Source organism: Lampris incognitus, chromosome 18 (genome assembly GCF_029633865.1).
Source record: "Lampris incognitus isolate fLamInc1 chromosome 18, fLamInc1.hap2, whole genome shotgun sequence".
NCBI lineage: Eukaryota > Metazoa > Chordata > Actinopteri > Lampriformes > Lampridae > Lampris > Lampris incognitus.
Window position 1 is genome coordinate 7,623,527 of NC_079228.1, and position 72,089 is coordinate 7,695,615.

The 72,089-nt window shown below is 46.5% G+C and overlaps 1 protein-coding gene across 2 annotated transcripts; it reads right to left on the bottom strand.

Moving 5' to 3' along the window:
- Positions 1–7,581: 7,581 nt before the first annotated feature.
- On the bottom strand, positions 7,582–54,961 carry septin7a (septin 7a). Of its 2 annotated transcripts, XM_056298611.1 has the most exons (13): positions 54,865–54,961; positions 45,570–45,676; positions 23,343–23,443; positions 23,119–23,253; positions 21,340–21,457; positions 20,444–20,536; positions 19,864–19,960; positions 17,166–17,217; positions 16,376–16,501; positions 15,846–15,866; positions 15,192–15,327; positions 10,186–10,331; positions 7,582–8,733 (listed from the first exon to the last, which is right to left on the bottom strand). In XM_056298611.1, exons 1-13 carry the CDS (start codon positions 54,872–54,874, stop codon positions 8,697–8,699), a joined length of 1,179 nt encoding a protein of 392 aa, XP_056154586.1. In that variant the 5' UTR covers positions 54,875–54,961; the 3' UTR covers positions 7,582–8,696. The 2 variants fall into 2 exon arrangements, with proteins under 2 accessions (XP_056154586.1, XP_056154587.1); XM_056298612.1 differs by lacking the exon at positions 15,846–15,866.
- Between the last annotated feature and the right edge of the window lie 17,128 nt (positions 54,962–72,089).

Sequence of the window (72,089 nt, forward strand, 5' to 3'; positions counted from 1 at the left end):
AATAGTTTGAGGAACATGACAAAGAGTTCCAGGTGTTGCCATGGCCTCCAAATTCCCCAGACCTCAATCTGATCGAGCATCCGTGGGACATGCTAGAAAAACAAGTCCGTTCCACGGAGGCCCCACCTCACAACTTACAGGACTTAAAGGATCTGCTGGTAACATCTTGGTGCCAGATACCAGAGGACACCTTCAGAGGTCTTCTGGAGTCCATGCCTCGATGGGTCAGAGCTGTTTTGGCAGCATGAGGGGGCCCTACACAATATTAGGTGGTTTTAATGTTTTGGCTGATCAGTGTACACCCAGCAGTTGAGCTAAACTAGGCTAAACTCACCATTCAAACGTACTTTCAAACCATACACACCCAGACATAAAGAAGGTGTCGGGTTTGTCTGACTCTGTGTAGGTGGGGCACATTAAAAACCCAGGACACTGAACTATCTCTTTAAGATCACAGAAAGTTGAATCAGCTCATCTGGACACAGCGTTTATTGACAGACACGTTTCATCATCATCTAAGTGACCTCTTCAGTTTAAACTGGCTGCAGGTGTCCCACCCTTATAAACAATACAGTCGTATAATGACCACAACCAATGATCAGTTTCACATGCAAATTGCTGTGACCATTAACTAGAGTTACCACGGCCATGTGCACTATTCACAGAGGATTGGGGAATAGTTGCAGTCACAGCCTTGTAAGATGGTGACAGATGTACTCTTAGGCCCTCCTCAGTTCAGGGATGGTCGTTCCCTCTTCACGTTGATGGCCTCTTTGACTCTCGGTTCAAACCAGCGTTCCTCCCTGTCAAGGATGTGCACATCCTCATCCTTGAAAGAATGGCCACTGGCCTGTAGATGGTGTAGACTGTGGAGTCCTGGTCTGGCGTGTTAGCTCTCCTGTGTTGTGCCATCCTCTTGGCCAGCGTCTGTTTGGTTTCCCCGATGTACAAGTCACGGCAATCCTCCTGGCACTTAACAGCTGCACTATATTGCTCTGTTTGTGCCGGGGGACCCGGTCCTTGGGGTGGACCTACTTCTGGTGCAGCATGTTTTGGGGTTTGAAAGCAACTGAGACGTGGTGTTTGGAAAATACACGTGTCAACTGTTCTGACGCTCCAGCCACATACCAAATCACTACTGGTTTACACTTAGACAGCTGTTGCCCTTCTCCTCTCTTCGATCATCTGGTGCACAGTTTGGGCGTCTTCCTGGCTTTGACAAACACCCAGTTAGGATAACCACATTCAACCAGGGCCTGTTTAATGTGGGGTTTCTCCCCTTCCCCGGCCGCTGTGTCGGTGGGGACGTTGTCAGCTCGGTGGTGCAGCGTCCTGATGACTCCTAGGTTGTGTTCCAGTGGATGAGGAGAGTCAAACCTTAAGTACTGATCAGTATGTGTTGGTTTTATGTTAAATATCAACAATCAAAATTTCCCCCATCACCATTGCAATTTCACAGTGTAAGAGGACTACCCTGTCATGTTCCACATCCTCCCTGGTGAACTTGATGTGGTGTCCACAGAGTTAATGTGGTCGGTGAAACATGCTACATCCTGAGATTTAATTTTAACCCAGGTGTCATCCACAAATCTGAACCAATGGCTAGGTGGGTCCCTGGATAGAACATCAGAGCCTCTTTTCCACTTCCTCCATATACAAGTTGGCCACTAGAGGTGAAACTGGGGAACCCATAGCACACCGATGCCTCTGCCTATAGTGCTGCCCCTTGTATGTGAAGTATGTGGACTGAAGACACAGCTTCAGGAGCCAGACACACTTGGTCAGTGTTAAGGGTGGTCCTAGTGCTAAGGGTGGGGTCGTTTCGTAATTGCATATGGACCACCTCCACTGCTTCATCATCAGGAACGCATGTGAAGAGAGTGTCCAGATGAACTGATTCAACTTTCTGTGATTTCCTTACCTGGATTATTGAGCATGCAACAGGATGTATCCCTTTAAGCGTCTTCGCCTCTTTAAAGGGATTATGGTCATTGTCCTGATAACAGTAGATTCAATCAGATACAGGCTTTTCCTTTTCATTTGGTCCATTCAGCATGCTGGTTTAACAGGGAAACGAGAGACGGATGGGTCATATTGTGCTCCCCTCCACCTCTCTCTGCACAAGCATGGACTCTGGCAGTAGCTGTACAGGAGGCGCTGTCAACTATAAACTAACACCACCTGGTAGTTTGTGAAGACCCCTTTGGCGTCAGTCCACTGACTACTGATATTACACCTCTATTTAGGGATGGGGTGTCTCATGGCTGAAACGCCAGACATTTCCATCTGTCCTGACCTCTTTCTTATGCAATAAGGTTAAAGTGGAATAAGTGCGTGTGCGTGTGTGTGTGGGGGGGGGGCGGGCTTCCAGACACTTAATCTCAGTAGCAGTCAAAACAGATTGTATCATTAATTGTCTGCAAAGCGCCAGTGAACATAGGCGATTCTCAAGTCTGAGTAGATCATCTAGATGTCACAGCGATGTCTGTATGTAAGCGATGAACACACACATGCTAAGGTCTGTCGGTTAGCCACAGGCTTCTTATCTGTGCCATTTTTCCTCACATTACTATAATCCTTTGGTTGTGGCAGCCAAACCCCCACCCACCTCCACCCCCACACATACTTATTCCACTTTAACCGTATTGCATAAGAAAAAAAATAAAATTAATAAATAATTAAATAAAAAAAGAAGAATTAACTGCAGGGGCCTGTGGTAAATTCCTACCAGTATCCTATTCAATCTTACCATTTCCCCTTTCAGCCAAGAATTAATCAATATGAAAAGAATGATGCACCAATTCTGCCTACTCACGCTTGCAAGCACCCAAAGCTACAAGGGCAACACACTGCGGAGTGGTGAGGGGAACAGGGGCTCCACTGGCTTGCAGGAAAGCCCCTCTCCGCAGCACAGACAAACTGCGATGTCTGGGGACTCACTAAGATTTTACACTGTTTAGGCTATGAGCACTAGGTTATAGTAAATAATGACAGAGGTCAATAGAAAAGAAGAGACGTTGACAGCTGCAGCCCATTTTCTCATTCTGTCAGTCTGTCTGGCCCCTGACCCAGTTTAAAAGTGCCGCGAGCTCACACCAACGAGTTCGTTGTCAGTTAAGCAATTAAGCATGCTGGACTGGCTGTGCCGGCCAGGGAGGAGGTCCCCTGTGTTTCGCCAGCTATGAAGCAGAATTTGGCAGGAAGCCTCTGGTGCCACAGAGGTGGACAGCGGAGGGAAAGGGGAAGCATGCGGGCTTATGTAAGAACTGGATCTAATTGTCTGGCTCCTGGCAGCCAGAAGCTATCAACAGCCTAGCCTAGCAACCCATTCCGCAATCAATCTAGATGTTCACAGGCTGCTTGATCACTCAAGTGTAAGAAAACCTGCTACCATGGCAGACAAACGAGTCCGTAGTTAAGGTGCATGACCACATCCCAAACCCATTTGCATGCATACTGAGGGACGCAGTCATATGGAAATGTAGTGTAAACTACTAAAAAAGACTCAGGGGCCGGTTGGCCAGGAGGTCGGTCCCTTTAGTCGAGTGCTCAGCGATGTCGCCTCGTGGTACAGCAGAACACTGGTTCGAATCCCGCAGTGGACGGAAATGTGCTCGGTTACAGTAGTAACACAGTCTGACATTTGGAGTCTTTACTAAATCTTTGACATTTACATCAATACATGGTTTTGTAGCCAGGTCAACGCGGATTTCCACCCCGATGGCATCTGTGTAAAGGCTGCGATGCTGAGCCTGAACCCGGGGCTTGAACCCGGGGCTTTGGTCGTTGTGTCTTGGTTGGAATGATGTGTCTGACAAAAGAACCAAGGGCAGGCCAGTGTTTCAGAGACGTCCAAAGGTGCTGCACATGTACAACAGTGTGACAGACAAGTGATGATTGACAGCTAGCTTCAGTGTATAAATCCATTTCACTGGCATTTTTCATAATTATCTGCAGGTGGATTATGCATTTGGTCGCGCGCGCGCGCCCGTGTGTCCCCGGCTAATCTCGTTAACTAGTGGGCCTGTCAGCAGATTTTATTTTTTGCACAGTTATGACTGCATGAGGACTGCATGAGGACTGTATGAGGGCTGAATGAGGACTGCATGAGGACTGTATGAGGACTGCATGAGGACTATATCGTTGTTGCGGAGATTAAAAACCGTCGAAATCATTCGTTCTCGCTATCGCCGCTCACTCTCCTCGTTCACCGTCTCGCTCGCTCGACCAACGCCACTCTGTTGCCGCCCACTGAGTCACCCGTGCGCATGCGCGACTTACATCTACGGTTGCGTCAGATCGGGCAGCGCCAGCGTCAAAACCGAAACGTCATGTATTCCAGGCTGTTCTCATTCCCCGGTCGTAGTAAAACGTGCGAAAAGTAATGCACAAAAACTCGTATGTGACGCACGTCAGGCACTTCACCCTAACCCTAGGTTGGGGGGGGGGGGGCCCGCAGCAAACCCCATCGCCCCGCCGCAGAGGATTGTACAGGCGCTCCGCCGCCCCACCCGGCGCGCGGGCTGTTGCGCCGCCGCCCCGAGTATTGCGCAGGCGCCGTGGGTCGCTCACACGAAAAAGCGTGCATAACTTTTCGTACGATATCGCACGATCCGTTCACGAGGACACGTTGTGTATTCAGGCACGAGTCTTGCAAGTAAACGAGAAGTCGATCTTATTTCGCAAGGCAGCAAACTAGTCACTGCTGACCTCAGCACAGAAGCACCGGAGGAGCCACAAACAGTGGCGCCCCCAGAAATGTTTCATAGGGGGGGCCAAATGGGGCCACGGAAAATCTTGGGGTGGCACACCAAAACCAAAGGCCATGACTGAATTTCGGGAATTCTATGCTGCTGTTGTAGTATACTGTATAGGCTAGTGGAAAACGGTCAATATGAGAGTTAAGAAAAATATACATTATTGATTTAAATGAACAGCACCTAATGTAAGATATCAGATAGAAGCATATTCTGCATATGCGACTCGTGGCTGGGGGGGGCAGCGGGGGGGGCAGGGTTAGTATCAGGGTGGCCGTGGCCCCCCCTGGCCCCCCCTTGGGGGCGCCACTGGCCACAAATAACTCACCTTATTCACCTCGCCGCCACCCGGAAGTGCCATAGACTCCAATGTTAAAACTCATCTCAGCTACAATATAACATCTGCCGTGACTGAGCTGTTGTCTCACTGCTGTTTTATCGCTCTAGGATGACTGAAAGTCGCTCAGCAGAGCAGCCGTCCACCCTGACTCCTTTATATCACGAACACCAGCGGGGTTAAACACCTTTTACGTCTTTTAATAAGGGCTTTGAAATCACGACAGCCTGGTCTCTGCCATTTCCTGTCAGACTCGGCCACGTCCTCCCTCGGAGGCCGCACATCCACAGACCGACAGGCAACGCGTTTTCATCAGGGACGTGTTTAGCTTGAGCGCTGCATATGAACAACTTCTCCTTTACACGCTTCCTCTTCAGCACACGTGGGCGCTGCACCGCGGTCTTATTCTACTGGCAGGAAAACCCGGGTTCTTCTGCCCGCGTGTGTGTACAGAGAAGGGGGCGATACGCCCGGCGGAGGGCGCACCCCTCTGGTTCTGCTTTGCATCAGCAGTAGTGAATAACCCAGTAATGTCTCAGATTTATGTTGCCCTGTACCACAGGGGCGTAACCACGGGTGGGCCTGGCCTGTCACAGGACCACCCATTTCAAGCCCAGGCCCACCCAATCACGCTGGCTTACAAGCACGTAGGCCGGCCCCCTTTTACGTACGTAGAACTGCAAAATCTGAGCGTGCATACCATCACGCTCTGTATTTTTCACCGCTGCTAACTAGCCAATAGCCAACAGTTAGCCATAACTTATGGAATGGCGAAACAAAGTTCAATCTTCTGCTTTTTTAAAAAGCCACGGATGGAGGAGGAGGAAAGCACACCTGCTCCAGCACCGACTGAGCCGCCCAATGAGAGTGAGATACCGCCGGAGAGAATGACAGAGGAGGCTACAGCTTCTCCGTTGCAGGCAGCTTCTCCTCCCCCCCTCTGACGACGGTGAGACGATTCCCTTGACCATGCCACCGCCAGATGTGTCTGCTGTGGATGAGCCACCCTCGCAGCCCAAATTAGTGTTCCCCGTAACACATTACTGCTGTAATGTGTTCGAATTTGCGTCTTGTTTGAAGGCTTATTGCTGGAAAATTTTGGTCCACCCATTTTCACTCAGGCCCACCTAAAAAAAATATTCCTGGTTACGCCACTGCTGTACCAGCTCAGTTACAAGCCAAATGCAACCTCTCGCTCTATTACACACACCTGAATCTGGCCTCCTCCCAATTCAGGGCCGATATTTTTCAGCTTCACGTTTGGTGAACTGTATGACCAGACCATACCCCAGCTGGGTATGCGAGCTTAAGTAAACCTCTCTATAACTGGCTGCAGCACTCCAACCGGCATGGCCAGGAAACGCTGCAGACCAATCAGCTCCAGGTGAAGTCTGCGCAATTGGTCACCTGCTAAGGACGGCGGTGGCGTGACCCCACAGCGGCGGTGGCGTGACACCACAGCGGCCCCGTGTTGGTGTATATTCTGTTTGACACAGCAGCAGCAGCAGCAGCAGGGGGTCCAAAGGGCCACTTTTGTTTGGCTGCAACAGGGGGTATGAGCAAATAATGCCTGTAGCAAATCTAGGTAGATCATTCAGCGGAACAGAAAAATACCGTCCCTTCTGCAAAAGCTTCCATCTAATCAGCCCCAAGTTTCACGTCAGCGGCCCGCATCCGGTCCCTGGCGCAGCCCTCAACTCTGGCACGTGTTTTACAGACCAGCAAGGTGTGAAAGGTCAAGAAAGGAAGATTTGTGCACTGGGTGAAAGGCAACATCACGTACACAGCAAACACAAGCCAAGCAAGCTCAGTTCCGTTTTAAATCTAATGAAGAAATAGCGCCCCCTCTGGTCTGAAGTGCAGGCAAATCTACAGATTTAACGGCGCCGTTCATCGTTTGCATGTGGAGGCCCTTAACCTGCCAAAAGCTGGCGATTTGGGGGTGATGTAATGGTGCCCCCTGCTGGAAATAAAATCACAGAGCCTTGAATTCTTTGTATATATTCCATCCATCCATGATCCGAACCGCTTATCCTGCTCTTAGGCACGGGGATGCTGGAGGCTATCCCAGCAGTCATTGGGTGGCAGGCAGGGGAGACACCCTGGACAGGCCGCCAGGACATCACAGGACACACACACACACACACACACACACACACACACACACACACACACACACACACACACACACACCTAGGGACAATTTAGTTCAGCCGAGTCACCTGACCTACATGTCTTTGGACTGTGGGAGGAACCCGGAGCCCCCAGAGGAAACCCACGCAGACACGGGGAGAACATGCAAACTCCACACAGAGGACGACCCAGGACCACCCCCAACGCTGGACTACCCCAGGGCTCGAACCCAGGACCTTCATGCTGTGAGGCGACTGCGCTAACCACTGCGCCACCGTGCCGCCCGTGTTCATTTTATGTAATTGTCTTGGTAGTTGTTGAAATGAACTGAGCCGGACCGTCTGTTTTTTCCCATCACAGTTTTATTATGTGACTTTTTACAATAAAAACAAAATAAAAGACATAACATAATTCAGATGCAGAACACAAACAAGAGCTAAATGTGATGCGAGGACAGCCGGCTTCGGTGGAAGTGCAACATACTCAGGGTGGCGACCTCGTACGGGGTCTGTCTTAGCAGAGCCCACCGCTGTTCCAACGTTTACGGGTCACTTCCAGCCTCCCATCCCACCCACATCCTGCCCCCGGGGTCCCCGCTCTGTATGCCCTTTACAGTTAAGCGTCAGCCACCTAAAAACAGTAAACAAGGGTTCTGAAAATGGAATCTCCCCAAACAGTCTGAAAATAACGTGTGCGGTATCTAACAGACGTCATCGGTTTAACGCCGTCGTCCCACTCAGCATGAGTGAAGTTAGGAACACATGTGGGGCCTCCAAGAGCGGACCGGGGAACCTGGCTAGTAAACAACATTTAACATACCATTTCTAGAAGTAGGGCCGATACACAGAAAGAAAGCACACAGTAACGACACAGTACAGGAAGTGAAACACTGCTGTCCATGGCTATAGCATTTAAATTACAGGAGGTGGAGGGGGGATAATATTTGGGGGGGGGGGGGGAGTAACTAAATAACTGAATAAAACTTATAAAAACAATGCCTGAGGTGAGCGTCAGCCTTAAGCAGTCAGCCGATGTGCGCTGAGTGAGAGAACTAGGTCGTTTGGTCTTTTGGCGTTGAGAAAAACCCACAGTGCCGCCGCCGCCGCCGCCACACCGCGGCGGGGACTCGGACTCTGCGTCCTGTGTAACTATGCTTTGACTTGTGAACAGTGACCCAGGAAAGCCTGATTCTACAACCATCTTTGTGTGTCCGTCTTGGGACTCAAACTGGGGAAATGGTTCTTTGGGGGAAAGCAAGAAGACAAAGGAAGGAAAAGGACATGAGACGGGGGACAAGCCAGTCCACGACAGTGAGCGTCAGCGGAGGACACCTCCGCTAAACTCGTGGATTCCACTTAATCACGCAGTATCTGGTCAAACGGCTGACGCGGTGGCCCCGCCGACTGACCTTCCAGGCTGACAGGTTGGCAACTAGTACATTGTAACACGGCGGTGGTCCTCCAAAACTCTTAAAAGATCTTCTTCTTCTTGTTCTTTTCCAGGGTCCTGCAAAACACGACCAACGACAGTTTGTGTTACCTGGCGGCACAGTTGTGAAGAGGCCCAGCAGTCGATCGACACTCGTTCTCCTGCCACCTGCTCCCAAACTGCACCGAATCAAACTTACCTTCAAGCAAAACTCCAGTTTTACAAGCTGGGTCTTATTTCTGTAGTGCTTTTCATCCTTCCTATCGATTGTGACAGTATTTTACAAATAAAAGTAAAACTGACTAATCAAAGATCGGAATGACAACTTGCAGAAACGAGCTGCGGTATTTCACCTACAGACCTGCTCACAGCAGCCATGGTGGCATGAGCAGCAGGTGAACAGCTACTAACAACATTAATGAAGGTTCTGCTCCATTTAGGTACACAGCCTACAGGCTACACTGGCGCGTCTCACACGGAAAACCCACATTTTACAACAGGTATACTAAAGGTCAGCGGGTAGCTAGATTCTGCAGGTTATAGTTACGGTATGTAAATCATCCATCCATTATCCGAACCACTTATCCTGCTCTCAGGGATGCTGGAGCGTATCCCAGCAGCCATTGGGCGGCAGGCGGGGAGACACCCTGGACAGGCCACCAGGCCATCACAGGGCTGACACACACACACTCACAGCTAGGGACAACTTAGTACGGCCGAGTCACCTGACCTACACGTCTCGGGACTGTGGGAGGAAACCGGAGCCCCCGGAGGAAACCCACGCAGACACGGGGAGAACACGCAAACTCCACACAGAGGACGACCCGGGACGACCCCAGAGGTTGGACTACCCCGGGGCTCGAACCCAGGACCTTCTTGCTGTGAGGCGGCTGCGCTAACCACTGCGCCACCGTGCCGCCCAAAAATGTTACTTTCAATTTTGGCTAATGCATTTAAAATGTCAAATTTGTTTTCATTTGCAAATAAGAGGTTTAGATAAACTTATATGTTAGTATGCCCTACTGACACTGTTATCCAAAGGAGTTGAATCAAGTGCAACTGGACTTGGTATGTATCTGTGAATACGTTTCGCCTCTCATCCAAGAGGTTCCTCAGTTCGTGCCTTTCTGACTAGACCAAGCTAGTCTGACCTACAGCTAGCTTGGTCTAGTCAGACTAGCTTGGTCTAGTCAGAAAGGCACGAACTGAGGAAGCCTCTTGGATGACAGTCGATACGTCTTCATGGATATATACCAAGTCCAGTTGCACTTGATTCAACTCCTTTGGATAACCATGACCTGGATGAATGAGAACATTCACAGACATACTGACACTGTTGTAAAGCACAGTGCCTGTCTGGACTCATCTCCAAAAACCACTGAGGGCAGAGATGTAAAATACTACATAAATTGATAGGAGTGATGAAAAATACTATGAAAATAAAACCGGGTTGAAAAAACTGAACCATTCCTTTCCAATGCCCTACAGTGTCATGCGGTAGTGATTCAACAAGCGGTGATGTTTGTTTACCTGGAGGCGTCGAGTTTCTGCTGTTCCAGCAGCCTCTGCTGGGCCTCCCAACTGGCCTTCTCCTCCTCATGCTGACGTCTCTTCTCCTCCAGCTCCCTGTGTTGTGCCTCCAAGTTCTTTTTCATCTGCTCGTGACGTCGCTGAAGCTGCAGTGAAGTTAGTAAAGTCAAAGGTGAGCGGTGTCAACACAAACACAGGACACAAAACAAAACGACTACTACTACTACTTTCAGCTGCTCCTGTTAAGAGTTCCCCACAGCGGATCATCCGTCTCCATCTCTTCCTGTCCTCTGCATCTTCCTCTGTCACACCAGCCACCTGCATGTCCTCCCTCACCACATCCATAAACCTCCTCTTTGGCCTTCCTCTTCTCCTCCTCCCTGGCAGCTCCATATTCAGCATCCTTCTCCCAATATACCCAGCATCTCTCCTCCACACATGTCCAAACCATCTCAATCTTGCCTCTCTTGCTTTGTCTCCAAACCGTCCAACCTGAGCTGTCCCTCTAATATACTCGTTCCTAATCCTGTCCTTCTTCATCACTCCTAATGAAAATCTTATCATCTTCACCTCTGCCACCTCCAGCTCCTCCACCTCCTGTCTTCTCATCAGTGCCACTGTCTCCAAACCATATAACATAGCTGGTCTCACTACCATCTTGTAAACCTTCCCTTTAACTCTTGCTGGTGCCCTTCTGTCACACATCACTCCTGACACCCTTCTCCACCCACTCCACCCTGCCTGCACTCTCTTCTTCACCTCTCTTCTGCACTCCCTATTACTTTGAACAGCTGACCCCAAGTATTTAAACTCATATGCCTTCGTCACCTCTACTCCTTGCATCCTCACCATTCCACTGTCCTCCCTGACATTCACACATAGGTATTCCGTCTTGCTCCTACTGACTTTCATTTCTCTTCTCTCCAGTGCATACCTCCACCTCTCCAGACTCTCCTCCACCTGCACCCTACTCTCACTACATAATCACACTGTCTGTCATCTGCAAACATCTTGGCCAAAAGCACAAACACAAGGCCATCCTTGCTGGTTACGTGGTTATGTTTCACGCATCAATCAATCAATTTTACTGAGCATACTAAATAAAATATATAAACAATAAAAACAAACAATCATCAGCAACACATAAGCAACAAATAAGCAACTCAAATAATACCGATCATGTTCAAAAGGGGCAGGGAGTTGAGAACTTTTCTAGTCCTACCCTCTTACAGTATTCAGTGTCCGTGGTATCTATCTCAGCCGACTCAAACAAATCAGCCCATTTGGACAAAACTAAAAAACGGGTCACTGGTCCATCTCATAACCGTTCAATATTTCTTTTCTGAGGAGCCTTTTTAGGTCAGATAAAGCGCCACGTGTTTTCAGCTCATCACTGCAGTTGTTCCACAAACCAGCTCCCTTGGTTGAAACACGGGGATGTTCTGCATCTGTCCAGACTGGTGGTTTTTTGAATATACGGGTTCCTCTCAAATTGTTTACTTTCTCTCAGTTGGACCAACCCTTGGTCACTACCAGGTAACTGCTGATGTATTACTCTGTACATAATATGAATAGCTTTAGAATAACCAAATCTTTAAATTTTAGTGGCTTTAGTTTGATAAAAAGTGGATGTGTTGGTTCTCTGTAAGTGGTTTTATTTACAATTCGTACAGCTCTTTTTTGGAGGTTGAAGATGGATCTGTGTTTGTTTTGTAGGTGTTCCCCTACACTTCCACACAGTAGGTAATGTACGGGAGACTGAAGGAACAGTACAATGTATATAGGGAAGCTTGATTTAGTAGATCTTTGACTTTGTTCGGTATTGTAATTGATTTGGATATTTTAGCTTTAATATAATTTACGTGCAGCTTCCAACTTAATTTGTTGTCTATTAATACACCAAGAAATTTAATTTCAGATACTTTTTTCACTTCACGTCATTTATCGTGCGTTTCTTGTCTGAGTTGGTAGATCGAGTCCCAAAGATTACATATTTTGTTTTGCTTAAATTCGAAGTAAAGTTTATTTGCATTGAACCAGCTCTTCATCCTGCTCAATTCCTTTTCCACTGTATCCAAGAGTTGTTCCGAGTTGTCTCCACAGCACAGTAAGTGTGTATCATCTGCGAACTGAATGGTTTTCAAGGTTTTTGACACTTCACATATATTGCTTATGTTCTATATGAACAACAAAGGTCCCAACACTGAGCTCTGGGGCACCCCACACGTAACGTTCAGTAATTGTGATTTGAAGTTCTGTATTTCGACAAACAGTACAGGTAACTGGAAAACCAGCATAGTGTTATCCCTCTGATACCATATCTTGGTAATCTTTTTTATTAATAACTCATGATGTACAGTGTCATATGCTTTTTTAAGTCCAGAAATAGCCCTACTTTGTTTTTTTATTGCCTTTGTAATTTCTTCTACAACTTCCATCAGTGCAAATGAAGCTCTAAATCCATATTGTTATTCATACATTGATAAGTGCCAAAAAAACTAGGTTAAAGTCCGATAGGACATTGGTGTCAACAGGCAGTGCACAAAGGCAATGCATAGGTAACTTTGAGCAATTAAAAAAAAAAACACAAACCCCAATTCCAATGAAGTTGGGACATTGTGTAAAACGTGAATAAAAACAGAATACAATGATTTGCAAACCTTTTCAACCTATATTCAATTGAATACACTACAACGACAAGATATATAATGTTCAAACTGATAAACTTTATTGTTTTTTGCAAATATTCACTCATTTTGAATTTGATGCCTGCAACATGTTCCAAAGAAGCTGGGACAGGGGCAACAAAAGACTGGGAAAGTTGAGGAATGGTCAAAAAACACCTGTCTGGAACATTCCACAGGTGACCAGGTTAACTGGGAACAGGGGAGTGTCATGATTGGGTATAAAAGGAGCATCCCCGAAAGGCTCAGTCGTTCACAAGCAAGGATGGGGCGAGGTTCACCACTTTGTGAACAACTGCGTGAGCAAATAGTCCAACAGTTTAAGAACAACGTTTCTCAACATACAAATGAAAGGAATTTAGGGATTTCATCATCTACAGTCCATAATATCATCACAAGATTCAGAGAATCCGGAGAAATCTCTGCACGTAAGCAGCAAGGCCAAAAACCAACATTGAATGCCCGTGACCTTCGACCCCTCAGACGGCACTGCATTAAAAACCGACATCATTCTGTAAAGGATATTACCACGTGGGCTCAGGAGCACTTCGGAAAACCATCATCAGTTAACACAGTTCGTCGCTACATCTACAAGTGCAAGTTAAAACTCTACCATGCAAAGCCAAAGCCATATATCAACACCACCCAGAAACACCGCCGGCTTCTCTGGCCCGAGCTCATCTGAGATGGAATGACGCAAAGTGCAAAAGTGTGCTGTGGTTTGACGAGTCCATATTTCACATTGTTTTTGGAAATCATGGACGTCGTGTCCTCCGGGCTAAAGAGGAAAAGGACCATCCAGATTGTTATCAGCGCAAAGTTCAAAAGCCAGCGTCTGTGATGGTATGGGGGTGTGTTAGTGCCCATGGCATCATGGGTAACTTGCACATCTGTGAAGGCTCCATTTATGCTGAAAGGTACATACAGGTTTTGGAGCAACATATGCTGCCATCCAAGCCACGTCTTTTTCAGGGACGTCCCTGCTTATTTCAGCAAGACGATGCCAAGCCACATTCTGCACGTGTTACACCAGCGGGGCTTCGTAGTAAAAGAGTGCGGGAACTGGACTGGCCTGCCTGCAGTCCAGACCTGTCTCCCACTGAACATGTGTGGCGCATTATGAAGCGCAAAATATGACAATGGAGACTCTGGACTGTTGAGCAACTGAAGTCGTACATCAAGCAAGAATGGGAAAGAATTCCACCTACAAAGCTTCAACAATTAGTGTCCTCAGTTCCCAAACGCTTATTGGGTGTTGTTAAAAGGAAAGGTGGTGTAACACAGTGGTGAACATGCCCCTGTCCCAGCTTCTTTGGAGCGTGTTGCAGGCATCAAATTCAAAATGAGTGAATATTTGCAAAAAAAAAAAAACCAAAAAAAAAACAAAGTTTATCAGTTTGAACATTTAATATCTTGTCTTTGTAGTGTATTCAGTTGAATATAGGTCGGAAAGGACTTGCAAATCATTGTATTCTGTTTTTATTTACGTTTTATACAACATCCCGACTTCACTGGAACTGGGGTTTGTATTAATACCGTCAGGTGTGGAGGTGTTCGAGAAAGAGTTGGGTCTTTAGCTTCTTCTTAAAGATGGAGAGGGACTCAGTGGATCAAATGGAGTTTGGTAACTCGTTCCACCACCGGGGAACTACAGAAGAGAAGAATCTAGCTAGTGACTTAGGACCCTGTTTTGGCAGAAGTGCCAGGCACCTTTCGTTGGCAGAGAGTAGTGAGCGGGACTGAGTGTAGACCTGAATGAGGAAGCTCAGGTAGGCGGCAGCCATTCTAGTTGCTGTTTTGTAAGCGAGCATCAAGGTTTTGAATTTGATGCAGGAGGAGGCTAGTGAGGAACAGAGTGTGTGTCTGTAGCCTCATTAACAGGGAGTGAGAGAATTCATTATGAGGAGGCAAGGAAGCCAAGACATCATTAGAGAGATGGGTTGGTGTAAGGGACCGGAAGTTTTCTTAACCTCCTAAACCTTGTCTGTAATGCTAGCACCTTCCTTATGGCCCATTTTGCTCCAAAAATTGCCTCGAAAATAAACTCAGAAATAAACTCTTTTAAAGATTAATCTATCGGAGTTGGCAAAGCACACATTCTAGGCAGCCATCTTGGTCTTTGCTTCACATCAGAGCTAAAAGTACGCCTTTTGGCCAAAAGAGATGAGCTGTCCACTTCCCCATATAAATATATATTAATTGATTTAAGACAGTGATTAAATTAGGATTCCTGGCTTGAACTTACCCAACTGACCTTAAAGTGAACTTTCAAATTAGTGTTTGTGTTTCAAATCTGTATTGTGATAGAAGTGTTTACTGCACCTCTGCTTCAGAGTCTTTCAGTTTCTGGATCTTCTCCTTGACCTTCATCTCAAACACCTGCTCCATCTCCATCTCCATCTTCTTCATCTTAGCAACATGCTCTCTTCTTTCCTCTTCCATCTGGGCCAGGGGACTCCTATTGACACACAGATATGTGCACATACGTACACGTGTGTCACTTACAGATATGATGAAACAAAGACCCAGGTTGAACATTTCCTGCTAGCATCAAACACCCCCCACCCCCACCCCCCACACATAGATTGGTTGGCTGTTGAGTGACACAAGGGAGGAAAAATCAGAGCAGAAGAAAGAAATTGATGTAAAAGTCCCAGGAAGCTTAGAGCTGGAGGGGCACCAGTGACCATTAGCCAAGCCAAAAATGTGCAACCGACTGCCAAGCTTCATAAAATGGAACTAATATGATATATTGAATACAGGACATGTGGGAGTTCTGTCAGAAGAACAGCTTATGAAATAAAGGTTATAATATTGACCTTTGTGATCAAACAGGCCAACTCAAAATTAGATCATTTCTCAATATTAAAGTTTTCTTTGAGCTGCTAAGTAAAAGGCAGAAATATAGAGATAGGCTGGTGATATGGATAGAAAAGGACATTTGGGGAGATTGTGAAGAAGCAAAATGACACTTACATGCCTTCAACTGTATCAAGTCTAAAAAACAAACAAAAGTACAGACACTTAACATGCTGCAAACATCCCCATGCATTAAACTAGACAGCAACTGATTAGCTTGTAAGACTGTGCCTTGCTCCCTGTCTGTGGATTAGCATTGTGAGGGCCAGGAGTGGTCAGATGGTGCCTGAGTTAGTGTTGTTAGGCTTGTGGATCCAGATTAGTGGGCAGTTAGTGGGAGTGAGCGGTGGTTGTTTGGCAAGTAACGGCTTAGAGCTCGTTTACTGACAGCTTGCAAACTTTAATCTGATGGTCACAAACTTGTAGTATAACCTTTAACCTCAGGACTGCCAATTTTCCTCAACAACTTAACGGTGTTTGCCGTCAGATGAGCTGGTAGTGCTTCACACAAACCCCTACTTTAATAACTCATAATGCCTACTAGCCCAATGTAGTGATGTATACGAGGGGAGCAGAAGATAACCTTTTATTTAACATTAACAGTCATATGATTACTAGATGTGTCTGTAATATCAGTCTGTACTCACTTAGTTAGTTGTCCCTTGTTCTTGTTATTATCTACTCCATTGTAGGTGACTGCAGCCAGCTTCCTGCTGCGGTAATTCTCATAGTGAACGTTGTTAGTCACATCTTTCAGGTCCTGCATGTGGGTTCTGCAAAATGACATTTGTAAGCAAAAAAACTACAAAGAGCTGAAATAATGTATGTTGTTGTCTCTGGTATGATACACAGGTACTCAGTACTGTGTGAGAGGGCAGATGTATGTGCGAATAACTGGTACTTAGTACTGTGTGAGAGGACAGATGTATGTGTGTACACACTGGTACTCAGTACTGTGAGAGGGCAGATGTAAGTGTATATACACTGGTACTCAGTACTGTGAGAGGGCAGATGTATGTGTGTACACACTGGTACTCAGTACTGTGTGAGAGGGCAATGTATGTGTGTATACACTGGTACTCAGTACTGTGTGTGAGGGCAGATATGTGTGTGTATACACTGGTACTCAGTACTGTGTGAGAGGGTAGATATATGTGTGTATACACTGGTACTCAGTACTGTGCGAGAGGGCAGATGTATGTGCGAATAACTGGTACTTTGTACTGTGTGAGAGGGCAGATATATGTGTGTATACACTGGTACTCAGTACTGTGTGAGAAGACAGATGTATGTGCGTATACACTGGTACTCAGTACTGTGAGAGAGGGCAGATGTATGTGTGTATACACTGGTACTCAGTACTGCGAGAGGGCAGATGTATGTGTGTATACACTGGTACACAGTACTGTGTGAGAGGGCAGATGTCTGTGCGTATACCTGATGAGCATGTTTCGAAGGATAGTAAAATCACAGTGCTCTCCATTTTCCACTGTCAGAGGACAAAATAAGAAAGACAAAGAGGGTAAAAAGTTAAAAAAATGCATCTGGGCATCCGGGTAGTGTAGCAGTCTATTCTGTTGCCTACCAACACGGGGATTGCTGGTTCGAATCCACGTGTTACCTCCGGCTTGGTCGGGCGTCCCTACAGACACAATTGGCCGTGTGTGTGGGTGGGAAGCTGGATGTCGGTATGTGTACTGGTCGCTGAACTAGCGCCTCCTCTGGTCGGTCAGGGCGCCTGTTTGGGCAGGGGAGGGGGAACTGGGGGGAATACCATGATCCTCCTACGTGCTACGTCCCCCTAGTGAAACTCCTCACTGTCAGGTGAAAAGAAGCAGCTGGTGACTCCACATGTATGGGAGGAGGCATGTGGTAGTCTGCAGCCCTCCCCGGATCAGCAGAGGGGGTGGAGAGCGACCGGGATGGCTCGGAAGAGTGGGGTAATTAGCCAAGTACAATTGGGAGAAAAAAGGGGGAAACAATCCCAAAAAAAAAGTGCATCTAAAGTGAACACAGGATTTGATTTTCCATAATTCTGAAAGGTCAAGGATACAATATAATAAACTCGGAACCCCCCCCCCAACTCGGAAATCCCCCCCACACACACCCACAGAACTGAACAGATCTGTCACTAAAGCACCAGAAATTCCCACAGGCAGCTATGATAACAGACTGCCATTAGGGGGCAGCAGACATTACAGCTGCTCTTGGCTGTTCATGCATCCAGTGAAGTCACACACGCCACAGTCCCTTGAGGTTTCTCTGGACTGCAGTGGTGGCGTGCCATGCATAGCTACTGCTGCAGCCTTACCCTCTCTCCCGCCCATGCTCCATTTTGATGCTGATATAGAGGCGAAAACATTTTTGGTATTTTCACTAACTCCCCCCAATGGGCAGAAAAAAACAACTAGCCAACTAATTCCACAGCAGATATACCACAAGTTATCCACTAGGGGGTGCACTATGCATCCGTTCACCAAAGGCAAACAGTTTTACGCTCCACGGGTCAAAAAAAGTTGGTTGCAAACGACAAGAAATGACAAAGGAAACTCTCATCTAGCTACCAAGTAGCTGTTAAGGTGTCAGTGATAATAAAAGTTCTACGGTAGTAACTAGTAAAAGGTCAGCACTTGCATAGAAACTTGGCATTTCTACCTAATGAGCAGGCTCACTGTGGGGGAACGTAGTACTTCTAATTACATTTCACAGATATGACAAGTCATCTTCCTGTTTCAGCACCAGCGCCAAACTCAAACTGTACAGAGGACCCTTTTAACGACAAGATGTCAGTTTGGATTTCTAACTGGAGAATTGTTCTCGCAGGTTCAACTCCATTTGTCATAGTAAGTTCCTCTGTGCACACGGCAGAACTGTGTGCACATTCCAACTTGAACTGAAGAAGAGTTCAAGTTTGTAAGGTTGTCTTGCAACATCACAACTACAACTTCCTGTCTCACCACTGCTCTCACATCCTGTGCTGAGGGAAAACGTCTGGTGCACCGCTTGTGGCTCAGTTTCATCAAACAGATGCTTTTGTTAATATTATAACCAGCTATCAGGAAGATATATGCCTCTTTCACACCAAACTGAAACCCTGGGTTTTGACTGGGTGTAAAAGGGCCTCGGCTCAAAATCCCATGAAATCAGTCTTGGGTACGATCCAGCGATCTTTCTAGGCACTGGCACGGCATTCTCCTGGAATGGTATCAAGGTTTACAGGTCTCGTCTTTTATTAGCGGCCTGATGTTCAATTGTGATGTCGTCAGAAGATAATTTGAGTAGCTGACGTTTCTAGTCCAACAGGAACACACATGCAACTCTGGGCGCCGCCGGTGTCGACAGAAACCAGACGAGACAGCGGTATCCCTCAAATCAGCTGTCTACGAGGACACACAATCTACCTTTATATTTAGTGCTCTTACCACCCGTTCAAGTTATATTGCTGGCTTAACTCGTGTGAATTGTTGAGTGACAAAATAAACAAGTGGGGCGTCCGGGTGGCGTGGCATGGCGGTCTATTCTGTTGCCTACCAACACGGGGATCGCCGGTTCAAATTCCCGTGTTACTTCTGGCTTGGTCGGGCGTTCCTACAGACACAACTGGCCGTGTCTGAGGGTGGGAAGCCGGATGTGGGTATGTGTCCCGGATCCTCCCACGTACTATGTCCCCCCGGTGAAACTCCTCACTGTCAGGTGAAAAGAAGCAGCTGGTGACTCCACATGTATCGGAGGAGGCATGTGGTAGTCTGCAGCCCTCCCCGGATCGGCAGAGGGGGGTAATTGTCTGGATACAATTTGGGAAAAAAAGGGGGGAATAAATAAATAAATAAATAAATAAATAAAGTGTCCCGAGTGTGCGTGTCATTCTCCATCCCTCCGATGCAGTACTCTGGCCAAGGGAAGGACAACATAACACCGACTGTGTTATGGCTCTACACAACACTGTTTTTACTATACCCATGAAACTGTGGAAAAGCCCCCCTACGTTATATAACACCCTATAGGCAAGAGTGAGAGACAGAGAGAGAGAGAGAGAGAAAGCGAGAGAGAGACAAGCGAGAGAGAGAGAGAGAGAGCCCATTTAGATGATCAATTTTCAGGACAGACCAGGACCCAATAACCCCTGACCCCTCACCTTCAGCCACGCCCCAGGGGTACTGTCTTCCCCGCACACGCTTTCCGTCGACCTCGATAATGGTGTTGCTGCCAACAACGGCCAAGGGTAAACGATCCTGCAGAGGGGGGAGGGGACACAAGTGTTGCACAGCTGACCTAGCAGTGCAAGGCTACAGATGTCTCGCTAACTCAAAACATACACAATAAATACCTCAGACACTAGCTCTGAAAAACACCAGACATGTCCTGCAGATAGCTGTCGGCTGTGATGTGGTGAAAGTAAAAAAGTTTTTTTAAAGGGCAGAAGTTAACTAGCTAGAGCAGCGCCTGACGCCAGGATTAAAACAAACCGACACTCTTATGCAAGAGGGAACATAGCATATATGTACAAGTGCCTCAAGTAAGAGAAATGCTCTGCGTGAGTGAAAAAAGAGGCGTGTGTGTGGTAAACTGTCCTGGTGTTATCGTGTTGCATTAAAGGGCTCAATACTTGAGTGCCGGCCGGGTCGGTTGATCCCGTTCCTAACACAGCAGACAATTTGACGAACGCCTTTTTAGAGCTTCTTTCAAAGAACTGCGAACAACCGAGAAGCACAAACCTTGATCTTCTTAACCAGCTTCATCTCCTCTTCATCGTCCGTCTCTGGGAACTCGTAGATTTTGATTTTGTGCTCCTGGATTTCCCTCATGATCTGAAAGAGAGTGAGCCATGTGAGGGGAATCAGGGAAAAGACATGGTGGAAGAGATTTGATGTAAAGCAGCTAAGTGGTAGCGTGGTCTCGCCGGCATGGACCAGCTCCCTTGCCTCTCTATCTGGGACAATCAGACCCCTGAACATCAATAATAACACTGAAGGTCAGTCGATACACATACAGGGAGAGGAAGCTACCTGCTTATTCAGCACACAGTTCCCAGCACATGCACAAACACACGCTCAACATGTACTCACACGCTCAAAACAACACACAATGACACAAAATTCAATACATGTGCATTAATACATCCATCCATCCATTATCCAAACCGCTTACCCTGCTCTCAGGGATGCTGGAGCCTATCCCAGCAGTCATTGGGCAGCAGGTGGGGAGACACCCTGGACAGACCGCCAGTCCATCACAGGGCCGACAGACACACACACATTCACACCAAGGGACAATTTAGTACAGTCGATTCACCTGACCTACATGTCTTTGGACTGTGGGAGGAAACCGGAGCCCCCGGAGGAAACCCATACAGACACAGGGAGAACATGCAAACTCCACACAGAGGACAACCCAGGACAACCCCCAATGTTGGACTACCCCGGGGCTCGAACCCAGGACCTTCTTGCTGTGAGGCGACCACGCTAACCACTGTGTCACCGTGTCGCTCTGCATTACTACAATGCTTCTTCAATATGAAATTAGAGTTATCCAAGACAAGTTCAGCTTGATGACAACATTTCAACACTCAGCAGAAATACGACTGGCTAAGTAGGGTAATTCATGTACATACCTGTTTCTTGAACTGTTGGCACTCCTCTGGAGTCATTGTGTCAGCTTTGGCGATGAGGGGAATGATGTTCACTTTTTCATGTAACCGCTTCATGAACTCAATATCAAGAGGTTTGAGTCTGAAGAATTCACACAAAAAAAGTTTTGAGTTTCAACAAAGACACCCCCCCCCCAGTTTAAGTAACAGCTGGAGGGCCCAGGTTAAGCTAGTTGGCTCTGTACCCCCCCCCCCCCCCCGGCACAGAACAGGAATGGCCAAAATTCAAGTCTCTTGGCTTGGCCGACTTCCTGACTGGAAAGAATTTTGGACAGGAAATGATCTTTCAGATGGAATATTACTGAAAGTGCACATCTGGACAGCTGAGAGACGTGCTGTAAATCTGAGCAGTTTAAATTCTATATCCTTGAAAATCCTTTTACCTGAATCACTCATGGTACTCAGCTTGTTTCTGTGCATGTGTGTGTGCATGTGTGTGTTGCTGCTGGAGCGGCTACATCTGGCTCTGCTCAGGCAGGGGGCCAGAGCACATTGCAGATGTCAGAATGAAGGGCAGGTCTGGTTGTCTCCCTTATCTAAATTATGTGTTGAGATCACATTTCTAGGACAGGAATCATACCCTTATTGAAGTGTACAGGAATAGAAGCATGTACACACTCGGCACGCAGGCATCAAGAAATAGAGCTCCATCTTGACCATTTAATGTTTGCAATGCAGTCTTGGGAGCAAATGAGAAACATGTTGGCAGATGTTGATGACGAATTTGACCATACGATGAGATCGAAGACTCAAATGAAACAGCCACTAGGTGGCAATAGTGATGGGCCCAAAAATAGTGCTCTTCTCATTGACTGCAAGTCAAATTCAACATGTTATGTCTAAATTAGCTCATTTTTCATGCTGGTTAGAGGAGCTAACATTTATTCAGAATGGCTAGATGTCTAAACTACGTTTCCATAGCCTAGAAATTGGATAAACATTTTTTTTCCAACACAGGGATCGCCGGATCGAATCCCCGTGTTTCCTCTGGCCTGTTCAGGTGTCCCTACAGACACAATTGGCCGTGTCTTCGGGTGGGAAGCCGGATGTGGGTATATGTTCCTCCTCTCTGTCAGGTGAAAAGAAGTGGCTGGCGACTCCACATGTATCGGAGGAGGCATGTGGTAGTCTGCAGCCCTCCCCGGATCGACAGAGGGGGTGGAGCAGCGACCGGGACGTCTCGGAAGAGTGGAGTAATTGTCCGGGTACAATTGGGGAGAAAAATGAGAAAAAAATCAAAAAGGATAGGAACATCGACTTAGGTACTGTTCTTCTGTAATGTTTTTTTTTCCTAAATCAGGTCCCAACCCTAATTACCATGGTACCAAACAGATAGGATCAACAAGTTAGGAAGTTGCTGTAATACGGCGCCTGGTTCGTAAATCCAGTGCAGATTACAGCTGCGTTATCGCTGCCTGTGAATCCAGGCAAAGAACAGAGGAGAACTGGACGCCAGCTGCATGTTTCCATGTGATCACTACTGAGGAGGAGGCCATGAGCAGATCTGGAGGTGTGGGATTGTACCGCTTGATTCATGGCCCAGGAATTATAGCAATGCACGAGTTAAATTGACAATGAAGGGTAGAGAGAACAGCTGTGAGAAAACATACTAAACTTCCGAGCACACCCTCCTCTTAAGTTTTATAACTATTATCAACTAAAGATGATAAATCCCAGGTCATTTTCAATTTTAATTGCGTTAGAGTTTTAGAAGACTAATTTTCTCATGTACATAATACCTACCCATGTCCTGAGGGAGCGATAAAGTAGAGGCAGCAGTGCACTCTGTTGTCAGGCATCTGACGTCTGTTCACCCGTGACTCAGCGTTGAGGTAATCTTCAAACTTGCTGTCAATGTGATCGATGACGGGCTGCCAGCTGGACATGAGATAGTAGTCAGAGACGATATCCACGACAAAACAGAAATGAAGAGTGACATATTTACCAGAGGTCGCAGGTTAGCTCACCAGTTACTGTTGTCAACGGCATCACCGAATCCTGGGGTATCTACGATGGTGAGCAGGAGTTGGACTCCACCTTCCTTGATCAGAACTTTAGACTGCTCTACCTGAAACAACACAGAATCAAGAAAATATGAAAAGGTTTAGCATGTCATTGACACAGTATACCAGGATTAGCACAACAGCTACACACTTCAACTAGCAAGCAAGTCCAGCAGGCAAAAGGGATTTTGCAAACACTGAGGATCCAGTGACACTTGGTAGACTTTGGACCATCAGGAAGAGAAAAGGGGAAAGAAAGTGTGCTGAAATATGGATGCATAGGGTGTCCGGGTAGCATAGCGGTATATTCCATTGCCTTCTAACGTGGGGATCGCCAGTTCGAATCCCCATGTTACTTCCGGCTTGTCGGGCGCCCCTACAGACACAATTGGCCGTGTCTGCAGGTGGGAAGCCGGATGTGGGTATGTGTCCTGGTCGCTGCACTAGTGCCTCCTCTGGTCGGTTGGACCGCCTGTTGAGGGGAAATGGGGGGGGGGGGTCGTGACCCTCCCACGCACTACGTCCCCTTGGTGAAACTCCTCAGTGACTAAGTTTAAATGATGTCAGAAAAAGTCGACTTATTGCGTTAGTCCGACTCAAGCTGGACTTTTAAAATACATGTAAGTGCGTTAGTTTGACTGAAATCGTACCAAATGGAATTCATCAAGGTTGGACTAACACACCTAGATAATGCGGTTGGGGATGGATTTACTCTGGCATGTATACGCTTCAATTGACCCTGAACTGGCCTAGGCGTTTTGCGCGTGATCCATAGTTCCCGCAGTGGTCTTTCATCCAATAGCAACCAGCTGAAAGGGGGCATATCGCCACCTACTGTACTGGGGTGGGACATACTTCCATCAATAAATCAATTCTCCCCCGGTTCTTGTCTACTGGGACAACGAAAGCAGTCCAATTACATGGCCTAATTGAGCTATAACTGTAGCTCGACTTAACTGCGTATGTAAACTCCTCAGCAGTCTACAGCCCTCCCCAGATCGGTAGAGGGGGTGGAGCAGCAACTGGGACGGCTCGGAAGAGTGGGGCAATTGGCCGGATACAATTGGGGAAAAAAAGGGAGGGAAAATATGGAAGCATAGAAGCAACAGGTAGAGTGGGGCTTTATAAACATGGGTTATAGGCAGCACTCATGATCATCAGATCCACCCTGCTTTTGGTTTAATCAGCAGAACTGGAACAGAACCTCCGTGCACAGACGGCACTGAAGCCATTTCATATGTATGTGAATGATGAGAAACGCTGCGACTTTCTGGGGCTTTGTTGGTTAAGCCCAATTCAGCTCAACTTTTTTTAGAGGTTTGGCGTTAGCACCATCTTAAACACAATTCATCATACCATGTACTGTAGTAATAAACAACTGCCTCTGGTGGATGTCCAAGTCTAAACATATTTTTTCTTAAGCAGACGGCCTGAGAAACGAGAGCTCTCCGACCGACTGTTCTGTACGTGTGTATAACGCTAAAAAAAATAAAAAGCTGCATGTTGGGCCACATTTGAGTGTAACCTCAGCTAAACTGAGCTGTTACCTTACACTTAGGCAGCACCGCAGAATGCCCGTGGTATGCTGGGCTCCACTTTACGCTTCTCCACACTGCCCTGTTGTGTGGGAGCCTCATATATCAAAGAGTGTCACACAGAAACCCAGGCTTCCAGACACACACAGCTACCCACTGCCGTACTGCAGCACTAATCTGAATGTAAAGGTGCAACACAGAAAAGTGGAACAATGATGGGAGATGCCGTTGTTTCTTTCGAGGCGGACAGAATAGGGGTTTTGGGTTGCTAAATGAGTCATTTCCGTCCAGACGCCCTGTTTGGGTGGCTGGCGCACAGCTGGCTAACAAGTGGAATCCAGAGAGGGCGAAAAACACTACCAAGGCAGTTTAAAATGTGTGACCAATGCTGCCAAAGGCTCTGTGAAGCAGGCAGGTGGAAGAGTTTCTCACCTGTAATAAACACCCCCACACACAGTAGAACCATCCCACTCCATTCTGGAAGTGCTTCCGGTGTGGGAAGATGGCGGCGTGGACTCGCGTTTGCGGTGGCTTCACCCAGTGCCAATTATGCAGTGTCTTTGTCCACGTCTATGTCTACGTCTAAGTTTGTGTCACCGTGTGAAGTTTTTATTTTGATCGTTGATTTCATTTGGCTGGGAGAGCTGGCGCTGGATTGGCCGAGAGAGCTTGGTCTGCTGCAGGGTAGGCTAAGCTATCTGCTGAACACGGCTCTGCCCGAGAAGAAACACCAAGGTGGTCTGGCAGTGGCCCCGCCTAGCGTAAACTGTGAAGTGTTTTTGTCTGCGTTTGTGTCATTGTGTGGAGTGCGGGGTAGGTATGTCGAGGGTGTCAGGCTGGAGAGCTGGCATTGGATCGGCTGGGGGAGCCTGGTCTGCTGCATCTGATAGGCCCAAGGACCACAGTGCTGCCTGGAGCTGCACCTGAGGGGGAAACACCGAGGGCGGTCTGACGGGACACGGCGGCGGGGCAGGCTAGGCTAACTGCTAGCCCATGAAGACTGGCAGTTCCGACAGTCATCCTGGCTGGCGTTCATTCTCTGGACGGTGGAGTTTATGGACTGTGTTGCACTGGGAGGGCTGTGTTGTTGGCTGTGTGTTTTTGTTTTTTGCTTTGTTCTCTCTGTTTTTGTATGTTTTAGGCAGTGTTGTTTTTGGAGGTTTTTGTATATGCGTTTTTGTGTTGCATTGCTGTGGGCAGGGGCAATAAGAATTTCATTTCTTTTGTGTACGCAGTACATAATATGAAATGAATAATAATTATTTCCTAATTCCTCCATGTGGCAGTCATCCATGATGAAGACTACAGGTGATGGATGGCTACGTCAGAGGTGCTTCGCATTATTTTTGACACACCACAGCAGCGGTCATTCCCCCTTTCCATGAATACCCTTCCCCATGCTCTCTAGCCTGAGCCGGAGAGGGGACACATTCTACTCTTTTATCTAAAGATAGGAGAGGTCAGGAGCTTTGGAGGCTGTTCGAAAACACCAACAATATGCTGCAGAGAACTGGTGTGTTCTGACAAATACTTACAGTACCGGCTGCAGGAAAACCAAACGAGGCAGAGAAAGCCGGATCAAAGTGAAATAGTTTCAAGTGATGTATTGGAGGTAGAATTCCACGGAGGAGAGCTGTGAGTCAATCCATCACTTTTAAGTGCTGCAGAGAAAGCAGGACTTTTCTGTGGGCAGCCTGACTTGACAGTGGCTTCCAAAGAAAAACACTCACAAATGCATAAAGGGCAGAATCAAGCAGATACCCTACTATAAATATCCAAAAAAGAACAACATATTGGGGCGTCCGGGTAGTTTAGAGATCTAATCCGTTGCCTATCAACATGGGGATCTCTGGTTTGAATCCCCATGTTACCTCCAGCTTGGTTGGGCTTCCCTACAGACACAATTGGCTGTCTGCGGGAGGGGAGCTGGACGTGGGTATGTGTCCTGGTCGCTGCACTAGCGCTTCCTCTGGTCGGTCAGTGTGCCTGTTCAGGGGGGAGGGGGAACTGGGGGAATAGCGTGATCCTCCCACGCGCTAAGTCCCCTTGGTGAAACTCCCCACCATCAGGTGAAAAGAAGCGGCTGGTGACTCCACATGTATGGAGGAGGCATGTGGTAGTCTGCAGCCCCCCCCCCCCCGGACCGGCAGAGGGGGTGGAGCAGCGACCGGGACGGCTCAGAAGAGTGGGGTAATTGGCCAAGTGCAATTGGGGAGAAAAATTGGGGAGAAAAAAAATGACGTCCCCCAAGGATATACTACAGTATGAGGGAATTCAAACTCTGGATCTGAACCCCAAACAGTCCCTCAGTCAGCAGGTCATGTGACTTACTCATCAACTAACACCTTACACTAAGGCTAGTCCCGAATATCCACACAGCCGTTCAGCAGGCTGGTACTGGAAAATATTCAGTATTTGGATGCTTTTATTGTTTGTTTTTTTCCCCTGCACAGCTACACTCACTGGCCACTTTATTAGGTACACCTTGCTAGTACCGGGTTGGACCCCCTTTTGCCTTCAGAACTGCCTTAATCCTTCGTGGCATAGATTCAACAAGGTACTGGAAACATTCCTCAGAGAGTTTGGTCCATATTGACATGATAGCATCACGCAGTTGCTGCAGATTTGTCGGCTGCACATCCATGATGCGAATCTCCCGGTCCACCCCATCCCAAAGGTGCTCTATTGGATTGAGATCTGGTGACTGTGGAGGCCATTTGAGTACAGTGAACTCATTGTCATGTTCAAGAAACCAGTCTGAGATGATTCGAGCTTTATGACATGGCGCGTTATCCTGCTGGAAGTAGCCATCAGAAGATGGGAACACTGTGGTCATAAAGGGATGGACATGGTCAGCAACAATACTCAGGTAGGCTGTGGCATTGACACGATGCTCAATTGGTACTAAGGGGCCCAAAGTGTGCCAAGAAAATATCCCCCACACCATTACACCACCACCACCAGCCTGAACCGTTGATACAAGGCAGGATGGAGCCATGCTTTCTTGTTGTTGACGCCAAATTCTGACCCTACCATTCGAATGTCGCAGCAGAAATCGAGACTCATCAGACCAGGCAACGTTTTTCCTATCTTCTATTGTCCAATTTTGGTGAGCCTGTGCGAATTGTAGCCTCAGTTTCCTGTTCTTAGCTGACAGGAGTGGCACCCGGTGTGGTCTTCTGCTGCTGTAGCCCATCTGCCTCAAGGTTCGACGTGTTGTGCGTTAAGAGATGCTCTTCCGCATACCTCGGTTGTAATGAGTGGTTATTTGAGTTACTGTTGCCTTTCTATCAGCTCGAACCAGTCTGGCCACTCTCCTCTGACCTCTGGCATCAACAAGGCATTTTCGCCCACAGAACTTCCGCTCACTGGATATTTTCTCTTTTTCGGACCATTCTCTGTAAACCCTAGAGATGGTTGTGCGTGAAAATCCCAGTAGATCAGCAGTTTCTGAAATACTCAGACCAGCCCGTCTGGCACCAACAACCATGCCACGTTCAAAGTCACTTAAATCACCTTTCTTCCCCATTCTGATGCTCGGTTTGAACTGCAGCAGATCGTCTTGACCATGTCTACATGCCTAAATGCATTGAGTTGCTGCCATGTGATTGGCTGATTAGAAATTTGCGTTAACGAGCAGTTGGACAGGTGTGCCTAATAAAGTGGCCGGTGAGTGTATGTCAGGAATAAAAATTGAATCTCAACAGCATTTGGACAAACCTAAATATCCTGTAGTGTAGCCTGAGATGACGTCCAAATGAGCCTACATATCCTGTAGGGTAGCTTGAGATGACGTCCAACTGAGCCTACATATCCTGTAGTGGAGCCTGAGATGACGTCCAACTGAGCCTACATATCCTGTAGTGTAGCCTGAGATGATGTCCAACTGAGCCTAAATATCCTGTAGTGTAGCCTGAGATTATGTCCAACTGAGCCTACATATCCTGTAGTGTAGCCTGAGATGACGTCCAACTGAGCCTACATATCCTGTAGTGTAGCCTGAGATGACGTCCAACTGAGCCTACATATCCTGTAGTGTAGCCTGAGATGACGTCCAACTGAGCCTACATATCCTGTAGTGTAGCCTGAGATGACGTCCAACTGAGCCTACATATCCTGTAGTGTAGCCTGAGATGACGTCCAAATGAGCCTACATATCCTGTAGTGTAGCCTGAGATGACGTCCACAAGCCTACATATCCTGTAGTGTAGCCTGAGATGACGTCCACATGAGCCTACATATCCTGTAGTGTAACCTGAGATTACGTCCAAATGAGCCTACATATCCTGTAGTGTAACCTGAGATTACGTCCCAATGAGCCTACATATACTGTACAGGTGCATCTCAAAAAAATTAAAATATTGTGGAAAAGTTCACTATTTTCCATAATTCAATCAAAAAGTGAAACTTTCATTCATTCTAGATTCATTCCACAAAGTGAAATATGTCAGGCCTTTTTTGTTTTAATCTTAATGATTACGGCTTACAGCTCATGAAAATCAAAAATCCAGTATCTCAATATATTAGAACATTACATAAGACCAATCGAAAAAAAAAGAATTTATAATACAGAAATGCCGACCTCCTGAAAACTATGTTCATTTATGCACTCGATACTTGGTCGGGGCTCCTTTTGCATGAATTACTGCATCAATGCGGTGTGGCATGGAGGCAATCAGCCTGTGGCACTGCTGAGGTGTTATGGAAGCCCAGGTTGCTTTGATAGCGGCCTTCAGCTCGTCTGCATTGTTAGGTCTGGTGTCTCTCATCTTCCTCTTGACAATACCCCATAGATTCTCCATGGGGTTCAGGTCAGGTGAGTTGGCTGGCCAATCAAGCACAGTAATACCATGGTAGTTTTGGCACTGTGGGCAGGTGCCAAGTCCTGCTGGAGAATGAAATCAGCATCTCCATAAAGCTTGTCAGCAGACGGAAGCATGACGTGCTCTAAAATCTCCTGGTAGACGGCTGCATTGACTCTGAGCTTGATGAAACACAGTGGACCAACACCAGCAGATGACATGGCACCCCAAATCATCACTGACTGTGGAAACTTCACACTGGACTTCAAGCAACTTGGATTCTGTGCCTCTCCACTCTTCCTCCAGACTCTGGGACCTTGATTTCCAAATGAAATGCAACATTTACTTTCATCTGAAAAGAGGACTTTGTACCACTGACCAATGGTCCAGTTCTTTTTCTCCTTAGCCCAGGTAAGATGCGTCTGACATTGTCTCTGGTTCAGGAGTGGCTTGACACTAGGAATGCGACACGTCTGTGCGCGATGGCTCTTGATACACTGACTCCAGCCTCAGTCCACTCCTTGTGAAGCTCCCCCAAGTTCTTGAATCGGCCTTGCTTGACAATCCTCTCAAGGCTGCAGTCATCCCTGTTGCTTGTGCACCTTTTCCTACCACACTTTTCCCTTCCAGTCAACTTTCCATGGATATGCTTTGATACAGCACTCTGCGAACAGCCAGCGCTTTCAGCAATGACCTTCTGTGGCTTATGGGGTATTGTCAAGAGGAAGATGAGAGACACTAGACCCAACAATGAAGACGAGCTGAAGGCCGCTATCAAAGCAACCTGGGCTTCCATAACACCTCAACAGTGCCACAGGCTGATTGCCTCCATGCCACACCACACTGATGCAGTAATTCGTGCAAAAGGAGCCCCGACCAAGTATTGAGTGCATAAATGAACATACTTTTCAGAAGGTCGACGTTTCTGTATTATACATCCTTTTTTTTTAATTGGTCTTATGTTATATTCTAACATTTTGAGATACTGGATTTTTGATTTTCATGAGCTGTAAGCTGTAATCATCAAGATTAAAAAAAAAAGGCTTGACATATTTCACTTTATGTGCAATAAATCTAGAATATATGAAAGTTTCACTTTTTGAATTAAATTATGGAAAATAATAAACTTTTCCACAATATTCTAATTTTTTGAGATGAACCTGTAGTGTAGCCTGAGATGACGTCCAAATGAGCAGAGTCCTTCTTAAAACACCCTTCATTTCAATGGAAAAAGACAGCAGAGCACTTAAACTCAGACAACGTGACTCTCAGCCCACACAGTGGTGGAGATTGTTAATGCACATCCGAAGGGAGTGAAGGGAGTCCTGGCGGGGAGTGAAATTTCAGCACGTGTTCTGGAGACTGACTAATTGATGAATGCAGCTGCTGGGGTTGCATTCATTATCTGTCCCCTGTCTCAGGCCTTGGATTTGTTTTTACTGTGTAGTCAATTTAGGATGAGTACTTGGATATTCACTGGGAAAATGAGCAGAATATCCGAAGCTTGAATAATAAAGGTATTTGGGACAGCCCTACTGAACACTGAGCACTTTCAGACCAGCACTCCTTTACAACCTCACATTATAGAAAACCAAACGACCGGGATGTCACTCCTACCTAAAATGACCATGGGCGGTCAAAATGACCGCCGGTTTTTAAACTCTATATCCTGTCAAGATCAATACCCAGTTTGAGATATTAATGCATTACATATGTTAGTATGTTTGTTATGAAACTAACTGACACCAAAATTAACATTTTAACAACTTTAATACTATTTTTCAAACAATTTAAACTGGCCGCTGTCCAACGCCTGTAAATACTGCAGTGCCTCGGTGGTAATGATGGTGCGTCTGTAACCGCGTCTGTAACCAGACATGTTGGACATAATCACACATCAAGTTTAGACTATTTCTCTGCACTGGAGGACGCTAGTGTGTTTCTAGGACACAGCAACGAACTTCACGAAGGAAATGACGCCACCAACACACGTCATAAATAGTCACATAACGCGCACAATGACGCGTATATCACGAGCGGTCCCCCCCCCCTCATGGTCCTTTTAGGAAGATCTTACAACTTTTTTTGTGCAATTGATCTAAAACTGATTTTAATGCAAATATGTGCAATTTTAGGGGCATCCAGGGAGCGGCAGGTCTGTATCTTTTTCTTTTTTTTTTACACAACGTTATTAAACTTTGAAAGTCGTTCTGGTGTTAAATGAACTGAAAAAGTCTGGAACGTCGGGAAAATCAAACCAAGATGCAAAACAAACTCAGCTGTTCTCCGGCCCCAAACAAAAAAGACCAACTGGCAGAGTACCTCCTCTGTCAGAGACACAAAGCAGAGAAACATCCTGAACCAGAACATAGTCAGTGACCACAGTCTAGCCAGTGAAACATACAGACAGAGGAAAAGCTGCCCCCCATACAGCAGTGCCTGTGTGCTCTCATAGTGAGACGGGGCAGATGGACACAGAGTTGCACTTTAACTTACAATAAAAAAGAAAAACGCACAAACAGCAGACAAAACAACCTGAACAAGTAACATCAGTCATGTCGACATCTGACACGTTTGTCGAGCACAAGCTCGCAGTGGTCTTGAGCGAGGACGCCAGCGCCTGTCGCTGCAGGTTTGTAACTGAAAGCCACAACCAGAGGGAGAGAGGGTGAGACAGCTCCACATTAAAACCTAAATCCGGGTAGCAGAGCGGTCTATTCTGTTGCCCACCAACATGGGGATCGCCGGTTTGAATCCCCGTGTTGCCTCCGGCTTGGTCGGGCGTGCCTACAGACACAATTGGCTGTGTCTGCGGGAGGGAAGCTGGATGTGGGTATGTGTCCTGCTCCCTGCACTAGCGCCTCCTCTGGTCGGTCGGGGCGTCTGTTTGGGGGGAGGGGGAACTGGGGGGAATAGCGTGATCGTCCCACGCGTTACGTCCCCCTGGTGAAACTCCTCACTGTCAGGTGAAAAGAAGTGGCTGGCGACTCCACATGTATCAAAGGAGGCATGTGGTAGTCTGCAGCCCTCCCCGGACCGGCAGAGGGGGTGGAGCAGCGACCGGGATGGCTCGGAAGAGTGGGGTGATTGGCCGGATACAATTGGGGAGAGAGAAAAAAAAAGGGGGCGGGGGCAAAAAAAAAGGGGGGCGCAAAAAAAACAACTCTATAACAACTTCAGCATTTTGTACCTATATTTTTTCATCACACACACACAAAAAACAAAACAGACACACTGAACTTCAAACCACCTTTTCTAGAATTTCTGATCTATGTTAATATTACTGTCAGTGTTATTATTACTATTATTATTACTACCACTGCTGTTATTATCTGTTTATTGCCGTTTTAATTTCAGCAGCTAGTCTTTCCGTCAGTGTTTGGTAGTCACTGGGAGAGGCTCCAGCATCCCCGCCACCCTGGCAGCAGGATAAGCGGTTTGGGTCATGGATGGATGGATGGATGTTCATGTACTGTAACACTTGTGTGGACTGTGCTTTGGCAAAACAAATGCAACTTTTTGCCGTGCCAATAAAGCAAATTGGATTGAAGCTGCACTAAATTGCGACAATGCACACACTCACTCACCCCACGCCCCAGCTAACTGCCCCCGGCTGGCAGCCTAATTGTCAATTTGGAAACGCTGACCTGCACATTCATCACACACTGCTGTAACATGGAGTCTCCCGAAAAGTCCCTCTTCGCTGGCCACGATTCCCACGACTTCCCCGTCCCCCAAACAAGACTCCATCAGTATTACATCACTGCCCAGGTGTCTTTAACTTGACCTCTGACCTTCAAGGCCGACTACTGGTTGGACAGAGAGACTGGAGAGTTTGTGGGTGGTTTATAAAACGGTTATACAACTTTTTTTTAACATACATTTTTGAGCTGAAAAAAATGTCAGTACGGCTCTGGAGTGATAAAACTGGTTGCCCTGGTGATAAAAAAAAAAAACAGGACCGCTTCCTGCAGCCGCTATGAGGGAGAAAATATGCCTTTTCTTACTTTCAGGGGACAACGCACATTACGATCAACCCCTTGATGTGGGGGCATCAGAGATGGTGACACCCAGGTGACACATGTGAGGTGCGGTGCTAAACACCGATAAAATATGAGGCGAGTAGAACGGCAACACAGCTGTTAGCAACCAAACTCCCTGGGTAGACCTGTGGGAAGCCGGGACGAGATGTTCCTCTACAACACTGACACCTTCAGTCTAACCCAAACCTCCATCACTGTCCTCTACATCTACACCCCTTTAGATCCTGTATACATGGACACCACCATCACCGTCCTCTACATCTACACCCCTTTAGATCCTTTATACATGGACACCTCCATCAATGTCCTCTGCATCTACACCCCTTTAGATCCTTCATACGTGGACACCACCATCACTGTCCTCTACAGCTACACCCCTTTATATCCTTTATACATGGACACCTCCATCATTGTCCTCTGCATCTACACCCCTTTATACATGGACACCTCCACTACATCTACATCCCTTTATAACCTTTATACATGGACACCTCCACCACTGTCCTCTACAGCTACACCCTTTTATATCCTTTATACATGGACACCTCCATCACTGTCCTCTACATCTACACCCCTTGAGATCTTTCATACATGGACACCTCCATCACTGTCCTCTACATCTACACCCCTTTAGATCCTTCATACATGGACTCTTCCGTCACTGTCCTCTACATCTACACCTTTTTATATCCTTTATACATGGACACCTCCATCACTGTCCTCTACATCTACACCCCTTTATACATGGACACCTCCATCACTGTCCTCTATATCTAAACCCCTTTATATCCTGTATACATGAACACCTCCATCACTGTCCTCTACATCTACACCCCTTTATATCCTTTACTACACCCCCTTTTTAAGCTGAAAAACAAGTGCTTGCATACTTTCAGCATTCAGTGTAAATGCTCAAGTCTTATATTGTGAATTGTGGATGTACAAGTCTCATTTCCTCAGTACACCACTGAAGCAACATGCAAGACTGACATGACCCTTCACTCACCAGTAACCCAAGAGTACAAAAGCATTAAAGAGAAAATGCTTGTGAAAAAAATTATTGTGATGCTAAACTGAAGAAAACAAGCAAGCATGCGAGACTCCCCCTGTGTGGGATAAATTAGAGATGGTACTACAAAATACATGCTACACTGGATGCTTGAGATAGAGTACTGCTGACTTAAAGCCGCAAAGAATCCTGCAGTCTCTCTCATAACAAGATGAGTCAGACCTCTGACATGTCTGCTGAAGAAACAGGTTGGCTGAGTCCAAATGTCCGGATTTCACCCAATTGCAGACTCACAGACTTTGCGGGTCCGTTCCCGTGAAGACTGCGAGTGCTGAGGGCTGTCCAAATCCACAATTCATCCAATCAACAAAGAATCGGGAACACTTTATTGGTCATTTTATTTCATGTACATGAAATGAAATACCGTTTCCCCAAGCCCACAGGAGTGCAACACAAAGAAAAAACACATGCAAAAACTACTAGAACACATATATCCAAATTAAAACAAATCACAGTCCAAGGGAACGAAAGCTAGGCAGGATGACTGTTCAAACTGCTGGTCTGCATGGGCTAGCAGTTAGCTTAGCCTGCCCTGCCTTCGCATCCTGTCAGACCGCCCTCGGTGTTTCCTTTTCAGGCGCAGCTCCAGGCAGGGGCCGTGTTCTTAGGGCCCACCGGACACAGCAGACCAAGCTCTCCCAGCCGATCCAGCGTGATCCAGTGCCAGCTCTCCCAGCCAGACACCCTTGACACACCTCCCCGCACTCCATATGATGACATCAAAAACACCACAGTCAATGCCAGGTGAGGCCGCCGCCAAACCACCCTTGGTGTTATTGGAACTGCCAGTCTGCGTGGGCTAGCAGTTAGCTTAGCCTGCCCCACTTCCGTGTCCTGTTAGACTGCCCTCGGGTGCAGCTCCGGGCAAGGCCGTGGTACCGGGGCCAACAGGACGCAGCAGACCAAGCTCTCCTATCCGATCCAGCACCAGCTCTCTCACTAAAAACACAGTCAAGGCCGGGCGAGGCTGCTGCCAGACCGCCCTCGGTGTAATCAGAACTGCTGGTCTGCATGGGCTAGCAGTTAGCTTAGCCTGCCCCGCTTCCGCGTCCTGTCAGACTGCTCTCGGTGTTTCCTCTTCAGGCACAGCTCTAGGCAGGGCTGTGGTCCCTGCGCCCACAGGATGCAGCAGACCAAGCTCTCCCAGCCATCAAATGAAGACAAACTTAGACGCAGACGTGGACAAAGACACTGCATGGACAGTACTGGGTGAGGCCGCTGCAAATGTGAATTCGCGTCACCATCTTTCCAAACTGGAAGCAGGAAGGGGCCTCAAGTGGACTTTCTGCAGACTTCCAGAGTCCACTTGGGGTGCAGACTTCACCGGACTTAACTGATTTAATTACCCACAAAGTAACACCAGCTCCACCTTGATAAACACTGTTAACACTGTTTACTGTTACATTGCTTTTCGTTGGCTTCGTTCTCCTCACTACATGTTGTAGTTATTTGTATGTATTTGCCTTGTGTGTTCTATGGAGTGTTTGTGTGTTTAAATGTTGACGCTGCTACACAACAATTGCCCCTCTGGGGACAAATAAAACCTTCTTGACTTGTCTTGACATGACAATTCCATGTAATACGGACATGATGTTGTGACAATTGTCGACTAAAAAAGCAAAACAAACTTATTATGTTTGTGAAAAACAATAAAAACAAATACTGTATCGAAACTTTGAGTCACGTAGGCCAGAAATAATATTCAAGCACATCATGATACAGAAATATGTAGATGCATAGGCTATAGAGGTAATCAAAATGTATTTTATTGTTGCAGCCTACCCTATAAAAGCCGTGCATGACTTTGCAGCACATATTTCATAATGCTTATCACAAGAACATTAAATATCCATTTCGGTAGAATTACATCTTGTTCTGTTGTGGAATATTGTGGATTCTTCCCAGAAAAATTCTCAATGAAATGAAGCTACATGGTCTTGTGTTGAGTGAGCAAGCCAAAAAGAAATGGGAGAACCTAAGGAGATACAGGCTAAAACAACCCTTGGCCTCTGGTATTGTGTACAACAATCACATGGGCGAGTGCTGCAGCGATCACCGTGTACATAATTGTCGTCTGTCAAACATTTCCACAGCAGTGAGTGAAACAGACTCAAGGCTGTGCAGTCTTGCACCCTCGCAGACTTGACGTGATGACAGTGAACACGTCACAGTGCGTACAACTGAAGTCCGCAAGTCCAGAGGGTGGACATTCGGACTCAGCCTCTGACTGCAGCGATTGGGCTCATGCAGTAATGAGGAACAGCAGAGCAAGGTTCAGCTGGCTGGCTTGAAGACATTAACACCAGAATAATGACAGCCTTAATCGGCTCCTGAAAAGAGTAAACTCTTGATCCAAAAATTAATTTTGATGATGATAATCTGCAAGAATGTAAAAACACCTTAAGAAAAAATCTAAAATGATCGAAAAGCATTGAAATGTTGAAGCATTAAACAGAATCCCGTCTTTATTAGTAATTTATTTATTTTTTCCTTTTTGAAATGTTCCCCTTTTTCTCCCCAATTGTACCCGGCCAATTACCCCACTCTTCCGAGCCGTCCCGGCCGCTGCTCCACCCCCTCTGCCGATCCAGGGAGGGCTGCAGACTACAAATGTTCCCCTTTTTCTCCCCAGTTGTGCCCGGCCAGTTACCCCACTCTTCCGAGCCATCCCGGCCGCTGCTCCACCCCCTCTGCCGATCCAGGGAGGGCTGCAGACTACCACATGCCTTCTCCGATACATGTGGAGTCACCAGCCGCTTCTTTTCACTTCACAGTGAGGAGTTTCACCAGGGGGACGTAGCGCATGGGAGGATCACACTATCCCCCCCAGCCCCCCCCCCCCGAACAGGCGCCCCGACCAACCAGAGGAGGCGCTAGTGTAGCGACCAGAACACACACACACACATACACACATCCGGCTTCCCACTTGCAGACACAGCCAATTATGTCTGTAGGGATGCCCGACCAAGCCGGAGGTAACATGGGGATTCAAACCAGTGATCCCCATGTTTGTGATATTGGGCTATGCAAATAAAATTGACTTGACTTGGTAGGCAACGGAATAGACCGCTACGCCATGCGGACGCCCCAGATGGTGTCATCATTAGTGGGGTAATAATGAAATACATAGTAGAAGAACAGACATCAATATATAGAATAAGGTACATCTCTTGTGGAATGTCAGAAGACTGAGCAATATGTCGACTGCTGACCAGCAAATTCTAGAAAAATTCAAACTTCCACTGAAATAGCAGTAGAATCATTAACAAAGGTTGGACATCCTTAATGTAGAAGTAGCTAGCCTATTTATGCAACAGGGCTGCACAAAACTGATCATTTGCCTTAGGCTAATGCCCAAGTCCCTGTCCATGTAGTCCCAATAGTCTCTATTCAGCTTGCCTTACTAACTGTCAAGAACAGAAACATCTGCCTGGATCCATCACCCCAATAAAAAACCCATTATCTGCCCTCCTGCTCATCCTCCTCCTCAGCCCTCCAAATGAGAGGGATGGTTTTCATTACACACAGAATTCCACTGGGCTTCATCACATAGCTCTCACATTACCGAGAAACAACCACACTTATTCAAATGTAATTAGTTTGTGGTTCCTTGAGGCAGCATGTGTGAGAAAAAAAAAGATCTCCGTCCTTCGTCTTCACTTCTCTGCTCGATGACCAAACTTCCCGTCATACATCTCACTTCTCCAAATCCCCGTCTGGGATGTGATGCATAGTTTCATCAGGAGCTTCTCTGAATATGCCCTGAGTCAAAAGTAGGGGTGGGACGACACTGGATTGAATTCCGAATCGTTCGATACGGCCTTCGCGGTTCGAGACGCTCCCCATCTCATGAGATCGTGTGTTATTAACACTACAATGACCAGGATTTCACTCCTGCCTAACCACCGCTCGTTTTAAACTATATTCTGTCAAGATAAATACCCACTTGAGATGTTAATGCATTACACATGTTATTAGGAAATGACTGACACTAGAATTTACACTTTAATAACTTTAATACTGTAACGAATTCAGGGGGCAGCCGGGAACCGCCGCAGCCAGGACGCAAACCCGGGTCTCCAGCACCACGGGTGACTACATTAAGCAGTTGACTAAAGGGTCCGACCCGTTAGCCAACGGGCTACCGAATTTACACATCCATGATCGTTACAATACTGTTTTTCAAACAATTTAAAATGGCCGCCGACCAATGCCTGTACATACTGCAGCGCCTTGGTGGTAGTCATGGTGCATCTGAAATGGCGTCTGTACCCAGACATGTCGGAAGTAATACCTGAAAAACAAAACTTAAAAAACAAAACATACTGCTAATCTAACAAACATAACAAGGCCTATAAAACGAGAAAGGCAAAAAAAGAACACGTCATTAAACTTTGAAAAACGGTCCAAATGACCACCTTGGTCGTTCTAGTAGTTTTTAAAGTTTTCAAGTAAAGCAACAACACAACAAGAAAAGATGGTACAAAATGTTGTTCGAACTTTTGCACGTGCATTACGTTTGACTAGGTGCCTTGGTAATACCAAAATGTTAGGCCTGATCCTTAAAATAAATGAAAAGTGTAGAACTGCAGTGGTGTTTTGACTCTTGCTTACCAAGACATCCACCGTGTCGTACTGAATCGAAATTGTGAGCCCTGAATCGTGAGACGTATCGAACCGTGAGATTTGTGACTCGTCCCACCACCCCTACTAAAAACATGGTGAGGCAGCTGAAGGTGGCAGAAAAACTCACACATGAGCGTGCGCACACATGCACACGCAGCAGCCTAATCTCTTGTAGACCTGAAGTAAGAGCTGAGGAGGTGTGATGGGTTGGTAAACAAACGGGCGGTGGCTGTGAGGTGGGAGCAGACAGAACCCCTCGCTGTGTTGCTGGGGATTAGAAGAGATTTAACCGCACCAGAGAGCAAAGCAGTACATCACAGGGAGCAAGTTGGGGGAAGCCCCTGAACATACGGCTGCTCTGCTGTACAGCAGCTCAGACTAAACAGGTAAATCACCTACTGACTGCAGGCGGAGGGGGGGGGGGAGCCAGCTGGGTGTTTCTGTTGGAGGCAGTATCATCTTTCACACATCAAAAGGCACTTACAAGTCCAAATATGCAAGAATGTGTTCACGGAGGGGAGGAATTGAGCAGGCATGAGGCCTGTCTGGAAGTATCGTCAACACATCAGCCCTACAATTCAATGTCTGCATTAGAGGTCAATATTTTTGAACATAAGGGGAAAAAAAACGAATTTCTGATAAAGTGTTATTTCTTGTGGGGTATCCGGGTAGCACAGCGGTCTATTCCATTGCCTACTAACACGGGGATCGTCGGGTCGAATCCCCGTTACCTCCGGCTTGGTCCGGTGTGTGTGTGTGTGTGTGTGTGTGTGTGTGTGTGTGTGTTCTGGTCGCTGCACCAGCGCCTCCTCTGGTCGGTCAGGGCGCCTGTTCAGGGGGGAGGGGGAACCGGGGGAATAGCGTGATCCTCCCACGCGCTACGTTCCACTGGTGAAACTCCTCACTGTCAGGTGAAAAGAAGCGGCTGGCGACTCCACATGTATCGGAGGAGGCACGTAGTAGTCTGCAGCCCCCCCCCCCCCCGATTAACAGTGGGGGCGGAGCAGTGATTGAGACGGGTCGGAAGAGTGGGGTATGTCCAAGCAAAATGGGGGGGGGGGGGGGATAAAAAAAGTTATTTGTCGTAAAAGCATCTTTGTTGTAGTGTGAATACCACCCTTTGACTGTTTTGATGTTTGCATGCTGAGAGCAGCAACAAACGGGATTCTTGCACACAGGCTCGATGCAGGATCAGCCATTAAAATCTAAACCTTCACCTTTATCGTGCCCTATTTAATTAACACCAGCTTACAGTCTCATCGTGTGCTGTGGCCAAGTCTCCCAGGTGGTTTAAAGCAGTGTGGTCGACTGACTCACAGTAGTTACAGGCAGCTAAATACCCTGGCACATGAGGGAAGCCAGCCAGCCAAAAACCTGATGGCCCACGCCGGAGCCATCTGCCTGACACCTTGGACAAGTATGCTGGTCGAATTTAACAACACTGGTCTGAACAAGCCTTTGTAAACACAGCTTCCAGACTAGTTTCCATGCATTCTTACCTACAGCCTCTTTAGAGCGCTGACGAATCTGACCGGGGATGTTCACCGTGTGGGTAGATTTTAGGCCCAACCCATAATAATAACAATAATAATGTTTATGATAATAATAATCAGTGAGTGGACAGTTGTGTGCTGGCTGTCATAATGTCATAAGAAGACATCAGTCTTACGGGGGAGTGAAAGAAGTGAGCTACTGGCGTAAGGCAGAGCAGCTCAAGTGAATGCTGATAAGAGTGGCATGTTTTATCACTCGCTCCATCACCACAGGAAGCTCTTTGTTTGGAGCTGCATGCAGCAAGCACACCCATCCCCATCCCCAACGCCAGGAGCCAAACTCTTCCCAGGCTGTTTACTACTTCCATACAGGCCGATGCCCGGCACTGGCACTTGAAAAGAGCTGAATGAGGTCCACTGTCATCGAGAGGCAAAGCAAAGGTCAGACAGTACCAGCACCGGGCACGGCCGGTAAATCAATTTAGATGGCTCTTAGCCAACACAATTACACATTTTTGGTAATCTTGCACACTTGAAAGGTTCAGTCATTCCAGAACTCATTAGACCAGTGATCAACAGATGAGTTCTCAGAACATTCAGAACCTGAAGCGGTCTCGCCAACACCCAATAAGATTAGTGAGACATGGCCTGGAGAATACCTTCGTACATCAGACCATGCAGTAATCAGCTATGCAAAACACCAGCCCCCACCAAGAAAGCAAGCAATCCTAAGCACAACTCACAGTTTACCAGTGATAGCAGTTTTTAATCATTTACATTAACAGCACTATGTTGTGGTGATGTAATGTTTAAAACCACTGAGCCGCAGAAGGGACAAGGTCGTACGTTGTCACCATCCACAGCTGCTGAGTCACGTAACCCTGCTACCAAACACTACACAGAAGCACAGAAACAGAAATACTATGTTTACACTCCCTCCTCAGTTCATTCTGCACACACACACACACACACACACACACACACACACACACACGCACAGGGTTTCCCTCCAAAGCATAACTGTACATAGCACCCACATCCTCATGATAATAAAATCAAAATCAAAATCACAAATCGTCTCAGCCTTTCAGTTGGTAGCAATAGCTTTTATAAGATCATTTCATTTAATCTAATCATTTCATAAATAAATAAATATTTATATGTATAATAAATTATTATATTATAATTATATTATTATACATTTACATATAATATACTGCATATAATTTATATATTATACATTAAATATAAATTCATAAAGTAAATATAAAATTTATTAAATTAAATATTGTGTATTATACAGTACATAATATATCATATATATATAATTATATTATATTATAATTATTACTTCTATTAAGATTTATAATATATATTTATTTAAATAAATAAATGATCTAATAATTTCAGCTACTCTGTATTAATTCGGGCAGGAGCAGAGGAGACCCACACACTCATTCTCTTCCAGTATGAGTCAATAAAATGATCTGGTTTCTATTCCCCACTTGATCCATACATGCTTACACCTCAACACTGTCTGCATCATACAACCACATCTGGCTAATCGTCACTACCCATCTCGTTTCTTTCCTACATACAGTGTGACACCCCAGCCTGCCTAGTCAGCAGGGTGATGGTGTGGTCCACTGAGGGCTCGGAGGGAAGGGCATCACGCTCTCAGACTGAGAACCCACACCAATACTGAGAGTCCAGTTTATTCCCACAGCCGGCCTTTAAATGACTTATGAAGGCCTGAGGAGCGTAAAGGGTGGGAGTCAGTTGTAAACCATTGGGACCCCCACCCTTGATACACCTCATTGCCAGCAATTGCAAAAAGATGTATCTTTGTTACTTTTATTTTGATTCAAAGTTTTCATGCCACCTACAAAACCACTAAAGCCATATAAGTGGCTTGTCCTCTACATAGAAATTTGCATCTGATAAAATGTTGTAGAGCCCTTATCGGGGGATAAATAAAAGCAACAGGGAGCTCCTTTCAGGGTCGTATCTTCCATTAATGGAGTCATGCTCTTCCCTTAATCTCTCTGAGCCAGCAGAGCAGAAGTTCAGCCTCAGGTCAGGTGCAATTTGTTAGCTGTGGTCCATAAACTGAGCAGAGTCTGCTGCTGCTGCTGCCTGGGAATATTAGCTGTAAAGGATGAGGCTTAGTGACGCTCCAGGCAAAGTGTCAAGCAGAGCTCAAGACACGTCTCACGAGCCTTTCCTCCACATTAAGAGAAAGCCGACCCTAGTTGCAGTTAAATCACTCCCCTCCTCCAGTGACATCCTTCAACAGAATTTGTCCCCTTTGCTGTTATGAACTTGGACATCCCAGCTTTAGAAAACATGAGCACTGAACGCCCACATAGTCAGCAAACACAGAAACAACCCTCTAAAACCATCACTAATCAGACAAAACCTGGACTGGACTGAAATGGACTTTGTGGAAGCTGTGGGTGTTGTGTCTGACATTCAAATTTCTTTCATTTGACTTAAGCACCAACAGGTATAAGGTAGACCGTGTGTCCCTTTACTGTTGTTTAGTTCCTTTGTCCCTCAAATGAGGAAACTATAGGACTTGGCTTTTAATGAAATGATCTGGAGCAGTGGTTCTCAACTGGGTCCTCAGGTACCACAGGTCTTGCTAGTTTTCTATTCTGCCAGTTAGTTAACCAGTGCCTTCAGGATTTTGCGATGTCGCAATCGCAACAGTTAACGTAAATTCAGCCCATCCCAGTGAATTCTGCGCGACCTTGCAGTTTTGTCCAATCACCGCAACCTTTCCGCAAATTTGACCAATCGTCGTAGTTTCCCGTGAGTTTCAGCAATCATAGCAATCCCCGGCACAACCCATTGAGCCATATGTCACCAAACTCGTTTCCTTGTTTCTGGTTGTGAAGGTGCAGACATGTGGGCCACGAACATCTCACATTTACCAACTAAATTACTGCCAAAGACCGTGCAGGCAATTCCCTGACGTTCTGCACGAAAGCGGGGGTAAACTGCACCACATGCAACGTTGTGGTGGAACACAAACGAAAGTCATCGATTGACAAGCACTTTCTACCGCAAAACACACCCGGAGAATGGCTGAAACGCGTGGACAACAGACAAGACAAACCGTGACAGAGTCCGTTGCGTCCAGATCTACTGCAAGCGTGGAAAGAATCAAGGCGAGTTAGATTCAGTGTGCATGGTTAGCGGTGAGGTTATGTGCCCTTTAACTTTTAAGCCTGTTTGCTGCTTTGTGGAAGACCCCCAAGGTGTACTTCTTCATCTACAAATAAAGCATATTTTGTTAAAATTTGTGTACACTGAGCCTTTTTTGGTAAGGTTACTTATAACACTCAGAGAAGTGCGGTTTTATTCACACTGGAACAAGTTGCCTTCGACTTTTAATGGATTTTACAAAAAAAAAAATTGCAACTATTATTGCAATTATCACTTTCTCCCACAATTTCACCGCAAAAAAACAAAAACAAAACGGCTAAAAACATCGCAAGATGCATTGATATTTTTTAGAAAAGCTGCTGCGAAATCAAGCATTTTAGGCTGCAACAACCCCAAAAAAGCCCGCAAAATCCTGGAGGGACTGGTTACGTATATTCACCATTGTTCCAGGTCTAAAACCTCCCTGACTGGAGGCTGGAACAACTGGAGAATGTGGCGAAATACCCGGCAGAATAAAAAACCATCAGTACTGAAGGTACTAGGAACTGGATTGAAAACCACTCATCTAGATGTATAGGCTATAGCTGCAAGAGCAACCTTATAGTTATGGTATGCAGACAGTATATGAAAGTGAGCGACTATTCTAATACAAGACAGACGTGACCACCAACATCATTCAAATGTAGTCTGAAGTTACAGTACTGTATCCGTTGGCAACCATTCTGCTTGTTAAAGGAGATGAACCGGTTTTATTGTCTCACACATGGGTGGCACCAGCTACCAGAAACCGCCTCACAAAACAAGATGTCATACAATAACTATTTTATTGACTTGTGTCATGCTGCAAGACTTGGAGAAGCAAAGAGGGCACACCTGAGTGACAGCGCCCCCAGGCACCAACAGCTCATCTGATCAGTATCATAGTGAAGGTAACTAAGTGTAGCCAAATTACACAGATAAGCTCATAACCATTGTGCATCCGGGCAAACAATGGGTAAGATTTAGCAGGGGAAAATAAATCTTAGGGATCAGTTGTCAGTTCCAGTGTTTCCCAACTCAGGTACCCCCTGCCCTGCAGACTTTCACTGCAACCCTGCACAGGCAGTTCTGCTTGTAGTTTCTCAATCAATTAGTACTTCATCATGCTCGATCTGGCACGCCTGGCAGAAGTAAGTGTTACAATAGGATTGGCTGAGTAAGTACAAGCAGGCCTACTAATGTAGATTTACAAAGAAAATCTGCAGGGCAGGGGGTCTTTGAGGACTGGGTTGGGAAACCCTGCTCTATTCCACCCCACCTGCTACGCTGAAAGAGGTCGTCGTTTCTCCTATTTAGATGAAAAAAAAGCCATTTCCTGACAAGAGGAAGACATTACTGATCGTGTAGAAATACACTAAAAAAGGAGGCTAAAAATGTGTTTGGGAGAGTGCTGGAGCAAGTGAAGCCTTTTACCTGTACAGTCTTTTTGATTCTGTGGGAGGGACCAGGGTATTCAGGGGAGTACAAGTCAGTCAGGAAGAGAGAGTTGATCAGCGTCGACTTCCCAAGCCCAGATTCCCCTGAAATATGAGGGAGAGAGAGAGGGAGAGAGAGAGGGAGAGAGAGAGAGAGAGAGAGAGAGAGAGAGAGAGAGAGAGAGAGAGAGAGAGAGAGAGAGAGAGAGAGAGAGAGAGAGAGAGAGAGAGAGAGAGAGAGAGAGAGAGAGAGAGAGAGAGAAAAGATAGAAGGGGGGAGAGAAAAGGGCATTCATTTCAAAGGATGCATTTTAGATCAGTTTTCTCAACTCCATTTCCACACTTAACGGCACGTCGACACGGCAGTCTGCAGACCTGTGTCAGACCTGTATCAGATCTGTGTCAGACCTGTATCAGATCAGATACCAAACTACTCCTTCGCCATTTAGAATTCTCTGCATGTTTCAAGTTCCAAACTTTGCTATCAGGAAGTTCTTCCCCTTGACATCCTTTTTTTTAAACAGACAAGCTTTGACATGAGCGGAAGAGAGAGACAGCGATGATGAAATTTCTGTCCTAAATTCTTTTCCTGTCTGCTTTTCAGGAATCGAATTGGAGGTCAGCAGGAAGGAAAGGAAGACTCTGGACTAACGCTGTTATCATTATCTTTTCACTTAACAAAGGAGCACGAGCAAACAATGACGGCACATGTGCTGGTCATCTCTCGGGCACTGTACTCTAGATTTTTCCAGCACATCATTGTGTGGGACACCAGAACTGATGGGGTGTCGGTGCGGATCATCACAATTTGAATTTAACAAGAGACAGAGCTTCAGACTGCCAGAATAGGTTAAGCTCTAACGTCTTTTCTTTTCTATGAGACAGTCCACTGCTCATGGCTACGCCTGTAGCCCTTACTTGTACCCAAATCCAGGGATGAGGCACTTTGGACCGGCCTCTGACGCTCGCTGTTGGAATCGGGAACACTTTATTTGTCATTTCACTTCATGCACTTGTTGCGCACATGAAATGAAACGAAATGCTATTTCCCCCAGCCCACAGCAGTACAACACAAACACAGAAACATCAAGAACTACATCCAAAAACTACGAGAACACACATATCCAAACTAACACACATATCCACACTAAACAAAAAACAAAAAATCACTGTCCAAGGGAACGAATGCCAGGCAGGATGACTGTCGGAACTGCATGGGCTAGCAGTTAGCTTAGCCTGCCCCACTTCCACGTTTTGTCAGACCGCCCTTGGCATTTCCTGCTCGGGCGCAGCTCCAGGCAGGGGCCGTGGTCCCCAGGCCCACTGGATGCAGCAAACCAAGCTCTCCCAGCCAGACACCCTCGACACATCTACCCCCAACTCCTCATGATGACACTAAAACACCACAGTCAACGCCAGGTGAGGCCGTCGCCAGACCGTCCTTGGTGTTATCGGAACTGCCGGTCTGCATGGGCTAGCAGTTAGCTTAGCCTGCCCCGCTCTCCCAGCCAATCCCGCACCAGCTCTCCCAGCCATCGAACGAAGACAAAACTTAGACGCAGATGTGGACAAAGACATGGACGGTACTGGGTGAGGCCGCCACAAATGTGAATTCATGCCGCCATTTTCCGACACCGGCACTGGGTGAGGCCACTGCAAACGCGAATTCGCGCAGCCATCTTCCCACATCAGAAGCGACTGTTGGTTGCTGATGTTCGCCAGCAGCGATCTGACAACATCAACAGTGTGCCTGGCAAGGTCAGGGAGCAAGGCCTAATGACATGAGGACCCTCCGAACAAAGTCAGACGTGTATGAGAAGAGGCTGGCACTCGCCTGGCATATTATGGGGACACTTAGTCGCCCCTGACCTTTATAAGTGGCTCTGTCCAACATCGTCATATGAGCGTGAGCGAGTGAGCAAGCGAGAGAGAGACAGAGACAGAGAGAGAGAGAGAGATGGAGGAGGAGGGAGATGAGAAGGAGAGGAAGAGTCAGAAGGATGAGCCCGGGTAAGAAAATATCATTCGCTCGGCTCACTTCATCAAAATCTTTTTTTTTTCCCCCACAAAGCCAGAGCCACAGTGATCTTGCAATTCTGACAAAAATGCTTCAGTGGTCATATGAAGAAATATGTGCGCCCTCATATTTTTCCATGGCCGAACGGGTATGGAGCGCCTTCACTGAAGGCTAGCAAATAATGGGATCGTGGTCTTGTGCAAACAGTGAATGAAATATATGCATCTTAGAAACGTCCGCTTGAATTAGGGAAACAAAAAGCTGAAAAGATTTGCATGTGTAAACACACAATTTGATCAACTGCTTGCATATTCTCAACGGAGCTGACCTCGGTCCAGCTACACCCGGTGATTGGAGAGGAGGCGCTGTGGCTGTACAAGAGCCAGAGCACTGCTCATCTTAACATCTAAATTGGTGCTATCATGAGGGATGTAGTGGTGGAGTGATTAAAAACACACACACACACACACACACACACACACACACACACACACACACACAAGATGCCAGAGCTGTGGTTGCTCATTTGTCAAAAAAAAAAAAAAGGGGGGGGGCATTCTTGGGAGGAATCATTGTTATAATGTAGTCAGAATGAACTCTGGGTATTTGTAAAGAGATGATAATTAGCACTTGATGATAGCGCAGCATTTACAGTCCACACAGCTCCAGCAGGCCAGACCAGCAGAAAGACAAGCAATCTATGCAAAGCATCAGGTGTGGCTCTTTACCTTAGGTATAGCCTCTGTATTGAGTTGCTGCACCATTCAACAAAAATAAAGTATGTGCATTGCCAATTTCACCCCCCCCCCCCCACCCCATTGCACATGGGTGAATTGAGAATTGAAATAAAAATACCCGGTTTGCCCATCACTTCATATTGAGACAAAAAGATGGCGGTTCTCCTCCAGTGGTGAGCGTCACGGTACCAGGCGTGGGTACTGCACAGGGCCAAACAATGAACTCATTCAATGTCATCTAGCCGGCCGTCCCAAATCTGGCACCAGGGGAGGGCCACTCACGCTGGGCTGAGCCCACCAAAGCCAAGGTCCGTCGACTTGCTTGTTGGCTTTTTCAGCAGCCAGCAAACTTCCTTTAAAGGAAATTTCCAGCAGCTGTGTAAACCATAGGAGCTTATTCAAAAGGAACTTCCCACTGCATGCAAGAGGCTGGTGGAGGGGAATCAGGAAAAGCTTGGTTTGCAGGGTGAGAACCCCCTCATGTTAATTCATTTGACAGTGCTTTGAATATACCAGGGCAAAGAAAAATACGCCAGTAAAATGAAAAGTGGTCTGTTCATGCGAGAGGGAAAAATTCTGTCGGCCTACATGTACAATGGTACAGTCTGAAGGTAATCATTTTCCCTTCACTGCCTACTGTTATGACGGGGAAACTCCCTTTAAAAGATGCAAAAGACTATAAAAATTTAACAAGCCTTGAGCATGACAAAAGCGTTACGGATAGGTTGGCAAAGACGTCGGTTTCCTTCAAACACAACCTATGGGTGCCGTATCCCAGAGATTTCCTGAAAAGCACTGGAATTTGCATGGGGACATTCTTTCCAAAGGGAAATACACCATGACATCCAAAACTGCATCAACCAGGCCCTGACATAATGAGCAACAGCTGTCCTGGCCAACATCAGGATCAGCGCCTGCCTGAGTGTAAATCATTTTTAAATACTGACTTGGATTAACAAATGGCTCACTTTCACTAGCCCATTACCAGTAAGGCCTGAGAAACTTCTTCCCTTCTGCGGCACATTTCAAACGGCAAGAAGAAATACTGCAGAACATTTTGCAACCTGCCAAAAATGAGGTCCTCCCTGTCTCCAGTGTGAAGCAACCCTCCCCTGCACAACAGAGAACTCACTTAGACAGCACGCATATGCTATCTGACGCCTCATCTCCTCCACCATGACAAGCGCTAGACTTTGCCAATTACCCTGCTATTCTAATTACATGCTGCTCACAAAATTGCCATATAACAGTTATAAACACCTCTTTCCTGAGAGTACACATGGGGGGGAGGGGTGTGTTTAGGGCCTGACCACATGAATGCCGAAGGCTGGAATGCCAAGGCTGTAGACTTTCCTCCCCATGCCCTGGAGGCAGGTAGACACTGGAAGTCAAGGGGGACAGGAAGTGACCTCACACTGGCATTTGGAGTGGCTTCCTGTATAGGTGCCTCTGAGCAGGACCTCTGCAGCACAGAATGAGGGGGCCCGACATGCATGTGAGAGCCTCTCCCAACTGCAGCTCACAGTCCTTGGCTGCATGAATGGAATCAGAGACAACTGCCTCCCACTCACAGTCTCTCTCTGACACACACACACACACACACACACACACACACACACACACACACACACACACACACACACACACACTTACTTAATGGAGAGGTCCCTGTCTGCATTGTTGAATGGAAAACATTTGTTTTAAATATGGTTTCCCAGAGCCTCACATGACATGCAAGTTCTGCAACTCAACTACAACCTATTCATAATAATTTCAGCAGACAGCACTTATTGGGGTGATGTTTGTGTAAGATTCAATATTGCTGGGTACATAAATGTAAACAGATTTCTATACAGTTGGGTCCAAAAGTCTGAGATCACGTCGCAAACCTGTGATATTTTCATGTAAACCTGGAAATTATCATTTGAGGATTTTTTTTCCATATACCGAGGACCAATCTGTGATGCCGGAAGTCGGCACGCCCTGGTCCCCGGGGGCCTTTGCCTGCCGCCCTGCCTGCGTTGCACCCTACCCCAATGCTCATCCCCACGTGTGGTGGGTCCAGAGGTTGGTGGCTCCATGCTATTTTTTCGGGCTGGGCCTGACCGGGCCCCATGGGCCAAGGCCTGGCCACAGACACTTGCCGGCAAGCTCCCTTCCGAGGTCTGGCTCCAGGAGGGGGCCTCGGTTTCCCTTTTCCGGGCGAGGTGCTGTAGCGCTGCTGGTGTTGTTTCAATGGGTTTCCTGTGAATCGCTCTTAGTCTGGCCCCTCCCCTGAGACCAATTTCCCTCGGGAGACCCTACCAGGAGCTATTACCTCCGACAACACAGCTCCCAGGATCACCGGGACATACAAACCCCTCCATCAAGTTAAGGTGGTGATTCGCAGTGATTCTCTCGATTCTCATATATAGATAAATTCATATAGATAAATTCAACTTTATATCCTTGAAAGAGTGGCCATCAAGGATGAGGATGTGCACATCCTTGGTAGGGAGGAAAGCTGCTTTGAACAGGGAGTCAAAGAGGCCATCTATGTGAAGGGGGGGGGGGTAAGAGTACATCTGTCACCATCTTACAATGCTGTGATTGTAACTATTCCCAAATCCTCTGTGAATAGCACACATGGCCATTGAAACTCTAGTTAATGGTCACGCCCATATTCGCATATGAAACTGGTCATTGTTTTTGGTGGTTATGCCACTGTATTGTTTATAAGGGTGGGACACCTGCAGTCACTGTATTGTTTATGAGGGTGGGGACACCTGCAGTCACTGTATTCTTTAGAAGGGTGGGGACACCTGCAGTCACTGTATTGTTTATGAGGGTGGGACACCTACAGTCACTGTATTGTTTATGAGGGTGGGGACACCTGCAGTCGCTGTATTGTTTATAAGGGTGGGACACCTGCAGTCACTGTATTGTTTATGAGGGTGGGGACACCTGCAGTCGCTGTATTGTTTATGAGGGTGGGACACCTGCAGTCACTGTATTGTTTATGAGGGTGGGGACACCTGCAGTCGCTGTATTGTTTATGAGGGTGGGACACCTGCAGTCACTGTATTGTTTATGAGGGTGGGACACCTGCAGTCACTGTATTGTTTATAAGGGTGGGGGTACCTGCAGTCACTGTATTGTTTATGAGGGTGGGGACACCCGCAGTCACTGTATTGTTTATGAGGGTGGGACACCTGCAGTCACTGTATTGTTTAGAAGGGTGGGACACCTGCAGTCCCTGTATTGTTTATGAGGGTGGGACACCTGCAGTCACTGCATTCTTTATGAGGGTGGGACACCTGCAGTCACTGTATTGTTTAGAAGGGTGGGGACACCCGCAGTCACTGTATTGTTTAGAAGGGTGGGGACACCTGCAGTCACTGTATTGTTTAGAAGGGTGGGACACCTGCAGTCACTGCATTCTTTATGAGGGTGGGACACCTGCAGTCGCTGTATTGTTTATAAGGGTGGGGACACCTGCAGTCAGCTGAGACTGAAGAAGTCACTTAGATGATGGTGAAACATTACTGTCAATAAACGTGTCCAGATGAACTGATTCACCTTTCTTGATTTCCTTACCTGGATTATTGAGCGTGCATCAAGACATTCATACGAACTATGACCCTAAAATATTAATATGAACTCTGACTCTGAAACATTAATAGGAACTATGACTTATTATTCCCACAACCCAGGTTAGGATAAGTGGCTTGGATAATGGATGGATGCCTTGTGTTGTGTGTGTTACTTATTTTTACTTGTTAATGTTCATTAAACTTAAACTTAACTTAAACTCCTTAATAGATGATCCTTCTTGCAGTTACATGTGAACACCACTTAATTTATTCATTTAAATGAGTTACACTTTAGTGTTGAAACAGATAAAGTAATATTTCTGCATACAGTTAGTGTTACTGCTATGACTGCACACTAATATAATACTGACTGAGAATCAGGTACGAGACAAAGATGACATGCTAAATAGTAATAATCGCAAAATGCAATAGTAAAAAGCAATTTATTTATATTTTTTGGCTGGTACAAAATCTGTCTGGCCAGTACACTGTTTCATCTATCGGTCACCCTGGCCAGTAAGCAGAAAAGTTCAACTTGGACCTGCTCAGCAGCGCTGTGATAGTGGGACACATGGCATCAGAACTAAGTACAAGTGTCCCAAGTCAGATTGCTATTCTAAGCAAAGAGGGTATTTTTCCAGCATCAAATCACAGCTAGACTGAAGGTTTTTAAGGGGGCAGAATGCTTTGTTGAAACTGGATCAGTATCCAAAGCACGATCAGGCAGACCAAACATGACCGCATCATCAGACCATCAACGCAACAAGCTTTGTTCACTGAGAGATAGAAAAGCAACTTCATTACACATACAGAATTTCCTATGTAAAGAACACAAGACTCCAATCAGCAAAACTACTGTCAAAAGAAGGCTGTCTGGGAGTCTGGGTAGCGAAGCGGTCTATTCTGCTGCCTACCAACACGGGGATCGCCGGTTCCAATCCTCGTGTTACCTCCAGCTTGGTCGGGCGTCCCTACAGACACAATTGGCCGTGTCTGTGGGTGGGAAGCCAGATGTGGGCATGTGTCCTGGTCGCTGCACTAGGGCCTCCTCTGGTCAGTCGGGGTGTCTGTTCGGGGGGAGGGGTAACTGGGGGGGAATAGCGTGATCATCCCACGTGCTACGTCCCACTGGTGAAACTCCTCACTGTCAGGTGAAAAGAAGCGGCTGGCGACTCCACATGTATCAGAGGAGACATGTAGTAGTCTGCAGCCCTCCCGGATCGGCAGAGGGGGTGGAGTAGCGACCAGGACAGCTCGGAAGAGTGGGGTAATTGGCCAAGCACAATTGGGTGGGGAAAAAAAGGGGGGGGGCTAGTGATCTCAAAGGACAAGTAGCAGTCTCTAAAGCACTTCTCAGGAAGGGGAAGAGTGAATGCTTGGCATGGGCTAAGGGCCCAGACACACCCAACCTACTAGTAGTGATGAAGGCCAACTGTTGCGTCACCTCTTGTCGCCTGTTGTCTGGGCCAAAAAGTAGCACTTTAACACACCGCAAAGACTACAGCTGACGGCCGACTAGCATGTATGTTCTGCACTGATTCACTAAACTTAACAGCCAATCAGAGGGATTTCTCTCACTGACGGGCTCCGCCAATTCAACGTGATGAATCGGCCGAAAAGCTGCCGACAGGGGTCCAACTAGTGCCGATGGTGTGGGACACACCGCAAAAACTAGGGTCACAGACGCTCACCGACGGCCTGACATTGCCCAATGGCCAACCTGGTGTGTCAGGGCCTTAAGAAATACCAGCATTTCACAGTGGATCACTTGAAAAAGACCTACTTACTGATGACTCCAAGTTTGAGATTCATGGCAGTCACAGAAGGGTGTATGTGAGGACATAACAGGAGAGAAACTGATACCACAGTGTATCAAACCAACAGTCAAACATGGTGGTGGGAATATTCTAGTCTGGTGGTGCTTTGTCTACTCTGTCTACTTCGTCTACTCTGGAGTTGGACACCTGACTACACCCTGACAAAGGAGAAGTACCACTCCATTATTCCATGGACCCATGGATCATTGTGGAGAAGGAGTCACACTGCAGCAGTGTAATGACCCCAAACACACCTCAAAGCTTTGCAAGAACTACTTGAGCACCAAAGAAGACCAAGGAGTGTTGACTGTCATGGACTTTCCTCAAAAGTCACCTGACCTCAGTGCCACAGAACATTTATGGGGCACTTGGAGACTGAGAAAGCCAAGTGTTCTGCGTCATCACAAGCTTTGGAGCGTTGTCAGGTCATGCTGGGACAACATGGATCATCAGGTTTTGCAAAAACTTGTAGAGTCCATGCCAGCTTGAGTGCATGCTGTCATTAAAGCAAAAGGGGGCATACCAAATACTAAGGTATTCTGAAATTAATGTTTCAAAGCTTCAACTTTTCAATCAAATTGTTAACCTGATAGTATCATTTGTAATGAAAAATGTATTAAATGCAAAAAGAACGCAAAATACAAGCATTTTCCCACGTGGTCTCAGACTATGTGAGACCCACTGTACACAGAAAAGACAGAATGAGATGTAGCCTAGCCTAATCCTAGTCTTTTAGAAGATGTTCACGGATTTAAACAATACTAAGCAACAAATACAAACAGTAATACATCCATCCATTATCCAAACCACTTATCCTGCTCTCAGGGTCGCGGGGATGCTGGAGCCTATCCCAGCAGCCATTGGGCGGCAGGCCGCCAGACCACCACAGGGCCGACACACACACCTAGGGACAATTTAGTACGGCTGATTCACCTGACCTACATGTCTTTGGACTGTGGGACGAAACCCACGCAGACAACATGCAAACTCCACACAGAGGACAACCCCGGACAACCCCCAAGACCGGACTACCCTGAAGCTTGAACCCAGGACCTTCTTGCTGTGAGGCAACCGCGCTAACCACTGCGCCACCATGCCGCCCAGGAAAATAAAGTAAAATAGTAAAATATATTACAAAAGCAGTACTTACCCACAACCATGAGTGTGAATTCAAAGCCTCGCTTCACAGACTTCCTGTACACTTGGTTGGGAAGATTTGCGAAGCCCACATAGCCCTCCAAGTTTTTGTGTTGCTGTGAAGCAAAACGGAACATGACTGATACATTAAAATCAAAGCTGGGCAGCAAAAGCAAATTAATAAAAAGATCTGTGTGTCTATTTTGTGCTCCAACAGCCACCACCGGCCTTTCAAATCGATCCAAAATGGCTAAAGGCTGAACGAGGAGTAGATATTGGTTGCGGTTTGTAAACACAACATTTAAAGTTGGCCCGACCCCCCAGCTCAACGACACCAGAAGGACACGCCCCCTGACCACAGTTGCCAGAACAAATACCAGTGTACAGGCCAACTCCGCATCGCTCTTCATCCCCATCCTCTCCTTCAGTGCTCGCCAGCAGGTGAAAGACAGCCCCAGATTCACTCTCGTTTTGGAAGGAATTTCGTCCGCTTGGCGTTTCGCCTTGCTATTACCTGCGTTTTTTTAGTGCTGTGTCGGCCAGTCGTAAATTCCTCTTGGATGTGTGCTTACGATCTCAATCTGGCACCTGGTTGCTACGTTTTTAGAGAATCCCGCTGCCCAAAGGTTAACACCCAGAAACGTCCCGTACACGGCACAATAAGAAAGGAAGGACAGGTCTCTGTAGATACAGACACCGCCACACACGTCTAGCGGGTCATAAGTGATGACTGAGAGGGATTTATTTATTTTTTTGGATTTGCCCCCTTTTTCTCCCCAATTGTACTTGGCCAATTACCCCACTCTTCCGAGCCGTCCCGGTCGCTGCTCCACCCCCTCTGCTGATCCGGGGAGGGCTGCAGACTACCAGATGCCTCCTCCCATACATGTGGAGTCACCAGCCGCTTCTTTTCACCTGACAGTGAGGAGTTTCACCAGGGGGACGTAGCGCGTGAGAGGAGCACGCTATTCCTCCCAGTTCCCCCTCCCCCCCGAACAGGCGCCCCGACCGACCAGAGGAGGCGCTAGTGCAGCGACCAGCACACATCCAGGTTCCCAGCCGCAGACACGGCCAATTGTATCTGTAGGGACACCCGACCAAGCCAGAGGTAACACGGGGATTCGAACCGGCGATCCCCGTGTTGGTAGGCAACAGAATAGACCGCCAAGCTACCCGGATGCGAGAGGGATTATTTTTGTATGAGTCTTATACATTCTTTTTTTTTTTTTTTAGGAAAATACTCCTCATTCTGCCTTTAAGTAGGGCTTTTAGCCATCAGCTACATGACTATTCTCAAATGATTCTGTTCTATTGCTTACATTAACAGACCTTACATTAACAGACCTTACATTAACAGACCCTACATTAACAGACCTTTCATTAACAGACCTTTCATTAACAGACCTTACATTAACAGACCCTACATTAACAGACCCTACATTAACAGACCCTACATTAACAGACCTTACATTAACAGACCCTACATTAACAGACCTTACATTAACAGACCCTACATTAACAGACCTTTCATTAACAGACCCTACATTAACAGACCCTACATTAACAGACCTTACATTAACAGACCCTACATTAACAGACCTTTCATTAACAGACCTTACATTAACAGACCTTACATTAACAGACCCTACATTAACAGACCCTACATTAACAGACCCTACATTAACAGACCTTACACTTACATTAACAGACCTTATGTTTTGGTTGAAGTTGCAGGGGTTACGATTCAATGTATCGCCATATATTGTGATACTGTAAGAAAGGTGATATATTGTGATGTCATAGGCCTGTGTTCTTTGTGCTTATGCTACTTCCTGTCTCGGTTCATGTTGTTGGGTTGGAGTGGAAGAGTCAAATGGCAGAAGATCGATTACAACACTGTTATCTAGCGGTCGTGGGGTTACACACAACACATGTTTATATGGACACAATTAAAACCCCATGTAGTAGTTTTGAGAATCGATACAGTATCACAAAAGATAATATGGCGATACTCGAGTCTATCGATGCTTTCTTACACCCCTACAGCCTACGTAGCCCAGAGCCTCAACCGAGTGATGGTAATGAACACAATACTTACAGCTGTTTTTGCAGGGTGTCGTGTTGGCCACAAGTGGGGTGGAGATACAGAACATCCCAGCAGTTCCACGCAGGCCAGAGCAGAACCATGAGGTCAAAAACAAACAGAAAAAACAATTATTGACCTCACACTTGCAACTTGGAATGCGCAACAAATGTTGGATTTCCTTTTATTAAGCAAACCATTACACAAACTCACACACACCAGCACAGGGAGAGGCTGACCCATATCTAAAGGGATTTCATCAAGATTTGCACTAAAAATTTCCACAAATGCCTGAGGTATAATTTTTCAAATGTTGAGAGGTATCTGCTACAGATGGATCATGAGTCTGGAAAAAAGGTTTAAGGACCCAGTCTTTCTTTTTTTTTTTTTTTTACAGGTCTCCATTGGTCAGTTAAGTGACATGAAAGATCCAACAATATAAGTCATTCCCCGAACAGCACAGCAGCCATTAAGCTGCAGCGAGCCAGACAATGGACTCTGTTGACAGCAGGAATCATCTGTGTGCCATGTGAAGCCAGCAGCCCACACAAAAAAATGATCCGGCCGCCTCAGAACGGGACAACAAAATTAATCAAAAGAAAGCCGGTTATAAATCACCGGACAATGCTGCCATTTAGAGATGTCGTCAGTGTTCGCCACGGACATTTTTCTTAAATGTGTTTATGGACACTGTCATGAACTAATCCAAGCACTTAAAATGACACATGCTCTAGCATGCTCTATGTCTTAACGTGCCCACACACACACAGACACACAGACACACACACACAAACACACACACACACACAACCTCTCCCGACAGCTTCCTGTGTTGAAGACAGTGGGCGAATAGCAGCTCAGATCAGATCACATTCAGCTTTTACACAAAACGAAAGTGGCGGGAAAATGACCAGAACCTGTATGAAACTGTTAACAAGAGTGTCAGTCATTCAGGAGGGAACACCAGGAGCGGTCCGACGGGACGCACAAGTGGGCAGGCTAAGCTAACTGCTAGCCCATGCAGACCGTCAGTTCCAATAACACCAGGGGCGGACTGGCGGCGGCCTTGCCTAGCCTTGACTGTGTTTTGGTGTCGTCGTGTGGTGTGTGGGGAGGTGTGTCCAAGGTATCTGGCTGGGAGAGCTGGCGCTGGATCTGGTCTGCTGCATCCTGTGAGCCCAGGGACCACGGCCCTGCCGGAGCTGTGCCTGACGAGGAAACACCGAGGGCAGTCTGACACGACGGCTAAGCTAACTGCTAGCCCATGCAGACCGGCAGTTCCGACAGTCATCCTGGCTGGCGTTCGTTCTCTGGACGGTGGGATTTCTGGACTGTGTTACATTGGGTGGACTGTAACTGTTTTCTTTTAGTTTGTTTTTTTGCTTTGTTCGTATTTGTATGTTTTTGGTGATGTCGTTTTTGGGAATTTTGGGTGTGTTTTTGTCTTTTGTGTCACACTGCTGTGGGCTGGAGGAAACAGAATTTTGTTTCTTTTGTGTACGCAAGTACATGAAAGAAATGACAGTAAACTGTTCCCGATTCTTGATTTTAAGGCCGATACCAGTGAATTTAATTTACTGAAAAGTCGTGAGAAAACACCTTGTATAATTCAATAAGACACACTTTTACGGGGTTTTTTTTTAGCTGAACAGAATTTACGCACCATCAATGTCACTGAATCAGTAGTTGCACTTTCAAAAAGTGTGGGCATGTCTATTTTTATTTACAACAGACCTTTGACTGAGAAGTTGACTGTCTATCAGAAGCTGTAGCTGAACTCGAGCAAACTGCAAAAAAAGCGCAACTAAGGGCCCGGACACACCAAACCAACTAGCGGCGATGAAGGCCGACTGTTGCGTCGCCTCACATCGCCTGCCATCTGGGCCAAAAAGTAGCACCTGAACACACCGCAAAGACTACAACCGACGGCCCTGATTCGCTAGCTTAGCACCGATCCGCTAAGCTGAACAGCCAATCAGGGTGATCTCTCTTACCGACGGGCTCCGCCAATTCGGCCGAAAAGCTGCCGACACGGTTCCGACTAGTGCCGACAGTGAAGGACACACCGCAAAAACTAGTGTCACAGACGCCCACCAATGGCCTGACATTGGCCGTCAGGGTCCTAACATGTATAGCAATGATATATTTGTGTATGAAAACTGATGTCAAGCCCTATCATAGAATCACCAGGATCAACTTGACCATGCATAGACTTGTGGTGAGATAACTTAAGTCCATTATCCAAACCACTTATCCTGCGCTCAGGGTCGCAGGGATGCTGGATCCTATCCCAGCAGTCATTGGGCGGCAGGCAGGGAGACACCCTGGACAGTGTTGTGTATGTGTGTGTGTGTGTATGTGTTTGTATATGGGCCCTGTGAAAGACTGGTTGCCTGTACAGGATGTCTCCCCACCTACCAACTAATGACTGCTGGGATAGGCTCCAGCACCCCGTGACCCCGGTTGGGATAAGTGGCTTGGATAGTGGATGGATGGATGGATGGTGGAAAAACTAGGGACCAACCCATTTGAAAATTGGCACTGCAAGGGAATGAAGTACTTGGCTCAAATAAGGAGGGCGACTCCATCGCATCACATCAGTTTTCCTGTTTGGCCACAGCATTTTATTTTCGAGGCTGCTTGACAAACTAGGTAGTTCACAAAGACGATTTATCAGTCATGTCTCTAGAGCCAACTAGTGTTCAGCGGCTGTGTAAATACTGAAAACAAATAACCCAGTACATCACAATGTAGGAAGTGGAAAACAACCTGAGAACGTAGAGGGATACAAGCAAGCGTATTCTCCAGGTTATTCTCCAGGTCACCTAAGAGTGTCCAGCCTACTGCTCACATCCAAACCTTTCAGGGTTCTGTCATTTAAACTGTTTAATGTTATAAATAATTGAGACTCTGGCTGGACACCAGACTCCCTTTTTTATTTTTTTTGCCCCCCCCCCTTTTTCTCCCCAATTGTATCCGGCCAATTACCCCACTCTTCTGAGCTGTCCCGATAGCTACTCCACACACTCTGCTGATCCGGGGAGGGCTGCAGACTACCACATGCCGATACATGTGGAGTCGCCAGCCGCTTCTTTTCACCTGACAGTAAGGAGTTTCACCAGGGGGACGTAGCGCATGGGAGGATCACGCTATTCCCCCCTGAACAGACGCCCCGACTGACCTGAGGAGACACTAGTGCAGCGACCAGGACACACACCCACATCCGGCTCCCCACCCGCAGACACGGCAAATTGTGTCTGTCTGCAGGGACACCCGGCCAGGCCGGAGGTAACACAGGGATTCGAACCAGCGATTTGAACCGGCGATCCTCGCGTTGGTAAACAACGGAATAGACTGCTACGCTACCCAGACACCCCCAGACTCACTTTTAAGACCCATGTGGACCACCTGTCATGCAAAGGTATAAATGTTGTTTAGAAACAAATCCTGTTTCTCTTCTGCCAGACAAAAGACCATTGTAGTACAATCTACAGTGATTCTCCCTCCCTCAAAGCCTCTCGACTCCGTGTAGTACAGTTCACTGAACTTCATCACAGGTGACTCATTTCTCCCTCACCATTGCAGCTTGTACTAAAAGGTGGGATGGTCCACCTAAATAAACAGAAGGGAGCAGCATTGTATTTCTTTATTTATAAGAATCTACTGCAAAAACTGCCTGGTTCCCACTGCTCTCTGCTGCCATTTACATACAGTACTGACGATGTCAGTACATACAGTACATACAGTACCGACAACGTCAGCTCACAGCACATTTTACATCATTCAGCGGTATCTCTTGTTCACACTGAACTTGGAAAAACTGGGTACAAAACTTCAGATACTTTGCTGCACACAAACAGAACGAGCTCCAAAAAAATTACACTATATTCTCTTATTGATCAATCTCAGTGAGACTACCAGTTTAAATAAAGATAAAAATAAAGTAAGTGAAAGGCGATAAGAGACTGGAAAAAAAAGCTTTTAATATGCATTTACCCTTTTTGAAGGGATTTGGTGGTGATTTTGATTGTACATTTATTAGAATGTACAATCTTCATATTATATTTATTAGAATATATATAATGTTTATTTATTTTTCTATTTTATTGTATATTTAATTATATTTTATTTTATTATTCTTATTATCATATGTTATTATTTTATTAGAATATATCTAAAACCAAATATTTTGATTTTAAATTACACCAATATACACACTGAACATCCCCTAACCAACCAGACAGCAGGGAAATCTTGTTGTTTTTTCGTTTGTTTTTTAATCAGTATTGGTCCTGAGTGAATACACATACACAACATGCAGGTAGTCTATGTATATTCTTGTGTAACTTGTATATAGGCAAGTTGTTACTGTCACACAGTAACATACACTTTGAGACACGGGTTTGACATCTATCTTTTTTCTGCTACCTGGCTTATCATATCAGAAACAAAATCAAACCAAAACAAACCAGGAGTTCTTTTGAAGTAAACGCCCACATCCATTTCTCAGGGCTGAAACAAGCTTCCGGGGTCGAACAGAATGCCATATCTGTGATTTGCATTCACTGTAATGTTCGACAGAGTGAAACTGAAAAATGAAACATAACTGCTACACTACATGCCTGCTACACTTTGTTGTTGCTGGTTCATCAGCCCAAAAAGAGACGGAGCTTTTCTGCTCACCCTGCCCGAGCCCAAAGTTAGAGCGAGGTTTTCTCCAGCCAGTGCCCGAGACTGGGCCCTGAGCAGTAATTCTGAATATAACACAAGATAAGGCCGCACACGCAACAACAAAATGTCTGACCCCTCCCATGACCCTGGAAAGGCTCAGGCATTTCATGCATTTTCCTAGAACCGTTTTTCCTGCAGACTTCTCTGCTTATGACTCTGTGACTTGACACAAGATCACTCTGGAGTAGTGTCCACAACTACTGTAGACACTTCATACTCTCTCATTCATTTTTAAAAATGACTTGGCCATCCCTCCCATCCTCCGCCTCAGCTGTTCAGTTCCTGTCGAGCACATTTCTGAACAAACGCAGAGCAAAAGCTTGGCAGACTCGGTGTGTCATCCCTGGTATTTCAGCGCCAGGGCATCTCAACACGCTCTGTCTGGCTACTTGAATGGCGGGCCTGCCTATATGGGCCGTGTCACTGTACACTAAGCAGCAGAACATGCAGTACGTTACTTGGCTCTAGTACAACATACCACTCCGTGTCCATGGTACTCCTAGCATAACCTTGACTCTTTTTTTGGGAGGGGGGAGTTTTCCCTCTTTTCTCCCCAATTGTACTTGACTAATTACCCCACTCTTCCGAGCCGTCCCAGTGCTCCATCCCCTCTGCCAATCCGGGGAAGGCTGCAAACTACCACGTCTCCTCCGATACATTCAGAGTCGCCAGCCGCTTCTTTTCACCTGACAGTGAGGAGTTTCGCCAGGAAGACCTAGCGCATAGGAGGATCACGTTATTCCCCCCAGTCCCCCCCCCAACAAGTGCCCCGACCGACCAGTGGAGGTGCTAGTGCAGCGACCAGGACACATACCCACATCCGGTTTCCCACCCACAGACACGGCCAAAATGTGTCTGGAGGGATGCCCGACCAAGCCGGAGGTAACACGGGGATTTGAACCAGCGATCCCCGTGCTGGTAGACAACGGAATAGACCGCCACACCACGTGGATGCCCTTAGAGCCTCGACTCTTTGGTCTCAAGTGGCTCCAAAGATTTTAAAATGGGTAATTTCATCTAGACAACTTAATCTGTAGCCAGGTGTAGTTCGTATTCCTCCGATTCCAATGGGATTTTTTGCTTCACAAGTATTGATGCACAACACTACTGGGTGCATCAGAGATGTCCTTTGTTGTCACAGTGCCGTGCCTCATCAAAAACTATGTGAATGTAAGTAACGCAAATTATGCTGTTGACACATCCTGTCAGCTCCCACTAGGCACTTGGTATCTAATAATACATTCTGAAATATGCACTTGGATGCATTACTGATCACAAAATATCAAGCTGTCAACTTTACACTCCGGGATTGCTTATGCTTATTCATAAAATAACACAGGATGACATTTTTCTGGGTTCTTTGCAACCCAGTTAATAAAAATAATACAGCTATCAAAAATGACAGAAACAACTGACAACCCAGAGCAAAGATGAGAAACCAAGTTTCTGGAAATGTGACGGCAATGAAGGTCAGTCACACCGCATATTCCCAAAAAGGATTGGCTGTTGGATTTGGGACCATGTCCACAATCACAATATCACTCTTGGTGATTTTAAAGTGGCACGTCAAGTTCCTAAAATGGGTTTATTTTTTCAATGTTAGCTACTCTACAAACATGCTAAGGATCACCTGCATGAATAGAATCACTTAACATTGCCTCAGATGCCATACAATGAGTCCTCAAGGTAACGTTAGCATTACTGATCCATGTGATTGTGAGCAAGTGAACAACATTTACATGGTTAAAACATTATTTATTTATATATATATCCTCAACTCACCACAAACTTTTATTTAAAACTGCAGTAAGTCTGCCACTTCCCACATAGACTCTACTGGACAGTCTACTGGTCTAGTGATCACCAACCTTTTCAAGCCCAAGATCACATCCCAAGTCAAAATGTAAACCAAGATCTACCACTTGAAATAAATGATGAAGAAACAAGCCCACAATGTAATTCTACTTTGACATTTTATCTTGTTAGCTGTGAGTCACAAGCTAATTATCATTCGAAATTTTATGACAAAAGTCATTGAATTTTTCAATATTTCCACAGGCCTATCACTCATTGGCCATTTATAATCTCAAGAATCAGTCAGTTACAGGCCTAAGTCAATTATGTGCAGCACTGTTTCACTTTCGCTTTTTAAACTTAATATTTCAATGAACGTGAAAAACCCAGCCACTGAGGATGCACAAGTCAGTGCATTCTTAGTGCTGGTCCCAAGCCCGGATAAATGAGGAGGGTTGCATCAGGAAGGGCATCCGGTGTAAAACCTTTGCCAAATCAAATATGCAGATCATAAATCCGATTTCCATACCGGATTGGTCGAGACCCGAGTTACTAACGACAGCCACTGGTACTCTTGTATGGCAGGTGCCAGTGGAAACTATGCTACTGTTGAGCAAAGGAGAAGGAGAGGGGGAAGGCATGTCCAGAGGCGGCGGGAGAGGAGGAAAGGTAGGAGTATGTGAGAGTTGGAACTTGGAATGTTGGCACTATGACTGGTAAAGGGAGAGAGCTGGCTGATATGATGGAGAGAAGAAAGGTAGATATACTGTGTGTGCAAGAGACCAGGTGGAAGGGGAGTAAGGCCAGGAGCAACAAAGATGGGTTCAAACTCTTCTACCATGGTGCAGATGGGAGAAGAAATGGGGTAGGGGTAATTCGGAAGGAAGAGTATGTCAAGAGTGTTGCAGGTGAGAGTGTCAGACAGAGTGATGAGTATGAAGCTGGAAATCAAAGGTGTGATAATGAATGTTATCAGTGCATATGCCCCACAAACTGGGTGTGACATGGAAGAGAAAGAAGAATTCTGGAGTGAGTTTGATCACATGGTGGAGAGTGTACCCAAGGAGGAGAGAGAAGTGATTGGTACAGACTTCAATGGGCATGTTAGTGAAGGGAACAGAGGTGATGGGTAGGTATGGTGTCAAGGAGAGGCATGTGGAAGGACAAATGGTGGTGGATTTTGCAAAAAGGATCGAAATGGCTGTAGTAAATGTGGTGAATCGGCGATCAGTATTGGCCAATTCTGATTCCGGTGATCAGCCCCAAAAGCCCTGATCGGAGCATCCCTTGTAAACAGAAGGACCGAGCTGGAGAGGATGTGCAGCAGGTTAAGGTGATGAAGGATAGAGATGGAAATGTGCTGATATGCGAAGAGAGTGGGTTGAGAAGGTGGAAGGAGTACTTTGAGGGGCTGATGAATGAAGAAAATGAGAGAGAGAGAAGGTTGGATGATGTGGGGATAGTGAATCAGGATGTGCGGTGGATTAGCAAGGAGGAAGTGAGGGCAGCTATGAAGAGGATGAAGAGTAGAAAGGCTGTTGGTCCAGAAGACATACCGATGGAGGCACGGAGATGTTTAGGAGAGTTGGCAGTGGAGTTTTTAGCTAGACTGTTTAACACAATTTTGGAAAGTGAGAGGATACCTGAGGAGTGGAGAAGAAGCATACCTGGTATCGATTTTCAAGAACAAGGGTGATGTGCAGAACTGTAGTAACTACGGAGGTATAAAGTTGATCAGACACAGCATGAAGATATAAGAAAAGAATAGTGGAAGCTAGGTTAAGAGAGGTGATGATTAGCGAGCAGCAGTATGGTTTCATTCCATGAAAGAACACTACAGATGTGATGTTTGCTTTGAGAATGTTGATGGAGAAGTATAGAGAAGGTCAGAACGAATTACTGTGTCTTTGTGGATTTAGAGAAAGCATATGACAGGGTGCAGAAATGAGGTGTGTGGTATTGTATCAGGGAGACGGGAGTGGCAGAGAAGTATGTAAGAGTGGTGCAGGATATGTATGAGGGCAGTGTGACATTGGTGAGGGTTTACAATAGGAATGACGGACTGGTTCGAGATGGAGGTCAGATTACATCAATGATCAGCTCTGAGCCCTTTCTTGTTTGCAATGGTGATGGACCGGTTGATGGACGAGATCAGGCAGGAGTCTCCGTAGACTATGATGTTTGCGGATGACATTGTGATCTGTAGTGAGAGTAGGGAGCAGGTTGAGGAGAGCCTGGAGAGGTGGAGGTATGTACTGGAGAGATGAGGAATGAAAGTCAGTAGAAGCAAGGCGGAATACATATCCATGAACGAGAGGGAGGACAGTGGAAAGGTGAGGATGCAAGGAGTAGAGGTGATGAAGGTGCATGATAAATACTTGGGGTCAACTGCTCAAAGTACCGGGGAAAGTAGAAGAGAGGTGAAGAAGAGAGTGCAGGAAGGGTGGATTGGTTGGAGAAGGGTGTCAGGAGTGATTTGCGACAGAAGGGTATCAGCAAGAGTTAAAGGGAAGGTTTACAAGATGGTAGTGAGACCAGCTATGTTATATGGTTTGGAGACAGTGGTACTGACAAAAAAGACAGGAGGTGGAGCTGGAGGTGGCAGAGGTGAAGATGATAAGATTTTCATTGGGCGTGATGAAGAAAGACAGGATTAGGAACGAGTATATTAGAGGGACAGCTCAGATTGGACGATTTGGAGACAAGCAAGAGAGGCAAGATTGAGATGGTTTAGACATGTGTGGAGGAGAGATGCTGGGTATATTGGGAGAAGGATGCTGAATATGGAGCTGCCAGGGAGGAGGAGAAGAGGAAGGCCAAAGAGGAGGTTTATGGATGTGGTGAGGGAGGACAGGCATGTGTCTGGCGTGACAGAGGAAGATGCAGCGGACAGGAAGAGATGGAAACGGATGATCCGCTGTGGCGACCCCTAACAGCTGAAAGTAGTAGTAGTAGAAAGTTATAATTATGGTTATATTCATGTTTGTGTTGAAACTGTATCAAAAATTAAACAAATCCCAAATCTGAAAACTTTATTTTCAAAACAATGTCTCATCATCTTGACATACTACAAAATTCAAATAAACAAAATACCTATAGCAACATAATTGCACCAACATTAATTACCAAATAAGAGTGTTGGTGTACAACACGTGAACAAAAGGAGGCCACAGCCCCGCTAAAAGCGATCTAATAACGTCCATGCCTGCCATGGCCACTACGGGGTTAATTTTCAGTGGTTCCATATCCACATTTCTTCTAAATATATTAAGCTACATATGTACCAAGTTTGACGCTTTTATCACGAAATGCACAATTTTTATGCTAAGCTGCCCCACTATAGGTTTTAACCTAGTCTTCCATCCATCCAATTATCTAAACTGATTATCCTGCTCTCAGGGTTGCGGGGATGCTGGAGTCTATCTCAGCAGTCATTGGGCGGCAGGCAGGGAGACACCCTGGACAGGCCACCAGGCCATCACACAGGGCTGACATACACACACACACACACACACACACACACACACACACACACACACACACACACCTAGGGACAATTTAGTACGGGTGATTGACCTGACTTGCATGTCTTTGGACTGTGGGACGAAACCCACGCAGACACGGGGAGAACATGCAAACTCCACACAGAGGAAGGCCCGGGACGTCCCCCAAGACTGGACTACCCCGGGGCTCGTACCAAGGACTTCCTTGCTGTAAGGTGACCGCGCTAAACATTGCGCCACCATGCCGCTAACCTAGTCTTGTTGAAATGAAATCCGTGCGGCGAGCTTGTTGCAGCTGAAATGCATGTTTTGATGAGAAAATGGTGACCGGTGTCAAGATTTCTTTGGTTTATTTCTATGATTTCAACGTGGATTTGTTGTTTACAATGTAGCTTTATCAGGGAAATCATCCCCTGGACGCGTCGATAGTGAGATTACTGCATCCTTTCGGATTTTACTGCATCTGAGACACAGAACGCGAACATATTTACATCACTGCAACAGTCACATCATGCAGTTGTTAAAAATATATCATTTAATTGTTCAAAAATATTTTCACACAAATCACAGACCTACTAGGGCTGTGCTATATGACGATATATATATATATCGTGTGACGATAGAAAAACATCTATCATTTCATATGATGCTCTATCATTCAATTCATAAATCACATTTTATGGCAATATTTTGCCATTTGGAGTCTGTCCATCTTTTGCACGGATTACATTAATAAACTACTCTTACTGGCTTTTTACTCACGAAGCTTTTATTGCACTTACAGTTAACATAACAAGTGTAACTGTCAACTCTCAACCCGTCTGTCTCCTCCGCTCTGCTGAGCTCCGTGTGTGGAGGGGCTGAGCCCGACCCGCGGTGAAACGGAGCGGCGAGGAGATGAGAAACTAATGCCGCCATAAATGACAGCAACAAGCAGTAGACTACGTTTATTTATGGTATTCACCGACGCTATGTGCGCTCATCTCATTTCAGCTTAGTGTGAGAGCTTATACGATGCTTTGCTGTCCTTTATGGTCGCGCTACTCTGCAGGGCTGCCCCGCCGCACACACATGCAGCATGTGCACATATGGGGGGGGGGTATCATGACATGTACTGTTTCACGTTCCTTTTATAAACAACATACAACACAGATCACATCTTTTTGTAAACAATATAGTCTAGAACAGATCCTATTTCAAACTGGAAATACTCACTCACTCTGGTGGCTGCGGATGAGACCTTCACCCCACCCCCCCAACTCCACACACACACACACACACACACACAAACACACACACACACACACACACACACACACACACACACACACACACACACACACACACACACACACACACAGTGTGATGGCTTTGACTGCACACTATCAGCAAGTGCTCTTGTAGTCTGGCTCATAGTTTGACACAGCATGTGTGACGCTGTCTGTGAGACGTCTATTAGCTAGTGCGCCCTGTAGCATAGCGGTCTATTCCGTTGCCTGCCAACATGGGGATTGCCAGATCGAGTCTCCATGTTACCTCCAGCTTGGTCGGGTGTCCCTACAGACACAATTGGCCGTGTCTGCGGGTGGGAAACCGGATGTGGGTATGTGTCCTGGTCGCTGCACTAGCGCCTCCCCTGGTCGGTTGGGGCACCTGTTTGGGGGGGGACTGGGGGGGATAGCATGATCCTTCCACGCGCTACATTCCTCTGGTGAAACTCCTCACTGTCAGGTGAAAAGAAGCGGCTGGTGACTCCACATGTATGGGAGGAGGCGTGTGGTAGTCTGCAGCCCTGCCCAGATCAACAGACGGGGTGGAGCAGCGACCTGGACGACTCAGAGAGTGGGATAATTGGTCAGGTGCAATTGAGGAGGGAAAAAAAAAGGGGGGGGGATAAAAAAAAGATGTCTATTAGTTAGACAAGACCTGTTCTTTGACTTGATTATTTTAATCTGTGAAAATTCCATCTCACAGAGGTATGTTGAGCCAAAGTAGGCCCTCACCTTAGGTGCGCAAGATGAAAGGAGGGGAACCTTTTCAGTATTTACAAGACCCCAAGAGTCACCAGCTCTTGATCTTCTTTTCAACTCTGTCATTTTGCAAATCAATTATCTCCATGTCAACTCCATCTGGTAAAGCAAAAACTTGCTGGAATTTGGCAGACCCCCCTCCTCAATCTCAATGGGGAGGAAAGGGTTTGAGATAAATGCAACCTCTCCTATGTCATTTAACTCCTGAAAACGCCTACTGAATTCGGGTGCCAGTTTCTCCAGGTGGGCACAGAATTCCTGCGGGAGAAAAGTATCTTTGTTTCCGATGTTTTGCGACATTTTCTCTAGGTTTGGGAAGTGCACCAGCCTTCCATTCCTCAGCTGAGAGGCCCACACACCCACCTTGGCCTTAAAGGCATTGACAGCGCCTATCATGTGTGCCACATCTGTCTCTTCCCTGAAGCTCATAGTTGAGCTCGTTCAGTTTTGCTGTTATGTCAGTTCAGAAACCTAAGTCTAGCGGACATGCATCATCAGACAGTTCCTTATGCTCCTCATTTCATGACTCCAGAAATGATTTGTTCTCGGGCAGCAAGTCAACAAATCGCTACAGTACTTTCCCATAACTCAAACACCTTACACCAGTATGGCGAATCAAGTCATCATATGCAGCATCAAGCTCATCTAACAAGCGATTTAAACAAGCGGTGCTGAAGTCCTTTTGCGCGAATTGAATTAACAATCATAACAGCAAGTGTCATGACACAAGAAAAGTCCATGACTTTGCTACCCAGTGCTTGCTGATAGATCACACAGCGATAGCTCACAAACTCAGGGAAATCGAGATCATGATGGCACAGTGTGAAGAAGCCCAAATGCACCCCATGCATTGCTGGGGCTCCGTCTGTAGTGATCGCTACCAACTTATGGATGAGAATGCTGTTATCGCGCAATAACATTTAAACTCGCTGTAAATGTCCTCACCTCTTGTCCACCCCAGTAAAAGGGTGAGAAAAACCTCCTTGGTAGCTGAATGCTTAAAAGCCATATTCGATTCCTTAAAAGCCATGTGAACAAATACCATTTGGACTCGATCATTCTTGATCACAGCGGATATCTTTATATTGGGCTTCGTTTTATATCACTGTACTTTTGGTGACAATCATTAATACAACCTTTGGGCGGCACGGTGGCGCAGTAGTTAGCGATGTCGCCTCACAGCAAGAAGGTCCTGGGTTTGAACCCCGGGGTTGTCCAACCTTAGAGTCATCCAAGGTTGTCCTCTGTGTGGAGTTTGCATGTTCTCCCCGTGTCTGCGGTGGGTTTTTTCCAGTTGCTCCAGTTTCCCCAACATCAAAAAGACATGCATGTTAAGAGTTAATACTCCCGTCTCTGCCCTTGACCAAGGCATGTCAAGATGAACTGGAGTTGGTCCTCGGGCGCTGCACAGCAGCTACCCACTGCTCCTAGCTACACAGCTAGGATGGGTTAAATGCAGAGCATATTTTCCCTACGGGGATCATTAAAGTATATCCAAATCAAAAAATCAGCTGTGCAGTGTCTACATCCTACCTAGGATTCGTCAAATTGAAGCGAAAAGCACTCCATACATCCAGCCATTATCCAAACCACTTATCCTGCTCTCAGGGTCGTGGGGATGCCGGAGCCTCTCCCAGCAGTCACTGGGTGGCAGCTGGGGAGACACCCTGGACAGGCCACCAGTCCATCACAGGGCCAACACACACTCACACACACACACATAAAGGGATAAATCCTTGAGCACTTGTTGATTCACGTCCTCCAATAACGACTCTGCCCTTCTTGTCACAGTGGCTGGGTCAAGTGGCACACTTCCGATAGCATTTCTAGTGTGTGCCATTTGTTTTTGAATTCTTTGAATAATGTCACAGCAGCAACAGCCAGTGCTTCCTTGTATAGCTCTCCATTGATGAACGGTTTCTTATGTTTAGCCAAGAGATGGGTGACATGGAAGGATGTCTCTGGTGCAGCCTTACTTTCAGCTGTCAGAACTGCCGTGCTTTCAATACAAGCTTGAGCTCGTCAACTGTCTTGGAACAAAGCCTGCTCTTTAAAGGGTAGGTTTCTTTGAACTTGTGATGCCGCTCCATGTTACTCCTTTTTGGGAGCGCCTGGTGATAAATTAGGCAAATCGTTTTGTCCTTTACTATGGTGAACAGAAAATCATGTTATCACTCTATGTGAAAACGTGAAGTTTTTTTGTTGTGTCACCACCATTATGTATCATTGGCTTGATAGCTCGTGAGCATAACCAGAAGTCACTGAGCTAGTTAAGGCAAGAGTGAGGGCCGAAATTTGTCAATCATTAACCCAGAAACTGTATTCGATTGGCCAGATAACCCCCCCCCTCTTGATTTGGGGCAAACAAGGCACAGTTGAAATGAAAATAAATAACAAAATAGAAACATTTTGGCATTTATGGTTGCCTGGGAACCAGACAAATCTGCGAGCTCATCTTTTATTTGCTCTGGCAGATGCGTCGGTCCCCTTTACGATATTTTTTTGCTTAGGATGGCGAAGTCATGACCCGCCCTACTCTGCCTGATTGGCTTACCCCAATATTCTTAGTTGAGGGCAGGGATAATTTGCATATTCATACATTCTGTATTTTTTTTTAATGAGGGAGAAGGAGTAGGCGTGATTTTCAGGATTTAAACAAGACGATTTAACTTAGTTTGCAGGGGGAAAAAATCAGACAATTTATTATATCAAGCAGAGTATTTTATATACGCCTTAAAACATGACTGGAGGGGGACTTTAAACGAAGTGGATAGTACCCATCCATCCGTTAGCCAAACCTCTTATCCTGCTGTCAGGGTCGCGGGGATGCTGGAGGCTATCCCAGCAGTCATTGGGCGGCAGGCGGGGAGACACCCTGGACAGACCACCAGGCCATCACGGGGCTGACACACTCACACACATCACACCTAAGGACAATTTTGTACGGGCGATTCACCTGACCTACATGTCTTCTGACTGTGGGAGGAAACCGGAGCACCCGGAGGAAACCCACGCAGACACGGGGAGAACATGCAAACTCCACACAGAGGACGACCCGGGACGACCCCAAAAATGGAAATAGCCCAGGACTCGAACC

What these genes read in the sequence shown, in the direction of transcription:
- septin7a (XM_056298611.1), bottom strand. An exon ending in GAATCAAAAAGACTGTACAG is followed by an intron (nt 23,444 to 45,569) that starts GTAAAAGGCTTC and finishes GTGTTGTTTCAG; the next exon opens with GTAGAGCAGTCTAAAGTTCT. An exon ending in AGCTGGTTAAGAAGATCAAG is followed by an intron (nt 19,961 to 20,443) that starts GTTTGTGCTTCT and finishes CCCCCTCTGCAG; the next exon opens with GATCGTTTACCCTTGGCCGT.